The sequence below is a fragment of the Pleurodeles waltl genome, chromosome 2_1 (genome assembly GCF_031143425.1).
Source record: "Pleurodeles waltl isolate 20211129_DDA chromosome 2_1, aPleWal1.hap1.20221129, whole genome shotgun sequence".
NCBI lineage: Eukaryota > Metazoa > Chordata > Amphibia > Caudata > Salamandridae > Pleurodeles > Pleurodeles waltl.
The window spans coordinates 232,865,683-232,937,771 of NC_090438.1; positions in this window are offsets into that span (position 1 = coordinate 232,865,683).

The following is a 72,089-nucleotide window of genomic DNA, read 5'->3' on the forward strand; positions in this document are numbered from 1 at the left end:
CAACGCAGACACCCTTGCACTATGGCGCTAGGCAGCTTATTTCTGTGCCACCGCAGGGGGAAATACATGCGTGCACCGTATTCCTCTAAATATGGCACACCTCTGCATTTCTTAAGTGGAACGGTGATGCTATTTTTGGAGCAGCACCACGCTCTGCCACTTTAACATAAATATGGGTCTAAGCTTTTAGAATGGTTGCAGGAATGTATGCCAAGCCCTACTTCATCCTATGGGTGAGGGAAATGGAGCTAGCATCCACCAGTGAAGAGAAAGGAAAGGCTTAACCACCATGAGCCTGAGAAGGATGAGGGGAAAGCAGAGGTTTTTCCAACCCAGTCTCTGTAGATTCCTGAATAAGTGAAATGTCCTTGAAAAGAATAGCACCAGGAGCCAGCAAAGGACAGGTCTAGTGCAGGGAGACCTTAAAACCCATCTCCCCACAAAATTATTTTTAGAGGCAAGGGGATTTAAAGACTATGAACCGGTGACTGTAAACTGCCACCAGGAGCAAAACAATCCCAAAGCCATCTAAATTGGCCCTTTGGTCTCCGAGTTATCTGAATGGCATGGCACTTCACTGTAATTTTATGGATTTCACCCAGGGAGGGCCAAGCTACCAGTCGCCTCCATAATCGTCACCTTTCAATTGCCAAAAAAGGGGCATGAATAGGGCTTTTTCCCCAGACTCGCACTCAGCAATGGGGACCCCAGTCCTAGGGACCCCATTCTCAGGGGGGTGAATGCACATCTGCAGGGCCAGATGTATTGCCTGATCCCCTTGTCTATGCTTGGGTGGGTAGGGCATGCCAGCCTCTTGTCCCCATGCTAATGCCCCTCATGAAGAAGGGAACACAGCTCCCATTTGTAGCAGAAGCAGAATAGGAACTGTTCCTGCTGGATGCAAGCAGACAAATTAGGCTTCAAAAAATGCCTTGAGGTTCCCCTGGTGGCCCCCAATCATCCATCAGGCCTGTTGGTTCCCCCAGATGGGCTGGGCACCCAGAAATCCAAAAACTGGAAAAGAAAAAAGATGGTGGCATGGGATCAGGTAGAACTAAAGAAGAAGGGATAAGTCAATCATAACCTATTCATAACTCCAACAAAGGAGCTCCACATATTGCCTCATGAGGGAGATTAAATGTTTCTGCTTCTGCGGTGACCCAGGAGGGCATGGCCTCCAACAAAATGTACATATCTGCTGCTGGGGTGCCAAAGAAGGGCCAGGTGTACCACCAACATTTCCCAAATGTCATGTAGTGGGGCTGCAGGAGGTGCAGTTGCCCGCACAAATGCGTTTTAATTATTCACCCTACTTCTTTCAACGATGAAATCCCTGACACCAGAAGAAATTTGCTTCAGCTTTAAGTACACCTGGAGCCGGAGAAGGTGGTTTTTGCTCTGAGGTGGAGTGCACAAAACCTTTGTGGTCGTTCCTATGACTGTAGTAGCAGTCCAAAAAATTAAAGAAAGGCTACAAAAATTTCTCATTATAATAAATACTTCTGTATTTTGGGTATTTTCCCACTGTGTTTTAATGGTGATACAGGGGTGAAATATAATATGTTTACAACTGTGGTGACACCTGGGATAAACCTGTGGGTATGACTGAAGAACACCCCTTATATTTTAATTTTACATCTAATATAGTAGGTGATATTGTGGTTAATGGGGTCAAGACCACTATGGTTGTAACATAATATAGGGATGACACCAAAGGCATTTTTTATGTTCATATTTTAAAATGTAATGCTTATTATTTTAGTGTGTGAGTGTGTGTGTGTGTGTGAGTGTGTGTGAGTGATAAAAGTACTTTTCTTTTTTAAAAGAAAACACACTGCCTGGTCAATGATGTATTGACTGTTGTTTTAGAACAGTGAGATGGGGTTACAAGCCTACACCATCTCAACTGAGTTGGCCTTTGACTGCTCTGCCCTACAACCATGAGAATGTCAATTGCTACAATGGGGTAATAGGCTCCCAGAATAAAGACAGTTGTGGACCTTTCACTTGTTAAGGACTCACATCCTTAGCAACTAATAACCCAATTTTGTTAATCAAGAAGATAGTGAGACAGAATATAACAAGTCAGAATATAATTTTTTAAGTGTTTTATATAATTCTATCTTATATAGTTGTATATTGCATTGTATCTTATCTAAAAATATAAATTGTAGGAAAGTACCATCTTGCCTGGCATGTTACCCCCATATTTCACTGTATATATGTTGTTTTAGTGTATGTGTCACTGGGACCCTGCCAGCCAGGGCCCCAGTGCTCATAAGTGTGCCCTGTATGTGTTCCCTGTGTGATGACTAACTATCTCACTGAGGCTCTGCTAATCAGAACCTCAGTGGTTATGCTCTCTCTGCTTTCTAAATTGTCACTAACAGGCTAGTGACCAATTTCACCAATTCACATTGGCATACTGGAACACCCTTATAATTCCCTAGTATATGGTACTAAGGTACCCAGGGTATTGGGGTTCCAGGAGATCCCTATGGGCTGCAGCATTTCTTTTGCCACCCATAGGGAGCTCTGACAAATCTTACACAGGCCTGCCACTGCAGCCAGAGTGAAATAATGCCCACATTATTTCACAGCCATTTTACACTGCACTTAAGTAACTTATAAGTCACCTATATGTCTAACCTTCACCTGGTGAAGGTTGGGTGCCAAGTTACTTAGTCTGTGGACACCCTGGCACTAGCCAAGGTACCCCCACATCATTCAGGGCAAATTCCCCAGACTTTGTGAGTGCGGGGACACCATTACACGTGTGCACTGTACATAGGGGACTGCCAAACTACCTTTCCCGGGGTTTCACTGCAGCTGCTGCTACTGCCAGCCCCTCAGACAGGTTTCTGCCCTCCTGGGGTCCAGCAAGGCTTGGCCCAGGAAGGCAGAACAAAAGACTTCCTGAGAGAGAGGGTGTTACACCCTCTCCCTTTGGAAAAAGGTGCCAGGGCTGGGGAGGAGTAGCCTCCCCCAGCCTCTAGAAATGCTTTTATGGGCACAAATGGTGCCCATCTCTGCATAAGCCAGTCTACACCGGTTCAGGGATCCCCCAGCCCTGCTCTGGCGCGAAACTGGACAAAGGAAAGGGGAGTGACCACTCCCCTGACCTGCACTTCCCAGGGGAGGTGCCCAGAGCTCCTCCAGTGTGCTCCAGACCTCTGCCATCTTGGATACAGAGGTGCTGCTGGCACACTGGACTGCTCTGAGTGGCCAGTGCCAGCAGGTGACGTCAGAGACTCCTTCTGATAGGCTCTTACCTGTGTTGCTAGCCTATCCTCCTTCCTAAGTAGCCAAACCTCCTTTTCTGGCTATTTAGGGTCTCTGCTTTGGGGAATTCTTTAGATAACGAAAGCAAGAGCTCATCAGAGTTCCTCTGCATCTCTCTCTTCACCTTCTACCAAAGGATCGACCGCTGACTGCTCAGGACGCCTGCAAAACCGCAACAAAGTAGCAAAGACGACTACTGCAACCTTGTATCGATGATCCTGCCGCCTTCTTGACTGTTTTCCTGGTGGTGCATGCTGTGGGGGTAGCATACCTCCTCTCTGCACTAGGAGCTCTGAAGAAATCTCCTGTGGGTCGACGGAATCTTCCCCCTGCAACCGCAGGCAACAAAAGACTGCATCACCGGTCCTCTGGGTCCCCTCTCAGCATGACGAGCGTGGTCCCTGAAACTCAGCAACTCTGTCCAACTGACTCCCACAGTCCAGTGACTCTTCAGTCCAAGTTTGGTGGAGGTAAGTCCTTGCCTCCCCACGCTAGACTGCATTGCTGGGTGCCGCGTGATTTGCAGCTCCTCCGGCTCCTGTGCACTCTTCCAGGATTTCCTTTGTGCACAGCCAAGCCTGGGTCCCAACACTCTAACCTGCAGTGCACAACCTCCTGAGTTGTCCTCCGGCATCGTGGGACTCCCTTTTGTGTCTTTGGGTGAGCTCCACTTCACTCCTCTTCTAAGTGCCTGTTCTGGTACTTCTGCGGGTGCTGCCTGCTTTTGTGAGGGCTCCCTGACTTGCTGGGTGCCCCCTCTGTCTCCTCATCCAAGTTGCGACATCCTGGTCCCTCCTGGGCCACAGCAGCATCCAAAAACCCTAACAGCAACCCTTGCAGCTAGCAAGGCTTGTTTGCGGCCTTTCTGCGTGGGAATACCTCTGCAAGCTTCTTCACGACGTTGTACATCCATCCTCCAAAGGGGAAGTTTCTAGCCCTCTTCGTTCTTGCAGAATCCACAGCTTCTACCATCTGGTGGCAGCTTCTTTGCACCCTCAGCTGGCATTTCCTGGGCATCTGCCCAATCTCGACTTTGTTGCGACTCTTGGACTTGGTCCCCTTATTCCACAGGTACTCTCGTCCTGAAATCCACTTTGGTTGCATTGCTGGTGTTGGTCTTTCTTGCAGAAATCCCCTATCACGACTTCTGTGCTCTCTGGGGAATATAGGTGCACTTTACACCTACTTTTCAGGGTCTTGGGGTGGGCTATTTTTCTAACCCTCACTGTTTTCTTACAGTCCCAGCGACCCTCTACAAGCTCACATAGGTTTGGGGTCCATACATTATTCGCATTCCACTTTTGGAGTATATGGTTTATGTTGCCCCTATACCTATGTGCTCCTATTGCAATACATTGTAATTTTACACTGCTTGCATTACTGCATGTTTTTGGTATTGTGTACATATATCTTGTGCATATTTGGCATCCTCATACTGAGGGTACTCACTGAGATACTTTTGGCATATTGTCATAAAAATAAAGTACCTTTATTTTTAGTATATCTGTGTATTGTGTTTTCTTATGATATTGTGCATATGACACCAGTGGTATAGTAGGAACTTTGCATGTCTCCTAGTTCAGTGTAAGCTGCTCTGCTATAGCTACCTTCTATCAGCCTAAACTGCTAGAAACACCTCTTCTAAACTAATAAGGGATAACTGGACCTGGTACAGAGTGTAAGTACCACTTGGTACCCACTACAAGCCAGGCCAGCCTCCTACATAAATTGTAATTCTTAATGAGATAGTCTTCATTTTTAGTTATGTATGTAAATTACTGTATAATGTTTAAAATATTTAGATATTTTCATGCAGTTGTTGAAATGCATTCCTAATTTGTTCTCTATTTTTTTTTTAAAATAAGATTGAGAATAATAAATCTTATCTGTTCAAAGTCCAGAACTTTACCACCTGTTGCTGAGGTTGGATTGGCAGTATTAAATCTGATCACTCCAAAGTGCTACACTCTCCCTACTGTTGCCCAGGTATCAGTTGGAATAGTAAATATGACCCCTTTAAAGTCCACCCTTTTCCCTACTGTTGCTTAGTATGGAGTCAGGTTAGTAAACCTGGTTTCTCCAAAGTACCACTCCTTCCCTACTGTTCTTCAGTTTGCAGCAGAAATAGTAAAACTGGACCCTCCTAAGTTCAACAATCTCCATTTCGGTGCAAATGTTCGAAGAGGAATAGTAAATATGACCCTTCCAAAGTCTAAGACTTCCCTTTTAGTTGCTGAGGTTGAGGTGAGAGTAATGAATCCTTCAAATTTCAACACTTTCCTTACTGTTGGTCAGGTTGTAGGGGGATTTACAAATCTCCAATACTTTCCATACAGTTGCTTATGTTGAAGTGAGCATAGGAATTCTGTCTCCTCTAAAGTTCAACACTTTCACTACTGTTGCTTGGTTTTCGGGGGCAGTTACACTATTCCCACTCCAGTCCAATACTTCCCTACTAAGTTAGAATTGTAATTATTTTTTCTTTGTATTAAAGCTGCATGTATTTATTTATTTAATATGTATGCATCTATTATCTATGTAGTATACATTTTTTATGTTTTAGTCATATAATTATTTTTTAGAATAAAGTTAGTATTTGCAGTTGTATTTTTAACATATATTTTGTTATTTAATTTTTAAAGTTATTTTGGTGATAGTGTTATTTTATTGGGCTTTATTATTTTTATTAGTTTAGTAATATTAGTAACACTAATGTATTTTTTAATTGTAGTAATTTTATATTTTACTTATATATTATTCTTATTTACAATGTTTTAATTTGTACTGTCCTCATTATTATAAATTATTATTTATATTTTATTATATATGTGTATTTAATATTTTTATTTATTTAGAGGAGCAGCATAATAAATCTTTTATGCAGCGCACACAGAAAGCCACCTTGCTGCGCTGTGTGAAAGGGCAGGAATGTGCTGTACTTAACATTTTACAGGACACTCCTGTCCTTTCCTAGCACTGGAGCACTTTTGGCTGCCTAGCGCCAACACTGATACCTTAAGTCATGTTGCAGGACGGGAACATTTCCTGCCCAAAAATAATTCTGAGAGCCATTTCCTCATTGTAAGTGTGCTGCAGAATACAGCACACATCAAAACAGGAGAAATAAAGATATTTCTTCTCGTTACACCTCACCTGGGGTGGCACAGCATTTTGACATATTCCCAGGTATACTTCTAATGGTAAATGAGGGAACGCACAAAAATCCATGGGTGGATACGTGAGAATACCCCTGCTCCACCCATTGGACTCCTCCCTGCAGCAAAGTAATGAAAGCAGCGATTTGGGGTGCCTTGCGTAACTCACGATGTAGCAAGCCATGTAGTGCCACACAAGGCGGCCTTGTGTGTGACCCGATAAAACTCACTTAGAGTTTGCATCATCATTGTGCCCCCTTGCCTGGCACCAGGGCAACAAAAAAAATGAAATATGTGCCTAAATATACCACTTTAAAATACATTTTCAAATTATATGTATATTTCATTATTAAGTTATAAATGGTATTTATATATTTGCTATATTATATGCATATTTATTTAGTCTTTTTAAAATACATTTTGTAAAGCTGGTGTAATGTTAAATGTTTTATATTCCAGATACTTACCTATGTACTAATGGTATTCTGGTCCACTCTATTTTTTATTCAATATTTTAATTCTTTACACAAAAAGCCAATATTAGTGTCCTCGATATTGTTAAGCGATATTTTGCATCACAATATCTTTGTTGTCAATATTATGCCATACAGCGTTTTCAATTGACTCTTCAGAAACTAGAACACAGGTAACTTTAAAACCAAGACACCGCAGCAGATCTGCCTAATCTTTTGCAAAACCCATACATTAGAATGTCAGGTTTTATTGTTCTTAATTGTTTGTCACCTTTTTGAGTACACATGATACATTTTAAGTCATGGGAAAGGTAAAAAGACCATAACAAGCATTGGGAAAGCTCGGTGTACAGACCAAAGTACAACAAGTGACTTGTATAGATAAAACAGAGACCATTTGGTGAATGTTTTTAATGTTTCCCCATAAGGACAGGAATAACCATAGAGAGTAACGTTAATTTTAGGAACATTTGATGCCTGTCCACACTCAAACTCTTTCTACTCTTGAATGCATCTACTCTGACTGTCTAGTATCAGCAGGATGGAGGTGTTGGAGGTCTTTTGTGACAATGTGGGGTGGGGTGGGGTGGGGAGGAGGAGGCAATAGTCAATTATTCCCTAGCGGTAGTCTCAGATTGGACTGATTCCATATTCCATTCTATTCGGCAATGATAGCATTCTTTAAAATAGAGATTCTGGCAAAGTTCAAGCAACTGAAACCTGTGCTACTTTCTTAAACATCGCCAAGACCTTGTTGACACGTGCTTAGAATACCGGGACTTGCCACAATAGCTGCCATCTTGTTTGATCTAGGGCTAGGGGTATTTCTGCTTTTCCAAATCCATGGAAGCTTTTCTGCCTGTCCCTACTTCTTATGCAGTTTTGCATCTCCCAGGCGTTGCTACACATAAACTGACCTGCTGGCCACACCCCGGCAGCTCATTAGGATAGCAGGGGCTGGATAAATCACCGGGAACTGCAGAAGTACGGAGGTTTTGCAAGAGTAATTTCTATGTAGCTCTGGCTTAGCTATGCAACTGCACCAATGTCAGCCTTGTAAAGAAATAAGGACAGAAAAATTAAAAAAAAGGTAGAAGTACAGACTCTGCCAGAGCAACAGATGTCATGACCTTGAAAGGAAAAAAGAGCTCTGAATTCTCTTATGATTTTGCACAAAATTGCCTTTATCTTATCCTCCTTTCTTTCCATTATCTCCATGGCCTCTTGTTCTTGGACTGATAAAACCAGGGCTCGAGCACAGTGAGTGGCATGCTGTTATGATTCTTTTTCTTCAGACACTGTGGGCTAATCGGCAGCCCTCTTACCTGAGCTCATGGCAAAGTCTCATAGAATGCTGCCCTCAGCTCCTCACCTGCTTGTTTCTATTGCTGCCTCCATTCGCCCTAGTCCAGACCTCCTGGTCAGGAAAGGTCCTCTAGAAGCAACTTTCCTTCAGCAGCAGACACAGGAAATGTGAAATGATGTTAAAGAATAGCAGCTAGCTGCAAACTGTACTTCAGATGTGTGAGTGCCTTGCCCAATGAACATGCACTGAAGGCTCAAGCACTCAAGGGTGTTTCCACAGCACTTACTCCTCCAGTAGGCGCCTCTCTGTAAGCACAGAAAGTTACTAATGTATTCTCATATTTTTGTTTTTGTTTTGTCTGTTTCTATTATTATCCCATCAAGGGTGATGTTCCCATGCCAATTATAGAGCACATACTGCAACCACATCATATACTGTTCATTGGCGAACTGGGCTGTCTTCCTAGAGGCAGTTTTTAGTTGTGAAGAATGGCACTGGGATTAGGTAAGCCGGATTGGCCCAGCTACGAAACAAATTCCACAGTCTGCAAACACTGCCAGTACTGTGATGTGAATCCCAGAAAGAAAGCCTGAGCAGAAGCATCACCAGTGATAGCTATTTATTCTATGACGTTATATTAAATCCAAAGAGGGGTGTCTTGTTTTCCTGACCCTCATCTAGCCTTGCTTTGTCCATATTTCACATATCGCAGATGTGATTGGGGAGAGACAAATTTAGGGGCATATTTATACTCTGTTTGCGCTGGAATTGCGTCGTTTTTTTTTACGCAATTTCGACGCAAAACTAACTCCATATTTATACTTTGGCGTTAGACGCATCTAGTGCCAAAGTCCATGGAGTTTGCGTCATTTTTTAGGGTGGACACCTACTTTGCGTTAATGAGATGCAAGGTAGGCGTTCACGTCTAAAAAATCGACTCCGAGGCATGTGCGTCGGATTTATACTCCCGGGCAAAATTCACACCCGGGAGTGGGCGGGTAAAAAAAAATGACGTACGGCCGCTTTTGCGCCGTTTTTTAGCGCCTGCAAAAGGCAGGCGTTAAGGGACCTGTGGGCTCTGAAGGAGCCCAGAGGTGCCCTCCCATGCCCCCAGGGACACCCCCTGTCACCCTTGCCCACCCCAGGAGGACACCCAAGGCTGGAGGGACCCATCCCAGGGACATTAAGGTAAGTTCAGGTAAGTGTTTTTTTTTTTTTTTTTTGTGGCATAGGGGGGCCTGATTTGTGCCCCCCTACATGCCACTATGCCCAATGACCATGCCCAGGGGACAGAAGTCCCCTGGGCATGGCCATTGGGCAAGGGGGCATGACTCCTGTCTTTGCTAAGACAGGAGTCATTTCTATGGGGGTTGGGAGTGAAAAGAAATGGCGCAAATCGGGTTGAGGCGAAAAAATTGCCTCAACCTGAATTGCCCCATTTCTTGATGCCCAAGCTCCATTTTCCCCTACGCCGGCGCAGCCTGGTGTACGTTGTTTTTTTTAACGCACACCAGACGGCGCCGGCGGCTAACGCCGGCTAACGTCATTCAATAAATACGGCACCCGCAGGGTGCTTCAGAATGGCGTTAGCCGGCGCAAATTTTTTTGATGCAAAACTGCGTTAGCGCAGTTTTGCGTCAAAAAGTATAAATATGGGCCTTAGGGGCATATTTATACTCTGTTTGCGCCGGAATTGCGTAGTTTTTTTTGACGCAATTTCGACGCAAAACTAACTCCATATTTATACTTCGGCGTTAGACGCGTCTAGCGCCAAAGTCCATGGAGTTTGCGTCATTTTTTTGCGTGGACACCTACTTTGCGTTAATGAGATGCAAGGTAGGCGTTCACGTCTAAAAAATAGACTCCGAGGCATGTGTGTCGGATTTATACTCCCGGGCAAAATTCACGCCCGGGAGTGGGCGGGTCAAAAAAAATGACGTACGGCCGCTTTTGCGCCGTTTTTTAGCGCCTGCAAAAGGCAGGCGTTAAGGGACCTGTGGGCTCTGAAGGAGCCCAGAGGTGCCCTCCCATGCCCCCAGGGACACCCCCTGTCACCCTTGCCCACCCCTGTTATGCCGCAGCGCTCGCCGCGGCCGCGGCTCAGGTTGCCGCGGCCGCGGCTCAGGTTGCCGCGGCCGCGGGCTCAGGTTGCCGCGGCACGGCACGTTAATTCTGCCGCAGCCGGCGCCCGGGTCGCGGAGAGTGCTGCGGCCGGCACTCGGGTCGCGGTAAGCGCCGCGGCCGACGCTCAGGTCGCGGGGGTTGCCGCGGCTCTAGCGAGAGCCATGGAGGCTCCAAGGAGCCGGTCTAGGGGTCGCGGCACTCGCCGCTTCCCTTATTTCACGTACTGCCATAAAGGCAGACGCGGCAGAGCCTGAGACCCCTAGGGCGTTTCAGGCATGGCCGCATACAGCGCATTATGCGCTTAACATTTATTTTTCTTGCATGTCCATTAACTACCCACCACTTACCGATGTTCCTAGAAACAAACCGAACCCTTGCACTTGGGATCCTTTATACTTGCCTTTTTCTCTTCCCAGCATGCTGACTGCTTCCTCTCTGCCCAGCATGCATTGTTTAACGCACATACCTAATTCACTATTGTTTTCTTTTCCCCAATCCAAGATGGTGGTGTTCTACTTCCTGTTTCCTATTTCCTGTCCAGGGGTATATAAGGGGATTCCAACTGCTTGTCCATTGCGTTGCAACACTCCTTGGTGGTAGTCACGCTCTGATTGATTTCCTTCTGCGAATCTTGTGTGTTCCTGACCTGTCCTGTTTTCCAGCCTTCCTGATCTTCGGTCCTAACGCCCTGGTGTTCTCCTTTCGTTTCAGGGAGTTTCTGTGGAGGTTTTTTACCCTACTGGGGTTTTTCCTCTGGGACTCCTTCTGGAGGGCACGGACTGTAGTGGTTCGCTCATACCAAACAGCACCGTGGCTACCGGAAGGGGTCGCCCCTACCTCGGCCAGAGCAGAACCCGCCGGAACAAGGGCCGTTCCCCTACGCCTCTCAGCTGCGACGGTAAGACCATTGAAAACCGTAACAGATTGCAACGCCCAAAATTCCAGTTGCAGTCCGGTACTATGTATAACCCAGTGGCAAACACGGAACCTACTAACCAGGACCTGCTGGCGACGATACAACAACAGGCTCAAGAACTCCAGCAGTTACGTACTGAGAATACTGTTTATCGACAAGCCTTTGCCTCCAGGACCACCGATGTCCCCGCAGTAGCCGCCACTACACCTCGTTTTTCCGGAGATCCTACCAAATTAAAAGAATTCCTGGATGCCTTGACGGTGTACTTTGCCTTTCGTCCCTCGCAATTCGTACAAGAGAAGACCAAGGTGGGGTATTTGATTAGTGCCTTATCAGGGCCAGCCTTGGCTTGGGCCACACCTCTAGTAACCAGAAACGATCCCTGTCTATCTAATTATTCCACCTTTATCACTACTTTTAAACAGATGTTTGAACGCCCTGGACTCGAGGCGTCAGCAGAAGAGGCTCTTTGCGAAGTCCAACAAGGGAGTCAAGATGTATTACAATACATCACCCGTTTCAGACAATTAGCAGCAGAAACAACCTGGGTGGAACGTACCTTGGTGACACTCTTCCGTAGAGGTCTCAGAGAGGACATTAAAGATGAATTAGTGCACTCTGCTTGAATAGAAAACCTCAAAGGATTGATGGACCAGGCACTAACGATAGAATATCGGTTGAATGAACGAAGAATGGAGAAAAAGAAGAGTCGTTTGCCATCTCACTCAGTACCATCTCGCTCCTTCGCCTATCGTACCGAGGAAATCCGTCCTGAACCCAAAGGGAATACCGAGGAAGAGCCCATGCAGATTGACACAGCTCGAGGACCTTTATCCGCCAGTGAAAGGGAACATAGACGAAGGAAGGGGCTTTGTCTATATTGTGGTGCAGCTGGTCACCTAATACGCGCTTGCCCCATTCGTCCAACCAAGCCCTTGGGAAACGGCAACTCCCGTCCTCAGTAAGAAGGGTGAGGACGGGATATCGTGATATACCTTCTATTTGCTCTTCCAGGGAGGAAGGAACTGCCCTTTTTCTCTTACCAGTTACCCTCCATTTAACTGATGGTCGGGAAGAAAGAACTTTGGCTTTATTAGACTGCGGAGCCAGTGGCCTCTATTTAGATGAAACCTGGGCCAAAGAATGACAGATAACACAAATACCCAAGGAAGTACCAGAACAGGTACATACCGTTGATGGGTCGCTCTTGGCCTCTGGACCTGTACAATATACCACCCCTACCTTCTGTTTACAGTTTGGAAAACACCAGGAAATTCTTTCATTTGACTTAATTTCATCACCACACCACGTCATGATCGTGGGAATTCCATGGCTTACACGGCACAATCCTCACATCAACTGGGAAACAAAAACCATTTTGTTGTCCTCCCATTTTTGTCAACACCACTGCTATCCCGCCGGGGATTATTGGTCCCCAAAAAGCCTCTCAACAGCACCTTCTCAGGTGGGAGGATCCATTAATGTCCTACAGGGAGTTCCCAGACATTACCAGGACTATGTCGATGTATTCCAGAAGCCAGAAAAGCCTGAACTGCCACCCCACAGAGAATACGACTGTGCCATCCCTTTAGAACCAGACACAGTGGTTCCTTTTGGGCGGATGTACTCTCTCACAGAACCAGAGAAACAAATTTTGAAGGAGTACCTAGATGAGAACCTACAAAGTGGGTTGATTACTCCCTCCTCTTCACCCGCCGGGGCTCCTCTTTTCTTTGTACCAAAGAAAACCAAAGATTTGCGTCCCTGTATCGATTTCAGAGGGTTAAACAGGATCACTATTAAAGACCGGTATCCGTTACCCCTCATAAAGGACATCTTAGAAGCAGTCAGAGGAGCCAAGAGATTCACCAAGCTGGATCTCCGAGGAGCCTATCATCTTCTAAGAATAAGAGAAGGTGATGAGTGGAAGACCGCCTTTAGAACACCTTTTGGTCACTACGAATATAGAGTAATGCCATTCGGACTCACTAATGCCCCGTCCATCTTTCAAAGATTCATGGACTCTATCTTCTCTGATCTTTTGCAACAGACAGTGGTGGTGTATCTTGACGATATCCTAATCTATTCGGTTCATCCAGAGGAACATTCCAAGCACGTTCGCCAAGTCTTAGAGAGACTCCGACAACATCATTTGTTCTGCAAGCCTGAAAAATGCGAGTTTGATCAGACAGAAGTAAAATACTTGGGATACTGTATAAACCAAACCGGAGTTGCCATGGACTCAGACAAAGTACAGGCTATATTGAATTGGCCATCTCCTTCTTCCATCAAGGAGACTCAATGTTTTCTGGGACTAGCCAACTTCTACCGACAGTTCATAGCAGACTTTGCCCAGAGAACCAGCTTCATTACTCAAACCCTCAAAAAGCAACATCTAAAGAAAGGTTTTTGTTGGACACCAGGCGCAGAGTCAGCCTTTCAGGATTTAAAGAAAGCCTTTATTCAAGCCCCTGTTCTTCGACACCCAGACACCAGCAAACAATTCATTGTTGTCACAGACACCTCAGAAAGAGCCATTGGGGCTGCCTTGTTACAAAAACAAGACAATGATGACCTAGAACACCCTGTATTTTATCTATCACACATTCTATCTGATTCTGAGCGAAACTATTCCGTGCTAGAACACGAATTTTCTCGCCTTAAAAGTCGCGTGCACCGAATGGAGACACTTTTTGATGGGATCAAAGGAACCCTTTGAAGCCCGGACCGATCACAGAAACCTACAGTGCTTAAGAAACTTTCAGTGCCAAAATAGCCGGCAGGCTCGATGGGCCTTCTTCTTCAGCCAATATGACTTCTATATCACCTACATCCCTGGTTCTCAGAACATCTTGGCGGATGCCCTGTCCCGACGTTATCCTGGGTGCGGTGATTCCGCTGTTCAAAACTTATTTGACAACAATAAAATTATAGGGGTAGCACAGACTTTTTTAGATCAAGTCAAATCCGAATATGCCCGTCTGCACGAAACAGAACTAAAAAAGTTACGCCCGCAGCTGCACACAGATCATGACTATTATTATCATGATAAGGCCCTGTTTTTACCCACTAAAGCAGTGCAAATCGAAGCTTTACGCATGTGCCATGATTCCCCCATCGCAGGTCATCGAGGAATGAAAGCTACTCAAGATCTTTTGCTTCGCTCTTTCTGGTGGCCAACTCTCAAGGCTGACACTGAGGCATATGTGTTATCCTGTCCTACATGTGCTCAAGCCAAGACACCCCGAACCAGACCTGTGGGGTTACTTCGCCCATTACCTGTTCCCCCAGGCCCATGGCATACCATATCCACCGATTTTATGTGCGCATTACCTTCCTCAATGGGAAACCACGTCATAATGGTAACTGTGGACTCCTTCACCAAGATGGCCCACTTCACGGCCTTAAGAAAGTTACCAACGGCAAAGGAGTTAAGTCAGATCTTTACTCAAGAAATCTTCAGGCTACATGGGTTACCCCAAGTCATCATATCGGACAGGGGTCCTCAATATATCTCCCGATTCTGGAATCAATTCTGTAAGACCTTGGGAATCAAGGTGGCCTTATCATCCGGGTTCCACCCTCCAACCAATGGACAAACAGAACGACTCAATCAGGGTCTCGAACAGTACTTACGTAGCTTCTGTAATGCTACACAAAGTAACTGGGCTCCCTACTTACCGCTTGCAGAATTCTCCTATAACAATTCCCTACACAGTGCCTCTAAGGTCTCTCCTTTCTATGGATCCTAGGGTTTCCATCCCAGGGCTTTCCCAACTCCCCTGAGAGATAACTCCAATCTTCCTGCCATCTCCTCCTACGTTCGAAAGCTACGGGGTATACAACGAATTATTCATTCCAACCTTGTATCCACCAAGTCCCGCATGAAGAAAATAGCAGATAGGAGACGCTGTGCGGCTCCTCCATATCAGGTCCATGATAAAGTCTGGCTCTCCTCTAGATTCCTACCTCTCCGACTCACCCAAAACAAATTTAAACCCCGCTTTTATGGTCCCTTTCTAATTCTCAAGAAAATCAACCCAGTGCCTGTGCGTCTTCGCCTACCTCGGACGTGGAAGATCCACCCGGTATTCCATGTCTCGCAACTGAAACCTTACCGTCCTGATCTTTTTCATAGGCAGTTGCCCTGTCCCCCTCCTCTGTTGGTTGACAATGTGCCTGAGTACGAAGTTCAGGAGGTCTGTGACTCTCGGATTTTCCATGGGCACCTCCAATACCTTATTCATTGGAAGGGATACCCTTTGAGTGAGTGTTCCTGGGAGGATGCCTCTTCGGTCCATGCTCCTCTTTTGATCCGCCGCTTTTTTCGGCTCTTCCCTCACAAACCCGGGGCCTCGGGGGGGGGCATACTGTTATGCCGCGGCACTCGCCGCGGCGCTCGCCGCGGCCGCGGGCTCAGGTTGCCGCGGCGCGGCACGTTAATTCTGCCGCAGCCGGCGCCCGGGTCGCGGAGAGCGCCGCGGCCGGCACTCGGGTCGCGGTAAGCGCCGCGGCCGACGCTCAGGTCGCGGGGGTTGCCGCGGCTCGAGCGAGAGCCATGGAGGCTCCAAGGAGCCGGTCTAGTGGTCACGGCACTCGCCGCTTCCCTTATTTCACGTACTGCCATAAAGGCAGACGCGGCAGAGCCTGAGACCCCGAGCATTATGCGCTTAACATTTATTTTTCTTGCATGTCCATTAACTGCCCACCACTTACCGATGTTCCTAGAAACAAACCGAACCCTTGCACTTGGGATCCTTTATACTTGCCTTTTTCTCTTCCCAGCATGCTGACTGCTTCCTCTCTGCCCAGCATGCATTGTTTAACGCACATACCTAATTCACTATTGTTTTCTTTTCCCCAATCCAAGATGGTGGTGTTCTACTTCCTGTTTCCTATTTCCTGTCCAGGGGTATATAAGGGGATTCCAACTGCTTGTCCATTGCGTTGCAACACTCCTTGGTGGTAGTCACGCTCTGATTGATTTCCTTCTGCGAATCTTGTGTGTTCCTGACCTGTCCTGTTTTCCAGCCTTCCTGATCTTCAGTCCTAACGCCCTGGTGTTCTCCTTTTGTTTCAGGGAGTTCCTGTGGAGGTTTTTTACCCTACTGGGGTTTTTCCTCTGGGACTCCTTCTGGAGGGCACGGACTGTAGTGGTTCGCTCATACCAAACAGCACCGTGGCTACCGGAAGGGGTCGCCCCTACCTCGGCCAGAGCAGAACCCGCCAGAACAAGGGCCGTTCCCCTACGCCTCTCAGCTGCGACGGTAAGACCATTGAAAACCGTGACAACCCCAGGAGGACACCCAAGGCTGGAGGGACCCATCCCAGGGACATTAAGGTAAGTTCAGGTAAGTGTTTTTTTTTTTTTTTTTTTTTGTGGCATAGGAGGGCCTGATTTGTGCCCCCCTACATGCCACTATGCCCAATGACCATGGCCAGGGGACAGAAGTCCCCTGGGCATGGCCATTGGGCAAGGGGCATGACTCCTGTCTTTGCTAAGACAGGAGTCATTTCTATGGGGGTTGGGAGTGAAAAAAAATGGCGCAAATCGGGTTGAGGCGAAAAAATTGCCTCAACCTGACTTGCCCCATTTCTTGACGCCCAAGCTCCATTTTCCCCTACGCCGGCGCTGCCTGGTGTACGTTGTTTTTTTTAACGCACACCAGACGGCTAACGTCATTCAATAAATACGGCGCCCGCATGGCGCTTCAGAATGGCGTTAGCCGGCGCTAATTTTTTTGATGCAAAACTGCGTTAGCGCAGTTTTGCGTCAAAAAGTATAAATATGGGCCTTACTTTATTCATCGTGAAGTGAATGTGTGTGCAGAGTCTTCATTAAAAACTCATTCAAGCACAGTTCACATCAGAGTTTAATTAAAGTCGCAGCAAGTATGGAAACACGCATCACTAGGCCTATTTCACAGGCATTATGAAGATGATGAAATGACTTTAGTATCCCACTAACGTTCAGCACTGCATTGATTGGTCGATGTGTTTACTTTGGTGAATAAAAATCTTATTCATACGTAGAGTGGCTGAGATATCCTTGTTTTTCCAATGGACATTCTTTCCATAGTCAAAGATGAACAGTGCCAGTTATACTTCTATTTACTCGTCTGTCTTAAAATATTCCCCAATTTGAATAGTGACACAATGTATTAGGAGTGGTAGTTATATAGTGCTTTCTACACATGACAAGGAGCTGCATATTTTTTCAAACTTGTAACAGTCAACTCTGTGGGGCCCAAATGTTAGTAATATTGTCAATATATTGGGTAAAATTAATTATGATGTTTCTATTCATTATCATGCATTTTGTAGTAATTATTTTTATGCTATTTTTCCAACTCCTTTGCACTTACATTCCCTTGTATTCCAGCTAAGAGTCTGCTTCACTCTATTATTAATATTACTGTGAAAATGCATATTCGTTTTCATGCTGTTTGTGATCTTGTTGTCAAGGTATTTGAGCTCAGTTTTTTATTTTATAAAATGCGAAGATAGATTTTGCTACATTGAAATATTTATTATAATTAACTTAACCATACTTGGCGCATCATTTACAAGGTTTTAGCACAGGACAGTGCATCAAGGATTCTTGCTGCGCTGCCCTGGATAAAAAAAAAAGGGTAGGAATGTGCCATATCTATGGGATGTGGCGCATTACTGTCCTATCCCCCTGCGCGGGCGTGTAATGAGCTGCCATACGCCAAAGCAGGCACCCTGGCACCATGGTGCAAGGGTGTCTGCGTTGTAGGGATGGGATGATTGTTTTTGTGCAGTAAGGGACATCTTCGTGCACAAAAACAATCAGTGAAGGTTTTTTCCTCTTTCCATGTTTGCTGCATTTTTCAGCACACATGGAAAGAGTTAAAAAATCAAGGCAAAATAATGTTATTCATCCTTCTTGCGCGTCCCTTATGTCTTGGGGAGGTGTAGCCTTTTGAGGCATTCACAGGTTTACGAAATCTTGTAAATCTGGGAATGTGTCAAATGCCATGTGTGTTACATGGAAACACCCACAGTAACAGTGTGAGGCAACGCAGTAACTTGCGCAGTGTTGCCTCACTCCATATCTACAAGGCCATGAAAAGCCACTCAGAGTGGCTTTGCATGGACTTGAAGTTATGGATCTTCAGTGTGCTCCACGAGACTGTCATAAAAGTGACATTCTGGCAGCGCACAGGGGCTTGTGATTAAGCCAATGAGTGTGCCCATGAACAACATGCAAGCAACTGATTAGGGACACTATTAAACCAACAAAGAAGTTTTATATGAAGCTTGCCCAAAAGCAGGAGAGGAGCAATTATTTGGATGTAGTGATAACACAAAGTGCTAAAATATGGTGTGTCTCCAAGAGTGATGAAACAACCCATCATGGGGCATATTTACAAGCCCCTAGCGCCACTTTGCACCATCCTAGCATCATTTGGTATTATGAGATACCAGTGGGAGACTGATTGAGACAGAAAATGTGTTACTGGGGACAATGAACAACTGAGGCTCAGCTCAAACCAGCATTCTGCAGGCATATCACAGGACTTTTTTTAATGTATTGAGCGTGCTCAGCTGAAAAAGTAATGTGAAATACCAGAAAACCATGTTTTGCTACTATATTTGGTTTTGTAAACTTTTCATAGAACTTCAGGGAATGTCATGTGAAAATCTACCTCTATGCTCACCCAGGTTTGAGTGCTGTGGGGCTCAGGAAAGAATAGAAGAAATGCAGAGACAGGAGTATGGTCCAAGGTCCCACCTACCTGTCCAGAACAAGACTAAACTATCACAAATGCCAAAGACTCGTACAGGACGATCCCCTCAGACTTCCACCACTGTCTGCGTCACCCAGGCTGGGCACCCCTAAAGCAAATAATTAAATAGTCAGAGGAAGGAGAGGAGTGGAAAGAACAAAGGAATGCCAGGAGGTAAAGGGGAAATCCTGAACGTGACCGGATAAATAACTCCATGCAGTTCCGACAGAGAACAGTGGGACAAAGAGAGAAACAAAAACAAAGAAAGGGAGAGACTAGGAGAGAACAAACAAGACATAAAAGAAGGAATGGAAGTGAGCAGGATTAAAAAAGAATTGGAAAAGAAAGAGGAGGAATAGAAATAGGAAAAGAGGATGCAGCAGAGAACAATAAAGCACCAAATAAAAGCATGGAGAGTAAGAGAAAGAAAGAAAGAACAAAAACATTTATACAGCACAGGTAAGAATCTTGTTAAAATGGTTTACAGTCCCCTGTCTTTTCTAAGGAGCAGATATGGATTGTCTCAAATTACATCTTAAAAATGATGAGTCTTTCTTTCAGGGAGAGGAGATATCGTTTGTCATTTAAAGGACAAGATTTTAGCCCAAGACCGTATCGGGCTCCACAGGTCCAAACAGGGAAGTTGCCACATGGATTCCCTCTTTATCTCAAATGACTTCAACTGCTGAATGCCGTCTTTGTGAAACAAACTCCAGACATACCTCACATAAGAACACGTTAAAGTAGCAGAAATAAACAATTTAAAATGTACATAGCAAAACACATTTCAATTAAAAAATAATTTTCCTGAAATGCAGTCCCACAATTTTAAACAGAAAATTGAGTTCATCACAATAAGGAAATATGTGCCACCTACTTCTAACAGGAAACTATTTACGACTTCCTTCAATAGTGCTATAATTGTGAAATCTTAATAGGTTCGTGTCACAGTCTTTATGCATAGGCAGCTTCAAAAGTGTAAACATAATTATTTGACCTTTTTTTAAAGAGAAGCACCAGACACATAACATAATTATATGTGAAGTAGTCTCCTAAAAGTGATGTTTTATACAGTGTACATGTATTTTAAGCAGGTTCAGAATTTTTAAATACACTAAAAAATTAACTAACTCACACATCAAAGTACACCTTCTCTAGATCTGTAACTTTGTTGCTTTGTTCTTCATTTTGAGGAATAATTATTTGAAGAGAAGACAAAGTGTTTACAGTGAAAAGATCAACTTCATTGTGATGTCAAGGGAAGCAGTAATTGCCAGAAAATAATTTTCACTTGAAATGATCCTTATTATGGTTGCAGACAGCCAGCTACCATGGTGTCTCTACCCGAGTAAACATACTAGCTGCACTCCATTTCATTTGTACTGGATCATTTCAGAGGGACAGCTCTGACATCATAGGCATTTCAAAGCAAGTCAGTCTTGATGCTTACATCAGATATTGAAATGCATCAACATAAGGATGTACCACTTTATCTCTATTCCACTGGTGAAAAGAAAAAGGTTGGCAAAGGATTTTTAAGCCTTTGTGCACTTCCCTCACATGGTGGATTCAATTGACTGCACCCATCCCATTTTGAACAACAGAGACCACTGGCACTCCATCAACCTGAACGCTGCCTTCAGTGTTAGAGGTTGTGTTACTGATTTGTTCCCTGCCTTTCCTGGAAGTGGATAACAGCTACATCTTTCCCAAGTCAGCTCTTGCACATTACTTAGTTGCTGAGGGATTTTAGTGACATGAGGGTCATTGGTATGGGTTGGAAATTGGGTGTCTAGTTTGCTGAGGTATGCACCCTGTCCAAGTAGGGACCACAAACCTAGTCAGGGTAAATCAGATACATACCCTAAATGAACCTGTGCTCAACCGCAGGTTCCTTGGTACAGAGTGTTCAGTCTTAACTTAAGAGGCAGTGTTTAAAGTATTCGTGCAACACACTTAAAGTACAGCAACTAAATGAAAACACACAAAAGACTCCACACCAGTTTAGAAACAGAGAGAACATTTATCCGAGTAAACCAAGACTAGAATGACAAAAATCCAATAAATAGAACTCCAGATATGAATTTTTAAAGATTAAGACCCTCATTACGACCCTGGCGGTTGGTGATAAAGTGTGGTAATACTGCCAACAGGCTGGCGGTAACTACCACCAATTATGAGCATGGTGGAAAGATCTTCGAAACACAGCCAATGTAACACACCGACTGCCAGGTCGGAAACAACAGGCACCACAGCGGTAGCCGCCTACAGCCACGCGGAAGTCAATGTTCTGCCCACCATATTATGACAAGACAATCCACTACCTTTTCTGTGGGGGTACTTTAGGAAGGTAGCCTCTTTCTAGCCTTGTTACCCCCACTTTTGGCCTGTTTGTGAGTATATGTCAGGGTGTTTTTACTGCCTCACTGGGATCCAGCTAGCCAGGGCCCAGTGCTCATTGTGAAAACCCTATGTTGTCAGTGTAGGAGGCTGGCCTGGTTTGTAGTGAGTACCAAGGGGTACTTACACTCTGCACCAGGTCCAGGTATCCCTTATTAGTGTAGAAGAGGTGTCTAGCAGCTTAGGCTGATAGAAAAGGTAGCTTAGCAGAGCAGCTTAGGCTGAACTAGGAGACATGCAAAGCTCCTACTATACCACTGGTGTCATATGCACAATATCATAAGAAAACACAATACACAGATATACTAAAAATAAAGGTACTTTATTTTTATGACAATATGCCAAAAGTATCTCAGTGAGTACCCTCAGTATGAGGATAGCAAATATACACAAGATATATGTACACAATACCAAAATTATGCAGTAATAGCAATAGAAAACAGTGCAAGCAATGTACAGTCACAATAGATTGCAATGGGAGCACATAGGTATAGGGGCAACACAAACCATATACTCTAGAAGTGGAATGCGAACCACGAATGGACCCCAAACCTATGTGAGCTTGTAGAGGGTCACTGGGACTGTAAGAAAACAGTGAGGGTTCAAAAAATAGCCCACCCCAAGACCCTGAAAAGTGGGTGCAAAGTGCACCTTAGTTCCCCAGAGAGCACAGAAGTCGTGATAGGGGAATTCTGCAAGGAAGACCAACACCAGCAATGCAACAACAATGGATTTCCAGACAAGAGTACCTGTGGAACAAGGGGACCAAGTCCAAAAGTCACACTCAAGTCGTGAGTGGGCAGATGCCCAAGAAATGCCAGCTGGGGGTGCAAAGAAGCTGCCACCGGATGGTAGAAGCTGTGGATTCTGCAAGAACGAAGAGGACTAGGAACTTCCCCTTTGGAGGATGGATGTCCCACGCCGTGAAGAAGCTTGCAGAGGTGTTCTCACGCAGAAAGACTACAAACAAGCCTTGCTAGCTGCAAGGGTCGCAGTTAGGGTTTATGGATGCTGCTGTGGCCCAGGAGGGACCAGGATGTCGCCAATTGCGTGAGGGGACAGAGGGGGCGCCCAGCAAGACAAGGAGCCTACTCAGAAGCAGGCAGCACCCGCAGAAGTGTTACATGGCCATGTTCGGAGTTACCATTATGAAGCTATACATAGGTGGTGACCTATGTATAGTGCACGCGTGTAATGGTGTCCCCGCACTCACAAAGTCCGGGGAATTTGCCCTGAACAATGTGGGGGCACCTTGGCTAGTGCCAGGGTGCCCACACAGTAAGTAACTTAGCACCCAACCTTTACCAGGTAAAGGTTGGACATATAGGTGACTTATAAGTTACTTAAGTGCAGTGGTAAATGGCTGTGAAATAACGTGGACGTTATTTCACTCAGGCTGCTGTGGCAGGCCTGTGTAAGAATTGTCAGATCTCCCTATGGGTGGCAAAAGAAATGCTGCAGCCCATAGGGATCTCCTGGAACCCCAATACCCTGGGTACCTCAGTACCATATACTAGGGAATTGTAAGGGTGTTCCAGTATGCCAATGTAAATTGGTGAAATTGGTCACTAGCCTGTTAGTGACAATTTGGAAAGAAATGAGAGAGCATAACCACTGAGGTTCTGGTTAGCAGAGCCTCAGTGAGACAGTTAGTCATCACACAGGTAACACATACAGGGCACACTTATGAGCACTGGGGCTCTGCCTGGCAGGGTCCCAGTGACACATACAACTAAAACAACATATATACATTGAAATATGGGAGTAACATGCCAGGCAAGATGGTACTTTCCTACACAACCCCCCCCCCAAAGGAAGGACAATAAGACTAGCCATGACCTGATGAGTCTTCATTGTCTAAGTGGAAATATCTGGAGAGTCCATCTGCATTGAAGTGGGTACTCCCAGGTCTATGTTCCACTGTATAGTCCATTCCCTGTAGAGATATGGACCACCTCAACAATTTAGGGTTTTCACCTTTCATTTGTTTTAGCCAAAGTAGAGGTTTGTGGTCTGTCTGAACAATGAAGTGAGTGCCAAACAGGTATGGCCTCAACTTCTTCAGTGCCCAGACCACAGCAAAGGCCTCCCTCTCTATGGCAGACCAACGCTTTTCTCTAGGGGTCAACCTCCTGCTGATAAAAGCAACAGGTTGATCCTGGCCCTCAGAATTAAGTTGTGATAAGACTGCCCCTACCCCTAATTCAGATGCATCAGTTTGGACAATGAATATTTTGGAGTAACAGGGGCTTTTTAGGACAGGTGCAGAGCACATGGCCTGTTTCAGCTCCTCAAAAGCTTTCTGACAGCTAGCTGTCCACAATACCCTTCTAGGCATCTTTTTTGAAGTGAGGTCATTAAGAGGGGCTGCTATGGAGCCATAGTTCTTTATGAACCTCCTGTAATACCCAGTGAGGCCTAAGAAGGCTCTCACCTGGGTCTGAGATGTAGGGGGAACCCAATCTATGATAGTTTGGATTTTCCCTTGAAGTGGTGCAATCTGTTCTTCACCTACAAGGTGTCCCAGATAAACCACTTTCCCCTGCCCTATCTGGCACTTTGAAGCCTTGATAGTGAGGCCTGCCTTTTGCAGGGCCTCCAAAACTTTCCACAGGTGGACCAGGTGATCATCCCAGGTGGAGCTAAAGACAGCTATATCATCTAGATATGCTGCACTAAAAGCCTCCAACCCTTGCAGGACTGTATTCACCAACCTTTGAAAAGTGGCAGGTGCATTTTTCAAACCAAAGGGCATTACTGTGAATTGGTAGTGCCCTCCAATAGTCGAAAATGCAGTTTTAGCTTTAGCATCCTCTGATAACTTGATCTGCTAATACCCTGCAGTCAAATCAAAGGTGCTTAGATACTTGGCAGATGCCAGTGTATCTATTAGCTCATCTGCCCTGGGTATAGGGTGAGCATCAGTTTTAGTTACCTGGTTGAGACCTCTGTAGTCTACACAAAATCTAATTTCCCTTTTCCCATCTTTGGAATGAGGCTTTGTTACAAGTACCACAGGAGAGGCCCATGGACTTTCAGAGTGCTCAACCACTTCCGGTTCAAGCATTTTCTGAACTTCTTGTTTTATGCAGTCCCTGACATGGTCAGGCTGCCTATAGATCTTACTTTTGACAGGCAAGCTGTCTCCAGTATCTATAGTGTGCTCACACCAAGAAGTGGTGCCTGGCACAGTTCAAAAGAGTTCAGAAAACTGACCCAGGAGATTTATGCAGTGGTCTTTCTGCTCAGCATTAAGACAATCTGCCAAAACTACACCTTCCACTAGAGCATCTTGTTCTGTGGAAGAGAAGAGATCAGGGAGAGGGTCACTCTCTTCTTCCTGTCCTTCATCTGTTGCCATGAGCAGGGTGAGATCACACCTGTCATAGTAGGGTTTCAGGCGATTGACATGGAGCACCCTAAGGGGACTCCTGGCAGTGCCTAAGTCAACCAAGTAGGTGACTTCTCCCTTTTTTTCAACAATAATGTGGGGTCCACTCCATTTGTCTTGGAGTTCTCTTGGGGCCACAGGCTCCAAGACCCACACTTTCTGCCCTGGTTGGTACTGAATCAGAACAGCCTTCTGGTCATGCCATTGCTTTTGGAGCTCTTGGCTGGCCTGAAGGTTTTTACTGGCCTTTTTCATATACTCAGCCATTCTGGATCTTAGGCCAAGTACATAGTCTACTATGTCTTGCTTAGGAGCTTTTAAAGGTTGTTCCCAACCCTCCTTTACAAGTGTTAGAGGACCTCTTACAGGGTGTCCAAATAGGAGTTCAAAGGGGCTGAAGCCCACTCCTTTTTGGGGTGCCTCCCTGTAAGCAAAAAGGAGGCAAGGTAACAGGACATCCCATCTCCTCCTGAGTTTTTAAGGGAGTCCCATTATCATTCCTTTGAGAGTTTTGTTAAACCTCTCAACCAGTCAATTTGTTTGTGGATGATAAGGTGTGGTGAATTTGTATGTTACACCACATTCCTTCCACATGGCCTTCAAGTATGCAGACATAAAGTTGCTACCCCTGTCTGATACCACCTCTTTTGGGAAACCCACCCTTGAAAAGATTCCCAGGAGGGCTTTTGCCACTGCAGGAGCTGTAGTGGTCCTTAGAGGAATTGCTTCAGGATATCTTGTGGCATGGTCCACTACCACCAAGATAAACCTATTGCCTGAAGCAGTAGGAGGGTCAAGGGGGCCAACTATGTCAAACCCTACCCTTTCAAAGGGAACCCCAACCACAGGCAGTGGAATAAGGGGAGCCTTTGAAGTGCCACCTGTTTTGCCACTGGCTTGACAGGTTTCACAAGACTTACAAAATTCCTTTGTGTCCTCTGACATTCTAGGCCAATGAAACAGGGGAACAAGCCTGTCCCATGTTTTCATCTGCCCTAAATGTCCAGCCAAGGGAATGTCGTGGGCTAGAGTTAGGAGGAACTCTCTGTATTGCAGGGGAATAACCAATCTTCTGGCAGCTCCAGGTTTTGGGTCCCTTGCCTCTGTATACAAGAGGTTGTCCTCCCAGTAAACTCTGTGAGAGTCACTGACATCCCCATTTTGCTGTTTGACAGCTTGCTGTCTTAGACCCTCTAGTGTGGGACAGGTCTGCTGTGCCACACTCAGCTCCTCCCTGGCAGGCCCCCCTCCACCCAAAAGCTCAGCAGTGTCTGCTTCCAGCTCCTCTGGTGAAGGTTCTGCACAGGGTGGGAATTCTTCTTCCTCAGAAGTTGAATCCACTGTAGAGGGAGGGATAGTAGGTAGTGATTTACCTTTACTAACCCTAGCTTTAGGGAGCACTTGGTCCATTGTTCCAGGATCCAAGTCGCCCTGTCCTTTTTGCTTTTTGGCCTGACCCCTGGTTAAAGCAAAAATATGCCCAGGAATGCCCAGCATTGCTGCATGAGCCTCCAACTCCACTTCTGCCCAAGCTGATGTCTCTAAATCGTTCCCTAGTAGACAGTCTACAGGTAAATCTGAGGCAACCACAACTTTCTTTGGACCAGTAACACCCCCCCCCTCCAGTTGAGATTTACAACAGCCATGGGGTGGCTAATAGTGTTGTTATGATCATCAGTCACTTGGTACTGGTGACCAAGTAGGTGTTGTTCAGGGTGGGCCAGTATCTCTATTACCATGGTAATACTGGCACCTGTGTCCCTGTAGGCCTGAACCTCAACACCATTTATTAGGGGAAGTTGCTTGTACTTATCCATATTAAGGGGACAAGCAACCACAGTGGCCAAATCAATGGCACCTTCAGAGACTAACACAGCCTCTGTGGTCTCCCTAACAAGACCAACCCCAACTAAATTACCAAAAGTGAGCCCAGCTACTCCCTTGGTTTGGCTATTAGTAGGTTTGCTCCCACCACCACTGCTATTACTAGGGGCACTAGGTGTAGCAGTAGGGGTTGTGGTGGTGGGAGGCTTGGTGCTTTTCTTTGGACAACTGGCATCAGTTGTCCAATGGCCTTTTACTTTACATAAATAGCACCATGGTTTCTTTACTTGATTAGAAGAGGATTTGGACCCCCCCCAGATTGTTTTTGTGGGCCTGATGAAGACTCATTTTTAGATTTGTCCCCACCCTTGTCTGAAGACTTACCATCCTTCTTCTTGCCATCCTTGTCACCCCCTGTATGAACTTTTATGTTCACTCTTGTTCTGACCCATTTGTTTGCCTTCTTTCCCAATTCTTGGGGAGATGTCAGATCTGAGTCCACTAGATACTGGTGCAACAAATCAGACACACAATTATTAAGAATATGGTCTCTCAGGATTAAGTTATACAGGCTTTCATAGTCAGAAACTTTACTGCCATGTAACCACCCCTCCAACGCCTTCCCTGAATGGTCAACAAAGTCTACCCAGTCTTGTGAAGACTCCTTTTTGGTTTCTCTGAACTTGATCCTGTACTGTTCAGTGGTTAAGCCATAACCATCTAGGAGTGCATTCTTAAGAACTGTAAACTTATTGGCATCACTTTCCTTCACAGTAAGGAACCTATCCCTACCCTTTCCACTGAAAGATAGCCCAAGGATAGCAGCCCACTGCCTTTGAGGGACCCCCTGTACAACACATGCCCTCTCAAGTGCAGCAAACCACTTGTTAATGTCATCCCCCTCCTTGTAAGGGGGAACTATCTTATGCAGATTCCTAGAACCATGCTCTTTCACAGGATTACTATCTGTAATACTGCTGCTGCCACCCTGGGGTCCAAACCCCAACCTCTGCCTTTCTTTTTCTAAGTCAAATGCTTCCCTGTCTAGATCCAGCTGTTGCTTTTTAAGCTTCAGCCTGGACTCTTCCTCTCTCAATCTATTGAGTTCCCTTTCTAACACTCTGTCATCAGGGTGGGTGGGTTGGGCATGCTTAGACACAGACGAATGGTGTGAATGAACAGAGGGAGACCTGTCCCTAACAGATGTCACTCTAACAACCTGGCCTAAAGGAGTGATATTCCTACTGTGATGAGAGCTCACATTAGTACCAGCCATGCTAGGTGGCCTGCTAAGGGGCAGGTTGGGAAGATTCTCATATAACACTTTAGCTGGGGCTACCCCAGAATCAGAGTGTGAACCATCAGCTAATCTGTCACCTGATGTGCCAGTTAAGGCCTTATCATTTTCTATGAGCATATTAACTAACAATTCTCTAGAGGGATTCTTCCCTACCCCTAAACCTCTATCAATGCAGAGACTCCTTACACCTTTCCAGTTAAGGTGGTCATAAGCTGTGCTGGCCAGATCCAGAGTTTGACCTGTACCAGACATGACAGAAAAGGGTTTAAGGGACAGAAAAAGAAAGAAAAAGTTTCATAACTTTTTAAGGAACAGAAAAAAAAACTTTTTCAACTTTTAAGAAACTTTTTGAAAGTTTAGAGGTACTTTTCAGCACTTAGCAATAGAGTAAGAGAAGAAAAGCAAAAACTTTTTGGTTAGGTGTACATACACTGAACTTGTTTTGTATATTTTTCTCTTATGAAAAGTACAAAATGACAAAGTGGTAAGTAGTTGCAAGTACTTATCCCACCGCTGCACAACCAATGTAGGAGGCTGGCCTGGTTTGTAGTGAGTACCAAGGGGTACTTACACTCTGCACCAGGTCCAGGTATCCCTTATTAGTGTAGAAGAGGTGTCTAGCAGCTTAGGCTGATAGAAAAGGTAGCTTAACAGAGCAGCTTAGGCTGAACTAGGAGACATGCAAAGCTCCTACTATACCACTGGTGTCATATGCACAATACCATGAGAAAACACAATACACAGATATACTAAAAATAAAGGTACTTTATTTTTATGACAATATGCCAAAAGTATCTCAGTGAGTACCCTCAGTATGAGGATAGCAAATATACACAAGATATATGTACACAATACCAAAATTATGCAGTAATAGCAATAGAAAACAGTGCAAGCAATGTACAGTCACAATAGATTGCAATGGGAGCACATAGGTATAGGGGCAACACAAACCATATACTCTAGAAGTGGAATGCGAACCACGAATGGACCCCAAACCTATGTGAGCTTGTAGAAGGTTGCTGGGACTGTAAGAAAACAGTGAGGGTTAGAAAAATAGCCCACCCCAAGACCCCGAAAAGTGGGTGCAAAGTGCACCTTAGTTCCCCAGAGAGCACAGAAGTCGTGATAGGGGAATTCTGCAAGAAAGACCAACACCAGCAATGCAACAATGATGGATTTCCAGACGAGAGTACCTGTGGAACAAGGGGACCAAGTCCAAGAGTCACACTTAAGTTGTGAGTGGGCAGATGCCCAAGAAATGCCAGCTGAGGGTGCAAAGAAGCTGCTACCGGATGGTAGAAGCTGTGGATTCTGCAAGAACGAAGAGGACTAGGAAGTTCCCCTTTGGAGGATGGATGTCCCACGTCGTGAAGAAGCTTGCAGAGGTGTTCCCACGTAGAAAGACCGCAAACAAGCCTTGCTAGCTGCAACGGTTGCGGTTAGGGTTTTTGGATACTGCTGTGGCCCAGGAGGGACCAGGATGTCGCCAATTGCGTGAGGGGACAGAGGGGGCGCCCAGCAAGACAAGGAGCCTACTCAGAAGCAGGCAGCACCCGCAGAATTGCCGGAACAGGCACTAATAAGAGGAGTGAACCGGAGCTCACCCGAAGTCACAAAAGAAGGTCCCACGACGCCGGAGGACAACTCAGGAGGTTGTGCATTGCAGATTAGAGTGTCGGGGACCCAGGCTTGGCTGTGCACAAAGGAAATCCTGGAAGAGTGCACAGGAGCCGGAGCAGCTGCAAATCACGCGGTACCCAGCAATGCAGTCTAGCGTGGTGAGGCAAGGACTTACCTCCACCAAACTTGGACTGAAGAGTCACTGGACTGTGGGAGTCACTTGGACAGAGTTGCTGAGTTCCAGGGACCATGCTCGTCGTGCTGAGAGGGGACCCAGAGGACCGGTGATGCAGTCTTTTGTTGCCTGCGGTTGCAGGGGGAAGATTCCCTCGACCCACGGGAGATTTCTTCGGAGCTTCTAGTGCAGGGAGGAGGCAGACTACCCCCACAGCATGCACCACCAGGAAAGCAGACGAGAAGGCGGCTGGATCAGCGATACAAGGTTGCATTAGTCGTCTTTGCCACTTTGTTGCGGTTTTGCAGGCGTCCAGAGCAGTCAGCGGTCGATTACTTGGCAGAAGGTGAAGAGAGAGATGCAGAGGAACTCTGATGAGCTCTTGCATTCGTTATCTAAAGAATTCCCCAAAGCAGAGACCCTAAATAGCCAGAAAAGGAGGTTTGGCTACTTAGGAAGGAGGATAGGCTAGCAACACAGGTAAGAGCCTATCAGAAGGAATCTCTGACGTCACCTGCTGGCACTGGCCACTCAGAGCAGTCCAGTGTGCCAGCAGCACCTCTGTTTCTAAGATGGCAGATCTCTGGAGCACACTGGAGGAGCTCTGGGCACCTCCCAGGGGAGGTGCAGGTCAGGGGAGTGGTCACTCCCCTTTCCTTTGTCCAGTTTCACGCCAGAGCAGGGCTGGGGGATCCCTGAACCGGTGTAGACTGCCTTATGCAGAGATGGGCACCATCTGTGCCCATCAAAGCATTTCCAGAGGCTGGGGGAGGCTACTCCTCCCCAGCCCTGGCACCTTTTTCCAAAGGGAGATGGTGTACCACCCTCTCTCTGAGGAAGTCCTTTGTTCTGCCTTCCTGGGTCAAGCCTGGCTGGACCCCAGGAGGGCAGAAACCTGTCTGAGGGGTTGGCAGCAGCAGCAGCTGCAGTGAAACCCCGGGAAAGGTAGTTTGGCAGTACCCGGGTCTGTGCTAGAGACCCGGGGGATCATGGGATTGTCTCCCCAATGGCAGGATGGCATTGGGGTGGCAATTCCATGATCTTAGACATGTTACATGGCCATGTTCGGAGTTACCATTGTGATGCTATACATTGGTGGTGGCCTATGTATAGTGCACACGTGTAATGTGTCCCCGCACTCACAAAGTCCGGGGAATTTGCCCTGAACAATGTGGGGGCTCCTTGGCTAGTGCCAGGGTGCCCACACACTATGTAACTTAGCACCCAACCTTTACCAGGTAAAGGTTAGACATATAGGTGACTTATAAGTTACTTAAGTGCAGTGGTAAATGGCTGTGAAATAATGTGGACGTTATTTCACTCAGGCTGCTGTGGCAGGCCTGTGTAAGAATTGTCAGATCTCCCTATGGGTGGCCAAAGAAATGCTGCAGCCCATAGGGATCTCCTGGAACCCCAATACCCTGGGTACCTCAGTACCATATACTAGGGAATTATAAGGGTGCTCCAGTATGCCAATGTAAATTGGTGAAATTGGTCACTAGCCTGTTAGTGACAATTTGGAAAGAAATGAGAGAGCATAACCACTGAGGTTCTGGTTAGCAGAGCCTCAGTGAGACAGTTAGTCATCACACAGGGAACACATACATGGCACACTTATGAGCACTGGGGCCCTGGCTGTCAGGGTCCCAGTGACACATACAACTAAAAGAACATATATACAGTGAAATATGGGGGTAACATGCCAGGCAAGATGGTACTTTCCTACAGTCAGTATGTTTGATATGTGTCACTGGGATCCTGCTAGCCAGGACCCCAGTGCTCATAAGTTTGTGGCCTATATGTGTTCCCTCTGTGGTGCCTGACTGTATTACTGAGGCTCTGCTAATCAGAAGTTCAGTGTTTATGCTCTCTCTGCTTTTAAAATTGTCACTTCAGGCTAGTGACTAATTTTACCAATTCTTATTGGCACACTGGAACACCCTTATAATTCCCTAGGATATGGTACCTAGGTACCCAGGGTATTGGGGTTCCAGGAGATCCCTATGGGCTGCAGCATTTCTTTTGCCACCCATAGGAAGCTCAGACAATTCTTACACAGGACTGCCACTGCAGCCTGAGTGAAATAACACCCACGTTATTTCACAGCCATTTTACACTGCACTTAAGTAACTTATAAGTCACCTATATGTCTAACCCTCACTTAGTGACGGTTAGGTGCAAAGTTACATAGTGTGAGGGCACCCTGGCACTAGCCAAGGTGCCCCCACATTGTTCAGGGCAATTTCCCTGGACTTTGTGAGTGCGGGGACACCATTACATGCGTGCACTACATATAGGTCAAAACCTATATATAGCGTCACCATGGTAACTCCAAACATGGCCATGTAACATGTCTAGGATCATGGAATTGTCACCCCAATACCATTCTGGTATTAGGGGGGACAATTCCATGCATCCCCGGGCCTCCAGCATAGATCCTGGGTACTGCCAAACTAACTTTCTGGGGTTTTCTCTGCAGCTACCGCTGCTGCCAACCCTCGGACAGGTTTCTGCCCCCCTGGGGACTGGGCAACCCAGTCCCAGGAAGGCAGAACAAAGGATTTCCTCTGATAGAGGGTGTTACCCCTCTCCCTTTGGAAATAGGTGTGAAGGGCCTGGGAGAAGTAGTCTCTCCTGGCCCCTGGAAATGCTTTGAAGGGCACAGATGGTGCCCTCCTTGCATAAGCCAGTCTACACCAGTTCAGGGATCCCCCAAGCCCTGCTCTGGCACGAAAATGGACAAAGGAAAGGGGAGTGACCACTCCCCTGACCAGCATCTCCCAGGGGAGTTGCCCAGAGATCCTCCAGTGTGTCCCAGAACTCTGCCATCTTGGATGCAGAGGTGTGAGGGCACAATGGACAGCTCTGAGTGGCCAGTGCCAGCAGGTGATGTCAGAGACCCCTCCTGATAGGTACTTACCTTTCTCTGTACCCAATCCTCCTCGGAGGGCTATTTGGGGTCTCTCCTGTGGGTATCTCACCAGATAACGAATGCAAGAGCTCACCAGAGTTCCTCTGCACTTCCCTTTTTGACTTCTGCCAAGGATTGACTGCTGACTGCTCCAGTACACCTGCAAAACTGCAACAAAGTAGCAAGAAGACTACCAGCAACATTGTAGCACCTCATCCTGCTGGCTTTCTTGACTGTTTCCTGGTGGTGCATGCTCTGAGGGCTGTCTGCCTTCACCCTGCACTGGAAGCCAAGAAGAAATCTCCAGTGGGTCGACGGAATCTTCCCCCTACCAACGCAGGCACCAAACTTCTGCATCACCGGTCCTCTGGGTCCCCTCTCATCCTGACGAGCATGGTCCCTGGAACACAGGAGCTGGGTCCAAGTGTCTCCGACAGTCCAGTGGCCCTTCTGTCCAAATTTGGTGGAGGTAAGTCCTTGGTTCCCCACGCCAAACAGTAATCCTGGGTACTGGGTGAACTGCAGCTGCTCAGGCTTCTGTGCACTTTTGCAAGACTTCCTTTGTGCACAGCCTAGCCCAGGTCCCCAGCAGTCCATCCTGCATTGGCCAACTCGCTGAGTTGGACTCCGATGTCGTGAGACCCTCCCTTGTTGTTCTGAGTCGACCATCGTCCTCAGATCTTCTCAGTGCCTGTTCAGGTGCTTCTGCGGGTGCTGCCTGCTTCTGCGTGGGCTCTCTGTATTGCTGAGCACCCCCTCTGTCTTCTCTTCCAAGGGGCGACCTCCTGGTCCTTCCTGGGCCCTGGCAGCACCCAAAAACATCAACAGCAACTCTTGCAGCTAACAAGGCTTGTTTGTGGTCTTTCTGCATAGGAACAACTCTGCATCCTCCAGCACACCGTGGGACATCTTCTGACCAAAGGAGAAGTTCATGGCACCTTCCATTGTTGCAGAATCTTCGGCTTCTTCCACCAGGAGGCAGCCCTTTTGCACCTTAATCCGGGGTTTAGTGGGCTCCTACCCCCCCTGGACACTTGCGTGACTCTTGGACTTGGTCTCCTTCCTTTACAGGTCCTCAGGTCCAGGAATATGTCTTCAGTGCTTTGCAGTCAGTTGTTGTCCTTGCAGAATCCCCTATCTCGACTTTACTGTCTTTATGGGGTAGTAGGGTAACTTTACTCCTACTTTTCAGGGTCTTGGGTTGGGGTATCTTGGACACCCTTAGTGTTTTCTTACAGTCCCATTGACCCTCTACACACTGCACTAGGCCTGGGGTCCATTCGTGGTTCGCATTCCACTTTTGGAGTATATGGTTTGTGTTGCCCCTAGGCCTATTTTTCCCTATTGTGTTCTATTGTGTTGTACACTGTTTGCACTACTTTTCTAACTGTTACTTACCTGATTTTGGTTTGTGTGTGTATATTTTGTGTATTCTACCTACCTCCTAAGGGGAGTATATCCTCTGAGATACTTTTGGCATATTGTCACTAAAATAAAGTACCTTTATTTTAGTAACTCTGAATATTGTGTTTTCTTATGATATAGTGCTAAGTGATATAAGTGTTATAGTAGGAGCTTTGCATGTCTCCTAGTTCAACCTAAGCTGCACTGCTATAGCTACCTCTATCAGCCTAAGCTGCTAGAACACCTCTAACCTACTAATAAAGGATAACTGGACCTGGGACAAGGTGTAAGTACCACTAGGTACCCACTACAAGCCAGGCCAGCCTCCCATAGGTACCAATGACATCAAAAGCCTGGCGGAAACCCTTTACAGAAGTGAAAGGACTCACCATTGGAGACACAGGGAAGAACCATGCTGCCATGGAACCCGAACTGCAAGTTTTCCCAATTATATTCTACTTCATGCTCCACCACGAATACCAACGCTGGCAAAGACGACGACGGTGAGCACAGCCACCTAGCACACAAGGGAGGGAGGGAGGAAAATGACAGTGACACACACACACACCATACACACCCCAGACACACACACCATACACACAACCAGCTGCCCAAGAAAACAAGTTAATCCATGTAAATCAGCTGAATAATGCAAGGACAACAGGAATTGACTGAAGTGATAAAATCAACACAATATTAATAATAAGTTTGCCAACGCAACAGATATGTACAAATGTACAAAAAAGGGACACTGCCCATTCCTCAGTTCTCGTAGGTCACATGGCCACAGAGCAAAGTCCAATGCCCCACTCGTTACCTGCATCAATACAGAGAGAACACTGTAGGGGAATCAATTGGTAAATAGGCAGGTACCTCAAGGGGAGAGAGGGGGGCACCTCAGCCGGATGCGGAAGCAAGACCCCTGGTTCTGGAGGGGGCAACATGCCCTTTGCTTGGTCCTGGGGAGAGCATGGCCACAGTTTTTCAGGTGGGTGTCCTCACCACTGGTTCTGGAGGGAGCAACATGCCCTGTGCTTGGTCCTGGGAAGTGCAAGGCCACAGTCTCTTGGGTGGGTGTCTTCCCCACTGGTTCTGGAGGGGGTAACATGCCCTGTGCTTGGTCCTGGGGAGTGCAAGGCCACAGTCTCTTGGGTGGGTGTATTCCCAACTGGTTCTGCAGGGGACAGGCTGCACAGCAGCCCATGGTGGCTGGATCACATTGCGTCGGCTGGCAGTGATGGCTGCACTGTGGTGGTGGTAGTGGGAGGATCCTGCTCAGCCCCTACACCCTGCGATGGCTACACTGTGGTGGTGGTGGAGATAGAGGGAGGCTCCTGCTCAGCCCCTGCACCCTGCGATGGCTACACTGTGGTGGTGGTAGTGGGAGGCTTCTGTTCAGCCCATGCACCCTGCGATGGCTGCATTATGGTGTGGTTGTGTTAGTGGGAGGCTCCTGCTCAGCCCCTGCACCCTGCGATGAATTCACTGTGGTGGTGGTGGGGGTATTGGGAAGCTCCTGCTCAGCCCCCGCACTCACTGATAGCTCCACAACCACGGTTGGTGGTGGGGGCTCTGTGACAGCTGCTGGTGCAGGCTATTTCCCCTTTCTGCTGGCTGGTGCAGGCTCCTTCCCCTTTCTGCTGGCTGGTGCAGGCTCCTTCCCCTTCAGTATTTGTGGCCTGGAATCATTTCCACCACGAGTAGGTGTGGATGGAAGTGGGTCAGTGGACTGTGTGGCTGAGGTGCTTGACTGGGTTTCTAATACCCTGGCCATGAGTGCAGGACGAAGGGGAGGGATAGAGGTCAATGGTGGAAAGGAAAAGCTTTTTTGAAACATTGGGGTGGGAAGATGGAGAAGTAATGGGGGGGAGGATGAGAGAGTGGTTGTTGGAGGTGTTTGTCTGCTGGATTTGGGTGCAGGTGCATGGGCTCTATGCTGTTGTGAGGTGGATGGCTGTTGGGTGTCTGAGTGCCTGCGTTTGTGTATCTTAGGAGAGGGGAGACAGACACGGTGGCAGAGTGCATGGCTGTTGTGGAGGTGTCTGTCTGTGAGGTGTTGTTCTGCTTTGCATGGTGATGATGCAGGTAGTAAATGATGATTTAGTGCATGCAGGTGTGAGTGTGGGCGTAACTGGGTGGGATGTGGAGGAGGAGCAAGAGGGGGAGACAGTAGAAATAGTGGATGCTGGTGTGTCTGCAACTGGATGGTGTTTGTGTGAGTGCTTGTGGGATGAAGTGTGGTGCTTGTGTTTGCCTGTGACACTCTTGGGTGTTGTCTTGTGTGCATGCTCGTCAAGCTGTGTGCTTGGGATGGGTTGGGGTTAAGGAGAATAGGCCTGGTAAGTGGAAGTTGGAGGGGGGAAGATAGAAAGAGGGACAATGGCTGCCATCAGAAAGGAGGCCAGAGCCTGAATCGATCTCTGTTGGGCCGCCAATCCTGTGTGAATGCTATCCAGGAATGCATTAGATTGTTGCATCTGGGCTGCCAGCCCCTGGATGGCATTAATAATGGTTGACTGCCCTACAGAGATGGATCTCAGGAGGTCAAAGTCCTCACTCAGGGCAGCAGGGCTCACTGGGGCAGGGCCTGAGGTGCTTGGGGCGAAGGAGATGCCCAACTTCTTGGGTGAGTGGGCACGGGCAACTCGCTGAGGGGCTTCTGGAAGTGTAGTACTGGTACGGGGTGGCGGCTGTACCTGTAGCTGGGGTGGTCACAGAGGTGTCCGCCACCACCAGGGAGCTCCCATTGGAGGAGGTACCTGGGTCTGTATTGTCCCCTCTAGCTGTGGTGCTCCCCTCACCCTCCGTCCCACTGGTACCCTCAGAGCCGGTGGACTCAGCCTCCTGGGTCCTGTGGGATGTAGCTCCTCAAGTCACCAGTTCCTCTGCTCCTCCACCAGATGATGTTAATACACATAAGGACAGGATGACAAAACAAGAAAGGGGGGGGGGAGACAAAGGATACACTGGGTCAATGACTGCACTAACACCACCGTTGGTGTACCCAGCACCCTCAAACACAGGGTACAGGCCTCTGCACTATGAATTGCACTACCAGTGATATTGCTAGCCACCAAGGCATGAGGAGGGGCACACACTGCCAACTGCAGCACACCTGGGACCCAGGCAGCCCTGGCCAGTAGTGGATGCTAACAAGCGAGGTAGCCATTATTTTCCCTTCAGACCCCTAGCCACCAGAGGACCTACACTGCTAGATCTGGCCTGGCCTAGGGGCACCCTTAGACACACAACTACCACCTGGATACCACCCCACCACGTGTAAGCTGTAATGATAGCCACTGTACTCACCCCCTTGTGGATACTGTGTTGCCCTCAAGCGCCCATCCAGCTCTGGATAGGCCACCGCCAGTATGGAGGCCATCAGGGGGGTCAGGGTTCGAAGGGCACCCCTTCCTCATTGTGAGGCCATCCCCAGCTGGGCCTCTGCAGCCTTCCATGCCCAGCATCTCAGGTCCTCCCACCGTTTGCGACAGTGGGTGCTCAGCCTGCCATAGACCCCCAGGATCCGCACCTCCTTGGCAATGGCACACCATATACCCTTCTTTTGATGGGCGCTGACCTGCAGAGGCAATACAGATAGGAGAACACCATTAGACAAACAGTCCAGCCTGTCACATACATGGCCCACCATACCCCTTTCCATCACCATTGGCACATACATAGCCCAGCTCACAACATGTAAAGCACCAACAGATAATGCCCCCTTACACAATGCCTTCACACACATCTCCATGCATCCATGCCATATGCATCGTGCCCACAGTGTTCTCACCTGTTGGTCTGGAGGCCAATACAGCAGTCAGTAGTGGGGTAGGACCCCATCCACCAGTCGCTCCAACTCCTCTGAAGTGGAGGATGGGGCCCTTTCCCCGGTCACACGGGCAATGGTAGGTTCCAGACACAGGTCACAGCAGCACATGCAGTGTAGGTCCTCTCCTATGGAAGGTCAGGTAACAAGTGAGGAATATGATAGAAAATGGCGGTCACATCCGCAGCTGTGCATACCTTCACTGCCGGTGCAGATCACCATTGGCCACTGTAACCCATAGGGCCCAATATTAACCAATGAGGAGTTGCACAGTGGTTCCCGACCGCCTCCCGCCACAGCGCACAATGTCTGCGGAATTACCTCACTTCCACCTGTCCCTCCACACAGGGCAGGTGGACACCATTTCAGGGGGGCTGCCCTATGGAATAATGCTGCATCACAAACTACTGTTTCAGTTTGTGAGAGGCTCCTCACTCTTTTCTCCCATAGATTCCTACTGCTGCGGATGAATAGGAGATGGAGACATACCCCCATGTACAGACCCCTGGTGGACTTGGGTACACTGGAGGACAGGCACATAATACTCACCTATAGACTGGACAGCACCACAATCACGGAGCTGTGTGCCCAATTGGAGCCTGCCCTGATATCTGCTACCTGTGACCCCACTGGGATCCCTCCACTTGTGCAAGTGCTATCAGTACTCCAATTCCTGGCAACTGGTTCTTTCCAAGTGACAGTGGGCTTGGCAGGAGGAACGTCACAGCCAATGTTCTCAATAGTGCTGACAAGAATATTGTCTGCCCTGATAAAACACATGTGAAGCTACATTGCATTCCCCCAGGTTGAGGATTTGGCCACTGTGAAGGCCGAGTTTTATGCAATGGGACATATCTGAAATATCATTGGGGCGATTGATGGGACACATATTGCATTTGTCCCCCCCCGCCAGCATAAACAGGCGTTCAGGAATCGTAAGAGTTTCCACTCCATGAATGTGCAGATGGTGTGCTTGTGGACCAGTACATCTCCCGTGTCAAGGCTAAGTACCCTGGGTTGGTGCATGATGCCTTTTTCCTAAGGAATAGCAGCATCCCAAATGTGATGGCCCATCTACAGAGGCACAGGGTGTGGCTTATAGGTGAGCCCTGGTTCCCACCCAGTATATGTGGTTGTATGGGTATGGTGTGGGCAATATAGGATAGTGTGTTGCTTAATGTTGTCCCTCAATAATTTCAGATGACTCTGGTTACCCAAACTTATCATGGCTGCTGACCTCTGTAAGGAATGCCACGACAAGGGCAGAAGAATGTTATAATAAGGCCCATGGGTGAACCAGAAGGATAATTGAGAAAACTTTGGCCTCCTGAAGGCTAGGGTTTTGGTGCCTCCATCTAGGTGGATCCCTGTTCTACTCACCCAAGAAGGTCTGCCAGATAGTAGTGGGATGCTTCATGTTGCACAACCTGGCCCTCAGACGGCATGTACCTTTTCTGCAGGAGGAAACTGGAGATGCCCCTGTGGCAGCAGTGGACCCTGTGGACAGTGAGGATGAGGAGGCAGAGGATGAAGATGAGGACAACAGAACACCTGGGATCCGTCAATACTTCCAATGACACACAGGTAAGACAGTGTAACTTTACATTTCAATGACTTTGGTTGTATTCTGTGTGGCATTGGCATGCTGGTAATTCCCAATTCAATGCCCACTTACTGTTCTCTCTGGATTTTCATTTTTCAGATTTTGGTGATATGACAAATACTCCTGGATTGATCACTACAGCCAGCTACAGGACATTAATCTATGCTCATTCTATGTACAGTTCATTTGCAATGGTTGTACCTGTTTCAAACAATACATATTTGATACACATGACATACTCGAAATTGATTTTTATCAATGTGTGTTTATTGAAGTGCTAACATATAGGAGGAGGTGCAATGGGATGGGATGATGATGAAGGAAAGTCCAAGGCATTGTTCCAGTCTGTAGCACAGGTGCATTGTCCATGGGGATATAGGAAGGGGAGCAATGTCAGTTCAAGGTGGACAGGGTGACTGTGTGGGACACAAGGGTGACAATCAGAAGAATCTCATTTCCTGGTGGGGGTCGTGGCAAGTGTCTCTGGCTTCTGTCTGGATTGCAGGGAACGTTTGTGGGGTGATTCACCTTCTGCAGGGGGAGGGGTGCTGGTGGCCTGAAAGTCCTGTGGCGGTGGAAGTGGATGGCTGTTCAGATGACTGGCTAGTGGCAGGGGCCCGCTGGTGTGAGTCTGCCTCCCTCATAATGTTGGCCATGTCTGCCAGCACCCCTGCTATGGATATCGGGGTGTTGTTGATGGCCTGCAAGTCCTCCCTGATGCGGCGGCACTGTCCCTCCTGAAGCTGCCAGTTCTCCTGCACATTGTCCAGGATCTGGCCCATAGTGTTCTGGGAATGTAGGCTCCCAGGATCTCGAGAGAGCCTCCTGGAGAGTCGGTTGCCTGGGCCTGTCCTCCCCCGGCGTATAGCACTCCTCCCAGTTTCCCTGTTGGCCTGTGCCTCTGTCCCCTGAACCGTGTGCCCACTGCCACTGGCCCCAGGTCCCTGATTGTCTTGGGTACTAGGTGTGGCCTGGGGTCCCTCTAAAAGTGGACACACTGCTGATTGAAGTGTCCTGGGGACAGAAGTGTGGGTACACTGGCTGGGTGCTGCAGTGGTTTTTCCTGAAGGGGGAGGCTTGGTGGTGGTCTGTGACTGGGCTTGGGTAACCGGCTGTCCAGTGGTCCCTGATGGGCCAGGTAGATCATCCAGATCCTGAATTCCAGAGTTACTGTCATCACTGTGGGCCTCTTCAATTGGGGGACTGGATAGGGCTGGCACCTCCTCTCCGGTGACATTGGCTGGGGTACCTGTGGGGATGTAAAAGATGTGTTATGGTTGATGTGTAGAACTTATTTTACATCCCTGGCTTCCCCTCTATGGTTGGTTTCACCCTTCCAGCTTTCACTTTTGTATGTTAGTGTATGGTGGGATTGTTAGTTCTCTATGCTGTGCATGTTTTAGTAATGAGTGTCCATACAGGGCTGTGAGGGGTGTCCATGCATTGGTACAGCAGGCAGGGCTTGGCATTGGGATTAGTGAGATGTGATGGTGGAGTGTGTGGGATGGAGTGGAGTGATGGGAGTGAGGGGGAGGGTATGTGATGGCATGCAGGAAGGGGTGTGATAATAGTAGAGAGTTGACTTACCAAAGTCCAGTCCTCCTCCGACTCCGGCCCTCAGGATGCAGTATTGCCAAGACTTGCTCCTCCCATGCTGTGAATTGTGGGGGAGGAGGTGGGGGTCCACCGCTAGTCCTCTGTATAGAGAGCTGGTGTCTTGCTGCCTCAGAATGTGCCTTTCCCCGTAGGTCATTCCACCTCTTACTGATGTTGTCCCTTGTTCTGGGGTGCTGTCCCATGTCATTCACCTTGTTCGCGATCCTCCACCATAGCTTTATTTTCCTAGCTATAGATATTTGCTGCACCTGTGATCCAAACAGCTGTGGCTCTACCCTGACAATTTTCTCCACCATGACCCTTAGCTCCCCCTCTGTGAAACAGGGGTGTCTTTGCGGTGCCATGGGTGTAATGTGAGGTGTGTTGGGTAATGTTTTGGGGTGTCTGATGGTGAGTGCGTGAGTGGTGTATGGGTGTGAGTGGTGTGTTGCTCAAGTTGTCTCAGTGGTCTTGGTGTCTCTCTGGTGGCAATGATTTGTAATCGTAAAGGGTTGAGGCAAATGTGGGTGTGTGTTTTACAGTGGTGTGGGTGTGTGGTTGTGGTGTGTGTATGGGTATCAGGTGTGTGTTGTTTGAATTGTCCAATGTGGTTTGTTTTGTCTGTGGCTGTCAATTGTGAGCGCGGTGGTATGTACCGCCAATGGTTTACCACCATTGAATGCTCGCCATGGTGATTCGTGGGTCATAATGTGGTGGGTGTTGTTCTGTTGGTGTAATGGTGTGGGTTTTGATACCGCCACTTTATCACTGACGCTTGGTCTGGCGGATTTGTGTGTGTGGCTGAATTCTGTCGGATTGGTGTGTGAGTGTCATTATATGGTGAATGGATATCCATTGCCGCCGCAGTAATTTGGCAGCCGTCAGCATGGCGGTGAGCGGCATTTACCCCCAATGTCATAATGAGGTTCCTTGTGGGAGATCTGGGAGCCAATGAATCTAAAAGAGGAGGTTTTTGATTTGCAGGAAGCTTGACCCCCTGTTCTGCTAAAACTTCAAGAAGATCTACCATTGCCTGATGCAGCCCATTTTACTCTGTTTCCTGCAACAATTGGGTACTACTTTATGAAAGGGGCAAATCAAATTCAGCGGCACTGTTCATCGCATCGCCATGTTTGCAGTGGCTGCCTCACTGACAGACAGAGTCTTAGGCTCAAGTTGGGATGGTGCTATTGATGCTGGAGTGCTGTTCCCAGGTTTCTTCCCAGAGGCTGTTGCAGCAGGCACACATCTCCTATTAAGGATGTGGTCTGCATGCCACTGGTAGAAAGCTGCTTCTTCTTACTTACCACTTTCTTGGGAGCAACTTTCTTTGGACCTATCCTAAAGTTCTCAGTTGTCAGTTGAACACAGCTGCACAAGTGGAAGAGATTGGAGGACTAACTTTCTGTCCGGGTCTTCTGTTTGACAGTACTGTGGATTATGTCTCTTCTCTTGTGCACCTAAAAAAAACCAAGCAAGAAAAACGTTTAGTGAAACAGGAATTGTTGGAGTTTGAATTCGTACAGTCAAATGCAATATTAGTGTGGTTGGTTACTTAGGTAAAAATAAATCAAACACTTTAAAGTTAAACCACACCAACATACCATAACATTTCATTTCCAGTCAGGATAACACAAGATATAGAGATAGCTCTTTGCTTTATGGCCATCTCTTGTAAAGGAGACACCTGCGTAAGTCAGGGAAGTGCATAGGTAAATGGAATAATATTTTAACAAACAAAGGTTAGTTTGCTCCAATGGCAGACAATGTTTTCCCGGGTAAATTGAATAAATAATCATTAGAAAAATGAAAGATGCTGATGTGTCTGAAGCACACTATAGCCAGGGTCTCCAAGAGTAAATATCTAAAAAAATGAATGATTTTGCACAGCTGTAAGCTTACCATGGATGGGTGGATGGATGGATGGATGGATTGAGGCAAAATGCAAAATAAATAAATTAAAAAAATAAAATGAAAAAAAAACAAAAATCTAAAAGAAAATAAAAAAAACAATGAATGCTTTTGCACAGCTGTATGCCAACCATGGATGGGTGGATGGATGGATGGATTGAGGCTAAATGCAAAATAAATAAATTAAACAAATACATTAAAAAAAGATTGCAGAGTCTGTGAGTGCAGTTTCACTGTCAATTCTACTTGGTATTTAAAACCTCTTGCAAGCCTTAAACTCCCATTTTCTTTCATATAAGCCACCCCTGAAGTAGGCCCTAGGTAGCCCAAAGGCAGGGTGCCATGTAAGCAAAAGGCAAAACATGTCCTTATACGTTTTGCTTGTCCTGGTACTGAAAAATTAAAAAAGTCATTTTTCATCACTTCGAGGTCTGCTCTTCTCTTAGACAACCATTGAAAATTCCCTAATATACTTTTCAGCTCTAATTACTGATCAGAAAGGAACAGCTGAATCATGTTTCATATTATTGGAATTGCAATGATAATTCCTCCTTACTGGTAAAGTCAGATTTTGTATTAATATTTAAGAATTGCCACTTTTAGAAACTTGGCATTTCTCTGCTCTCACCACTTTGTGTGCCTGACAGCCTGTCTCCAATACACATCTGGTCTGGACTGGGTAACATCTATATTTGTGATTTCTCTCCAAACATCCACAACACAGGATACTCAACTGCATCTGCATTCATCTGCATTATGATGGGTTTTCCTGGCCAGGTAGGATGAGAAGGGCTTGCACTTAAACTACAAAGGGTAGTACCTTGAGCCCAACACAAGCAACTGTTTACCTCCCCCCACACACAGATTGTATGGACCCAGGGCTCAGCTGAAATGGTAACCTGTGCATTTCAGAGAGATCATCTGAAGTCATTGCCCAATTCAAAGATACTTTTGGGACCTCTGACCTCCTGAAATCAAATCACTACTGGACTTGAGAATAACTCTGCTGTGATGTAAGGATTTCTACTCTGCTTAGACTGACTGTTCCAATCCTGCTAAACCAGAGTGTTTTCTAGGGCTTGCTGGCTTGCCCTGTTATTCTGCAGTCTCAAGGGCATCAATGACTGCTTAAAACTCTCCTGGTGGTGCTGGACTCTGCCATCTGTGAGTCCTACCTCTGCCTGAGGTGCCCCAATCAAATTTTAGGCCTTAGAAGTGGGTTCTGCAGTTAACACATGCAAAACTCGCCACATCGCCCCGATTGTGGGAGCAATAAAACGGCGATGCAGTAGCTGCCCAGCAACAGCAGAGATCACAGACTGCATGGCCCGAAGACAACACTCTGTGCAGCTGTTAGAAATGGGGTCTTTGGTTGACAGTAAGGTTACCCCCGTTCAAGCAAGGACCCTCACTCTATTCAGGGTAAAGAGAATCATCCTCAGCTAACCCCTGCTTACCCCCTTGGTAGCTTGGCACAAGCAGTAGGCTTAACTTCAGAGTGCTAGGTGTAAAGTATAAGTACCAACTTAGACAGTAACTTAATGAAAACACTACAAAATGACACAACACAGGTTTAGAAAAATAGAAAATATTTATCTAAACACGACAAGACCAAAACAACAAAAATCCAATACACAAGTCAAGTTATCACTAAAAATGCAAAAAGAGTTTTCATGTAGTTTTAAACACACACTAACACGGTTGGCATGAAAATGTACCTTGGGTGCGTCAAAAATAACCCCGCACTGGCGAGTGTGCATCAAAAAGGTCTTGTGATGCGTCGATTTCACTCACGAGCAAGACCTTGCATAGTGTCTCCTTTCGTCGGGTCGGGCGCGTCATTTCTTCTCTCTGCAGGAAAGCGATGCGTCGATCCGGTCAGCACTCTCGGGTCCAGGCAGGCCTTGCGTTATTTTTACACGCCCAGCGTACTTGCGTTGGAAATCCAGCCGCAGGGTGATCCGAAAACCACGCAGTGCAGGTTGCGATCTTACGAGCCTCCGACAGCGATGCTGCAAGTTGTTTCTTCAGCTCCATGCATTGATTCTTCGGTTCTGTTGCAGGCGAGCGTCGATTTTCAGCTGCGAAGCCAGCGGCACGTCGATTTTTCAGCCGTAGATTGGAGTCGCGTTGATCCTTTCCCCTCATGGCGTTCTGTGCGTGGATTTCTTCCTCTTAGGTTGCCAGCTTCTCCTTTCAGGGTCCCAGGAACTGGATGGGCACAACTTGGCAGAGTGCTGGTAGAGAGAAGTATTTGCTGTCCCTGAGACTTCAAACAACAGGAGGCAAGCTCTAAATCAAGCCCCTGGAGATCTTCACAAGCAGGAAGGCACACAAAGTCCAGTCTTTGCTCTATTACTGTGGCAGAAGCAGCAACTGCAGGATAGCTCCACAAAGCACAATCACAGGCAGGCCAGGTCTTCTTCCTCAGCTCTTCAGCTCTTCTCCAGGCAGAGGTTCCTCTTGGTTTCCAGAGGTGTTATAAAGTCTGTAGATTTGATGCCCTTCTCATACCCAATTTCTCCTTTGAAGTAGGCCTACTTCAAAGCAAAGTCTCTCTTGAATGTGAAATCCTGCCTTGCCCAGGCCAGGCCCCAGACACTCATCAGGGGGTTGGAGACTGCATTGTGTGAGGACAGGCACAGCCCTTTCAGGTGTGAGTGATCACTCCTCCCCTCCCTCCTAGCACAGATGGCTCATCAGGAAATGCAGACTACACCCCAGCTCCCTTTGTGTCACTGTCTAGTGTGAGGTGCAACCAGCCCAACTGTCAAACTGACCCAGACAGGGAATCTACAAACAGGCAGAGTCACAGAAATGGTATAAGCAAGAAAATGCTCACTTTCTAAAAGTGGCATTTTTAAACACACAATCTTAAATTCAACTTTACTAAAAGATGTATTTTTATGTTGTGAGCTCCACATGTCCATCCGCTCCCAAAGGGGAATCTACACTTTAATCAGATTTAATGGTAGCCCCTATGTTAACCTTTGAGAGAGACAGGCATTGCAACAGTGAAAAACAAATTTAGCAGTATTTCACTGTTAGGACATATAAAACACATTACTATATGCCCTACCTTAACCATACACTGCACCTTGCCCTTTGGGCTACCTAGGGCCTACCTTTGGGGTGCCTAACATGGCAGAAAAGGGAATGTTTAGACCTGCCAGTGAGTGCACTTGCCAAGTCAAATTTACAGTTTAAAACTGCACAGGCCGACACTGCAGTGGCAGGTCTGAGACATGATTACAGAGCTACTTATGTGGGTGGCACAACCAGTGCTGCAGGCCCACTATTAGCATTTGATTTACAGGCCCTGGGCACCTCTAGTGCACTGTACTAGGGACTTACTAATAAATCAAATATGCCAATCATGGATAAGCCAATTACATACACATTTTGTAAAGGAGCACTTGCACTTTATCACTGGTTAGCAGTGGCAAAGTGCCCAGAGTAACAAAAACAGCAAAATCAGAGTCCTGCACACATCAACAACCTGGGAAACAGAGGCAAAAAGTTAACAGAGACCACACCAAGGATGAAAAGTCTAACAGCAGCCCAACAACGACAAATTGCTACCACTTCATCTTCTCCAAGCAGCATTTCAGATTATGATGATAGGGACATGTAGTGTAACCTAGCAGAGAAGCCAGTAGAGACAATGGAAAAGAAAAGTTCCTGAACGCCTTAGAATTATGAGAGGGGATCATGAGGAAAATTATGATGACGAGCCAGTCATTGTGGAAACTGACACAGAGGAGTCCGACACTACTATTCAACCTGCTCCAAGGGATGAGGCACAGGTAGCACTGCCAGCTCCCATATTTGTAAAGACCAAGCTGAAACCTGCATCAAATCCTACCTCAGGAGAAGCATGCACTGCAGAGAGACACACCCACCTACCTTCAGCACTTCTTCAAGCATTGGCATTGGCTCACTAAGAAAGTACTCCCCAGTTTTGGACTTTTTTACATTTAGGAAACAGGAGGTAAGCATTGCAATATGCTCCATTTACCATGGGAGTGTTTGGTGAGGTACGCCTGGTTCACATTGTAGCACTGGAGGCCAAACAACCCATAGGAAAAAACATTATGCAGTCCAGTGGGAGGAGCACCTTAAAGAAATTGCTGACTGTCGTTGTGGAGATGAAGTCGAGGAGAGCCCGGAAACATCAGTATAGGTCTAATCGTGGTGGGAGGTGATGATGAGGAAACAGATACTACTCCCTTTTAAGCGTTTTACACTGGCAGTTAGCAAGGAAGACATTACGATGGGCCATACTATCCTGTTGCTGCATCTGCTACAGGACGAGCTATAGAAGGTTTGCACTCACAAGTGTAAACAAAAAAAAAATAAGAGCATGCCTTGGTTGAAAGCTTAATATTTTACTTGGCTTGTAATGCAAAAGCTGCAGAATGACATAATCTTATCCAAAGAGTACATCTGTGCCACACTACTTGACCCATGGTACAAAATATTCTGCCCCCTTTCATTCCTTTTTCTAAAGGTGTTTCAAATTATAAGGGATGGATTGTTGAACAAATAGGACACCAGGAAGAAAAATGGCTGAAATTTCGATTCAGACTCTGCAGTTCTGGGGTACGACCTTTAACTTCCAGAGAGAGCAGTCTTGTCTCATCACAGCAGCCAACACAAGCAGCAAGAACACTGGCAACAACAGCAACAAATGAATCAGACCCAACCACTGCATTGGCTTGGTTTCAAGTGGTCTTTAGTCTAGTACAGAGATGAAGGCAAAAGAGGTCAAGCAAGTGGCGTCACCAATGACCATTCAGAGGATCTTCCAGGAGTATCTGGATGACCAAAGTTCAATCTATGTGGATCAGAACACATTGGTGTACTGGTGTGGAATTATCTGCCAAAGGGCAGAGCTCAGCAGGCTGACAATAAAGTCCTTGTCCTGTAGCCAGTGTGTTCGCTGAGTGTGTGTTCAGGACAGCTGGTGTGATTGTTACAGTGAGAAACACGAGTCTCTCACCTTAAAACATGGAGAGGTTAACCATGATCAAAATGAACCAACATTTCATACCACACGATTACACCATTCCTGAACAGCACAAAAGGAGGAGGAGGATGGATGGTCAGAATCAAGTATGTTATCTGACCAACTTCTGGGTGAATTACCTGGGTTTGAGGATGAACTCTACTTCCTGGGTGGAGTATGCCAGTGCCACCATAAAACCTTTTAATTATTTTGTGTAGAAACTCTTTCTTTGCAAAGATTTTTCCTCGTGGAACATTATATATATGTTAGATTTATGCAGCCCCACCACTTTCTATTCACATATATTGCCAAATTAGAGTTAGACCTGTGTGCGGTGAAGTCTCCACAATTCCTTTATGGCATTAGAGAAAATACCTGCTTCCCTTGTAGGCCTATTTCTTTTACATCACTATGCAGGGCTGCCCTAGAAGATCATTGATTTACAAGAGTGCCTTTACCAAATTCCTGTGCTTTGATTGGAAAAGGTAACTAACTACAAACATAGCAACAATGAGTGAGTGATTGTAAGTAATGATTGATGATTTAAGTGGTGGTAGACAGTGAGGAAGTGTCTTCATTTAATGGTAAGCTTGATGTTGATGAACTGTAATGTGTTTGGCCTTTAAAAACTTAATTAGAAACAATGTACCTGTATGATCCACTCCTTTTTTGGGTTCTTCAGTGACCAGAACAGTTGCTTCAGTTAACAAACACAAATCTATACAAAATACTGCAATTCTGTTTCTGTACTTGTTCTTCAACATCAGTGCATTACACGTCTATCTTGCTTGGGTCAGGACTGAGACGGAGCTACTCGGAGTCAAGAGAAGGTTGAAATGACTCAGAGTGGGACTACCTCATCAACATCTAGAAGAAGGAAGTTATTGATTTCAAAGAGAAGCCATGACTCTGAGGCCTATTAGTCAGCTATGTGGACTAGCGAGAGATACGTTGATTTGTGAAATGCAGATGAGTTTGTGTATTGCATTGGTATAAAAAATGAAACTCTTCTTGTTTTTTGCTCTACCTCTGAGTCTTCTCTGTACACTCCTCATGAAGCTTACCTTCCTTCTGTTCTTTTCCTTGATGCTACAATACAGTTTTTGTTCTACAATATATAGGCCTTCTCCTCTCCCGCACAAATGAAAGGTGAAAGCAGAGCTAAACACTACTGCTTACCTATCGGACTGGTGCAGACTGGCACCCAAGAGTGACTGCCATTCCCGAGGACAATGCAGATGCACTGGCCATTTGTTTATACAGTATCGTTTTTTTTAACAATCATATATTTAGAACTGGGTGGGTACAATTCACTCCTCCATTTTTTTATTTTTTCAAACCTAGAAGACAGAACATTTAGAAATCTAATAACATGGGTCTCTGGGGCAGAAAGACTGTTTGCTATTCATTTAACTGAACTGTGTCATAGTCATTCCTTTGTTTCCTTCAACAACAGGTTAATGATGATGATGTGCTGCTCATTTCCCTGCTGAATATTATTCTAGTGTTGTATTTGTTTAGAGGTGTGTCTTCTTAATTTACACCATATAGATCACATAATTGGTGGGGCAACTATGGTTAAATGCAACACCAACTCACTGCAGAATCTGTTATTAACTGAGCAACAGCCCACACCAGCTCCACTTACCCAGCCATGCATAAGTAAGAATGTCATTCCTCAACATCCTGGCTAATCGTCACCAGTCTGTGCTGCTGCAGAGACTCCCCTTTTAACTTTTAACTGCTGCATTATTATCTGGCACACTGGAACTAGATGTTTGTGTGACTACAAACAACTTGACACTTTTTAAATGCCAGATGCACCCTTCGTTTTTAACAAAATGCAACCACAACACATGACTACAGTTCAGTTCACAGTATCTCCTCTCCCATCTAAAATATCACTTTGGTCATTTTGCTGATTAACAATGTGAGAAAAGCCAATAGTCAACCTCACTGTAATGGAGGGCTAGAGACATGATGATGACTGTGAATCATTTTAAGCACAATTAAGGGGTAGAATAAATTGGTCAATGAAGGACATATGGTTTTGGTTGACAAATGCAAAGGGGCCATCTTCATACTTCTTTATTGCCATGCTGCACTATCATAGAAACTGCTGGCATACTGGATAATAATACATACAATACAGCATGGTGGGGCACCATAACCATGGCCACTCTCTCTTCATTTGAGTATTAGCAAGGAATGGAAAGCCTTGTTAACAAACATGCATAGAAAAGATTGCTTGGGTTTGCAAATTCTGCAATCTTCACAGTAGTAGACTATCTAATCTAGTGTCTTAGGGCCTGATTTAGATGTTTGTGGTAACAGTCCCGCTATCGACTTTTCAATTGAAAACCCATCTGCCGCTGTGATGTTCCGTCCTACGTATTTAGATTTTGATGGCCCAGTAGCCGAAAGCCCACATTTGAACTGCCATCTTCTCCTAGAAGCAGCACCTGCATTGCTTGCAGGAGAGGAAAAAGTGGATGCAGGTGGGAACCCGGGCATCCTTACCCCCATGGATATTTGAATGTGACTGTCTGACCTCAAATTCTGAGTTGGCAGATTGGGAGGGAAAAGAGGTGCAAAGTCATCTGTTTAACTGATTCCACTTCTGATTTCAGCTGGACATGACTGGAAAACACCTTCCATCGCTGGTGCAACAACACATGGAGAAAACCCACCCCCCCTTTGCCAGACTTCAAGGTAGTGACACCGCTTTGCCAGAGTACGTTTGGTGGGTACTGCATGGGAGGTCGGGACCACTGCAGGCATATCCAAATACAGTAATTTGTTTTAATCAATGTGGCATGCATATGATGGGGAGACAATTGTGTCACACATGGCTGAGGACATACTGGCACAACATACACATCGCACAAATACACAACTGTCATTGTGGTGTCAGTATTTGCCAAATGGATGCTGGCACCACAGTGACAGTACATTCACCCTTGTCAATGGTGTCCATGTGTGCACAGTTCAAAAGGACATGTACTTGTAGGTTTTTAACATCTGTTGCATATGTGAGCCAGTACGTGTATGTGTGTGTAGATTGGCTGGTTGAAGTAGAGGGAGCTGGAGTAGGTGATGCGGTTGTGTCCATATGTATGTCACTTGCATGTGAGATGTGTTGTGTATGTTGTGTTTTCGTGTGACACATTCAGATGATTGTTTTTTGTTGTGTGGGGACACTGTAGTGATGTGTGTGAGTGTGTTTTTGGAGATGGGTGTGTAGTTGTGTTGCATGTTGTGGTTGTTTCATTTGTGGGTACACTGCCAGTGGTGTGGGTATATTGTGGCATGGATGTATGTCAATGAGTGTTTTTGGAATGTGTGTGTTGTGTTGGAATGGCAATTGTCTATTGTGTGAATGTGGTGAATTCTGTAGTGTGTTGTGCAGGGGTACACAGGGGTAGACATATGGCTAAGGGGCAGTATATATGTGTCACTTACCTCCATTCCATAACCCCTGCGATTATACGAAGTCCATTAGGTCCCGTCACTGTCTCTCTCTGTGAGCAATCTGTTACCAGTCCACCACTTGCAGAACTGTAACATCTAAATATGGCAGGCAGACGTCCATTAACTTGATGGTCTTTTTGGGTCCTCCAATGATGAGGGTTGATGGTAGCACTGCCAAGATCTAAATCAGGCCTTTAGTCTTACAGGAGCAGTTCACAGGGTGTAAAGTTAGGAGAGAGGGAGTGTATAACAAAGCAGAAGAAAGCTTAAGCTACAGATTATTGCAGACACCAGAGGAAGTCAGCTACAGAAACAAGAAATATAGAAAAAAAGGATAATGCAGGGAGGGATATTAAGAATAAACATTAAATAGAATGAAGAACATTTAAAAAACAGTCACAGTAAAAGAGAAAGGAGGAAAAAATATTCTAATGGGAAGAGAAAAAAGGTAGAGAAATAAATAATAATAACAAGAAGTTACTGGGGGAAAAAGTCATCTGCCATGGCTGCAGTGTGGGTGGTGGCAGTGAAAGTTCCACCCACTGGGGCATTGGTGGTGCCACCCTCTTTGGCATGCTCTTCTTGGCCTTGGGTGCTGATGTAAGAAATAAAGAAGGTAACACAAATAGATTAGTGGTTTTGTTAATTTCATAGAAAATGTTTTGACAGGCAAATGCAGTAACATATTGACATTGAAATTTTCTAAATCAGATTGCATGTATTATTGAGGTGACCTATTCCTAATTTCCAAAACCTTACTCAAGCCCTATTCCAAATTTACTAAACTATGGCCCATATTTATACTTTTTTAGCGCCGCTTTTGTGCCGCTTTTTGATGCAAAAACGGCGCAAACTTACAAAATACAATTGTATTTTGCAAGTTTGCGCTGCTTTTGCGTAAAAAAATGACGCAAATGCAGCGCAAAAAAAGTATAAATATGGGCCTATATTTGGAAATACTAATGCAATGCAACAAATGATCTTTGCATCACAAATCGCAACCATCTTTGATGGCCAACTCAGTCAGTTTAGCTTTTCAAAGCATACAGTAGATGCATACTACACATCACTGGAAGTTTCCTTGGGACTGTACAAGCTTCATAAAAAGAAAGACACAGAGAACAGATATTACATTACTACTACAACCACAGTACCACTATCTTAGTGACAGGAGGATGGAGGAGTCAGCATAACTTCTTAAGTAATCGGCCCAAGCGAGCACCTAGAGCAACGAGCAGAACTAGGTAGCACTGAGCACCTGGCTTGCTCAAATCGGATCATATAATATTTGTAAGTTACATGAACTTAATTTACCTTTGAGTGTGAGCAGCATGCATGGAATCGGCGCAGAAGTGCATTAGTTGCTACTGGGTGCGCCAAACCACAGTACATCGGCAGATGCAATGGCATACCTTCACCAACAGCAGCTGATGCTCCTACAGGCTGTACCCACTCCTGGGCCTTCCACCTGTTGCCACCATGAGGGAAGGTGGCACTGCCCAAAAAAAAAAAAAAGTGCACCCACCTCCCCCTCATGAAAAATGGTGTGAGGTTGCACCCACTGGTGGTGTTGGTGCCTGCAGGGTGTGCAGTTCACCCCTGCACAGGTGCCAACTCATCTCCCATGGTTTCCATGGTGCTGGGTGGAATATAAAAACAAGCATTTGCGATGCAATGGGTCTCGGTGTTGCTCGCGTAGAGCTATTAGCTTTGTAAATGCCTAACTGGATTTTTCTTGCCACACAGCCTGAAAATAAAAAGTAAAACAGTTGACATAAGCAGACCAATTCAAAACCCCGCTGTGAGTGTGAAGAGAGAGACAAAAGAAAAAAGAAGTTTGCTCCCGGTCAAAGTTATTGGCAAAAGTGCAATTATTCATGTAACAGGGTTGATGGCGAAGGTGGGTAAAAAAACCACCCTAAGGAGCGAAAACAAAGAATTTTTTAAAGGCAAGCCCATGAATGAGTGATAGCAATGGGCGTACATTGTTCGTGTTTAAAAGCCCAGACACATACCAACATATAGGAAAAGCAGCGCTTGCACGCTGCTATACTCAACCTCAAATGATAGGCAGAAGAGAAGGAATAGAGAGAGAGAAATTTGGAACTTAGGGGAAAAAAGGGGAAAACTAATAAAGGGACAAAAAAGTCACAGAAAAGAAAAAAATTGGTAAAAACATAAAATACACCAACACAAATGCACACACTAAGGAAATAAATGTAAAACAGGGGAAGATAAGTTGGATAAAGCAAGGATGACTAAGATATAGTAGGGATTGGAAAGCAGGGTTAGCACCATTCAAAGAATAGGAAAAACAAGATGGGTGTTCCCGGGGGACTGAAAGAGCACTATACTCGCACCAATCAGAGAAAACAAGTGGCCAAGCACAACTCAGCCCATTTGTGCGGAGTTAGGTGAAGTTTGTTGAGTTTTTTTTTACTCCATGTAATTCAACACAACAAAACTACGCAAACTCTGGCCACCCTTAGGTAAGACCACCCTAAGGATGCAAGAGGTAACATTATGCAACAGCCTGTCACAATGGGGCTACATGTGCACCAGGTAGTGGCATCTCAAACATACACATTCTTGAGCTGCTAGTTTGGTTGCTATCTTGTCAATGATGATTTGTGGACTACTACAGAGTCCATATATGACACCCTGAAACAAGTTTTTTAATTTACAAGATGTCTACATTTAAAATGCTATGTGATTTCTGAAAATAAATTTGCATTCCAATTTTGCAACATTCAAAAACACTTCATTAACAAAAATTAAGTACACATTCTCACATAGCACACTAATGATGTAGAATGTACCTACTAAAAAACCTACTTTTGACAAATACATAATGTAGACAAACAATTTTGTCATAATTTGGGGGAGTTTTTAAAAAAAAAATCAGGTTTCTTTACATGTAAGGGTCTCCTTTCCTTTTTGCATGCAGAGGTTTCATATGCAAGCACATGGATCAGAAATCTCAGCAGAGGGGGATCCCCTACAGCAACAAACAGGAAATTATACGTATGAATAGTTGGTCAGGCATTGTGAGGTATTTCTGAGCCAGCCTACTCTATCCTGGTGCTCCTTTAAACTTCAAAACACATAACACAGCTTTTGGGACGGGATGGGAGGGGTCACATATTCACTGAGGAAGAGTTATTGATCATTTGTGAGGGACTCTCCAAAGGGATCCATACCTTTATAGGGGTACACGGACCCAGCTAAGCAAAGAGACACAGGCCCAAATTTGGAAGGGCATGCACACCAAAGCAGTACCTGGGATTTCCACACCCTGTGGGGGAAGGATTCCCTGTAGTATGACCACCTGTCCAGATTCTCCACAGACTGTCCTGAATTTGTCTACCTTGTCTGTGAAGGCATGGATGGTCCATTATGGATGATTTTTTTCTATAATTTTACACCACCATCTAGCCTGAGGATGGGCTCAGCAAGATTGCATTTTTTTCCTTTCAGTTGTTGCTGCTTGCATTGCTCTGGTAAAGAATGCCAGTTTGATTTTACCATGCTTGTTAATGTTAGCCCTTTAGCAGAAAAATGATCACATTTGCACTTAAAAGGCATAGCTTCCCTCTCCCACACTGGGCTAGTTAACGCTTGACTGCCTTTAAAAACAAGCATTGGTAACTCCAATAGTATGCACCTATGAAAGCTATTGGTTATGGCAATGATTTTTAGGCATGATGCACAGCAGTGTTCCTGTTGTGCAGAATAGCTAAAAAATAATTATAAAGAAAACATACTTTAAGTGGCCAGTGCTAATGTGATATTTATAAAAACAAAACAAATGTGGAGTGAGCTAGGGTAAGAGGTAACATGGACAGAGTGGAGAAGGACATGGGTGGGGCAGAGGACACTCAAGAGGCACTGGGGAAGACCATTGGCAACGGAGAGTAACCAGAAGGGACTGAAGAGGTAAATGAACAATAGACAGTGTGCAGGATGGGCTAGGAAAACAAACACAAATCAGAGGGTGGAGCATGTTGCAGCAGACTAACAAAGATGGGTGGGAGGGGTTGGGGAAGGAGCCTGGCAGTTGAGGGTGGACAGGAGTAGATGGGGGCAACCTGACAGTTTAGCTTCATCCCAGAACAGGTACAGCATGGCAGTAGGAAAGCAAGTTTCCCTCCGACGCATAAGACAGCTAGCGCAACCATCTATTTCCTGCAAAACAACTTCCATTCCGCAGACTAGTGCAAGCTTCCATCACACACAGAACATGTATACTTAAGACATGGTTGACATGCAGCACGTAGGTTACCAATAGATCTTTGGAGTGAGTGCTTAATTTACTGAGAGGAATATGTAGATGAAGTGAGTGGATTGTTAGCTCTGATACAATTATCATTTAGGTGATATTCTACATTAGCATTCTGGAAAGCCTTATGCCGCCATTCCGAGAATTGCTAATTGTGTTTCTTCTTGTGATTCTTTTTCTTTCAACATATGGAGAAGTAGCCATTACCTAGTAGGTCATTGCTATTTGGAACACCCAAGTTACGTAACTCTGTTTCAGACAGGGGCACAGGCTCTAACCTCTTTGAAAAGTTATTGAATGCATATCCTCACTAAGCGCTATGCAATCTCAGAGCCGGCGCTGCACCTGTTTAAATGATGAGGGCCATCAGTGGTTTTAAACATTGTAAAATCTCTTTAAAGTGTACATTGCAGACACATGAAGAGGAAATGGGAAGGAGGAGACAAACCTCCGTGTTCTGCCCTCGAACTCTACCTCATTATAATGGAAATGGAACTATGCACCAGAGGTGGTCTTTTGAGAGGTGCACACACATCTCTCACTCCGTTGAGATGCACACAGACACTCTATTAGCACCTGCATCCACAGTAATTGACTTTGAAATGTATGACCTCTTCCTAAAAAACTATACCATTGACTAAAAACAGAAGTTCATTAAAATTCATGGACATGTTTCTACTTTTCTAAAATGACATAATAGCATGAGAGTTTCCACTACTATTTACTTTACATTCCTAAAAACTTGAACCATTCTTTCTTCCATCTGTTTCACTTCAGTAAGCCCACACCACTAAACCACTTATTAATTTTGTATACAGGCATACATTTTTGTGATGTTTTAGCGTAGGCTATTGATGTAGGACTTTGATTTGCATTACATGAAACATTTTTTAAGCAGAGCTCATCTATGATTTGCAATGTAATTAAAGAAAAAAACACTGCTATATCTGCAATGAAATGCCCCATTATTTACTGCATAGCTCTAAAATATTTCAAATGCTCCATCTCCATCAAACCACACCCTGAACCAAAGAATATTTCCCTCAACATTTTAGTGTGGACGAGTGGAAATTATATCAGTGGATGTACTGAAGAATATGGTGATGAATAGAGTGTAGACTGCCAAATGGAGAATAGTGTTTGTGGCGAATTAAGACTGTGTTAGATGAACTGGAGCAGAAAGTAGGGATGATTGAAAGTATAGATGGTTGCACAGTGTCAGGATGAATGAAGAGGGCTGGGACAGACAGAGTGTGGGGGTGAATGAAAAAGATGTAGATAGATATACAGGTGGATGGCTGAAGAGGGTGTGGTTGAATGTAAATGGTTGATTAAATGGATCTGGGTCATTGAGCTCATGGGTGGAATAATATATGGATCTTAGAAGGCACAGGGGTAGATGGACAAACAGGTGCTTGAATGAATTGATCGATGGATGGCTAAGTAAATATGGATGCTAGTATGAATAGATATTAACAATCAATTGATGCAAAGTGCCCACATTCTAAATAATGTAGTGTTTACCTCTCCGTTAAGCATCAGTGTTACATGAACTCTAACTTTCTGTATTTTCCAAAGATAAAGGTGGTCTGTGCTTGGGCTTTGATAATTGCTTCTACCTATATAGATACCAGGCAGGCCTGTGAGAAACACCACAGGTAGTATGCATTACACTGGCTGCCAGAATAATATTGTGGTAGTCAGGCTAGCTCCCTTGAATGTCTTCCTAAAGATAGGATGACCTCCTGTTCACCAATTACATGGATGAAAGTAAGAGCAGAGTTTCCCATTCCATGGTAGTAGTGCAATGTACTGTGTATGTTGGTGCACTCTGCCATTTGCAGGAATATATTGCTCAGTGGGTGTTGGTGCCCTTTTCCATAGGCAGTGGTGCATGGTTCTGAGAATGAGAGTGCAGTGTGATTCAGGATAGTTAGATGTACTGTGTGTGTTGGGGCACTGTTCAGTGAGTGGTATTGCTCTGTGAACCAAATGAAGAGATCCAGGGATTGATCTCTCTAGATATCCTGGACATAACTGGAGCAGTATGGACCATGAGTCTGTTACAGAACAGTTCTGAATGTTTTGACTTGTGACCTTCTTCTAACATCATGCCTGCCTCCCAAACCTCCTAATGTCTTGTCTCTCAGTTTGTCTTTTATATATGTTCCACCTGCTACACTTGTGTTTCCTACTTCCTGTAGTGTCTGGTACTGCACATTGTTGTCAGAGGAGTACTTTAACATTTATGTGGTGAAAAGTGAAGTAGGGGAAGGTCAGGAACCTTTGCCCCATGCTAGGAATTTGATCCTGATACCTTATTTTTCTTTATTTATACATTATTGTTGTGTTATACATTGGGCTTTATTTATGAACTTTGTCAAAATTAGAAACATGTTTGTCGGCTCAACTGTTTTTTTTTTTATTCTTTATGGACTCTTTTTTTTTAATTAACCCATATATAGCCATGGGATAAGACTCCATTTTAATTAATTTTGCCACATTTTCTGCAATCATTTTAACATGAAAATATAATTTATTATTTATATATAACAATTGAAAATTATAAACAATGTGTTTCTTGTTTTAAAAAAATGCAGATTATTTCTTTTTATGCCATGCAATAGAAATGTTTAGGCATTTCAAAGACTTTTTAAATACCATAATAATATTTGTATTGCAATAAATTTTGAAGCTCCACAAAAACAAAACATAAATATTACTTTTCTGTGTACTAACTTCAACATCAAATCTACAACATGAATGAAAGACAGATGCATTTAAAAAAAAAAGGTAGACAGTATTTTTTTTCAAAATGGTTTTCAGTGAAAGTGGTAAAGATAGAATAGTGAAATATACCCAAACAAAAGTTTTAATTGGGTGTTTATCCTGGTACTTCAATTATATAATACTAGTAGTGAGAGTGGATGAAAGTGTGCTTATCTATTTATGTGGTTGGGTTGGCGATGGTCGATCTGCTGGTGGTGGAGGTTGAGATTGATAAAGCAGAGCTGGTAATGGTGGAGGGAGAACAGGTGGGAAATGTGGTTATTGCAGAGATGTTAGGTTGGCATGTGGTGTGTTGTTCCTAGGTTCAGGTGCCTCAGGTGTAAATTCTTGTGCATGTGCTTGCCTTGAAGAGTGACATTGACATGTTTTGCTCATTGCATTCTCATGGTCAAGGCATTTTGCCTTGCGCTCTCTGCCCTTAAAGTCATCATTACATCTTTGATATGTCTTTGTAATATCTAAATTGGAGTCCTGTATGGGAAATATCTCATTGAGAGTAGCCCTTTTACCCCATTACATGAATAGCCTTCCACACATAAAAAATGTTTGGGGAAAAATGATCCTTCAAAAAGCAGGATTTGACCTTCCTAACCCTTCCCAACACATGTGGCTGTCTGACATGATCAGCAGGATGAGCATCAAGGAAAGGGGATAACCTCTGAATGGTTTAGGGCGATGATGCATGGAGGTGAGATTTGAATAGACAAAATAAACAACAGTGGCTGCTTAGTTAAAAGTCTAAGGATTGGCAATCCTCAGAACAGATCTTGAAGGTAAATTGCTACCCAGCTGTGAAGTGTTTTTTTAAGACGTCCTTTGAAGCGGCAAAAATGTTATCCTTCTCCAGTCTTCCTCCTCCTTGATCAGCTCCTGTTTCCTCTCCTCCTCTCCTTCTTACGCAGTGTTGGCAGCTGAGATTGTTGCTAGGGGGACGGACTGGGATTCTTGCTTGGATTGCCTGATGGCCTCCGCTTATAGATGGTTCAGCTCTATCATCCAGTGTAATATCTAAAGTACCTGCTAGAAGAAGCAAATAGTTTGAAATGTAAGAAATACAGTTTTGTGTTTAAAGACCTACACAGTCATTTTAATTGACATTGTTCTGACAAAATTATAATAAAGCTGATACTATGTAAACATAACGAAGCTCATGAAATTAGGGGTTGGTCCATGGATGAAATTATTATATCTTGACAATGCCAACTGACTAGCTTGAATTACAGATGTTTCTTTTTGGATGACCCTAAAATGCCAGCTTCAGAACCAGTGTCCATGAGCTTGTTTTTTCCAAGGTATCTCTGGATCTAGTACCTATAGCGAGAAAACCAACTATTCATGTGGCCTTGAACATTAATACTGACACACTAGAGATAAATACATAAAAGGAAACAATAAGCATGAATAAAACACTTTTAAATGTTTACATAAATTATACAATATAAAATAACAAGTCAGTGAAATTAGTAATGATGTTGAAATAAAGATCTCAGATGTACCTGACCTTGGGATGGTGCAGACCCTGTCTCCTGATGTCATTGATGTTGAATACCATAAGGTAGACATCAGGGACTGTTGTATAACAAAAGCTGACAGGACATATGTAGAGGAGTAACTCATCCTAGTTCCTAGATGAAAATAATATTTTGATGGTTTTAATGCAAAGTTTGAGACCCAAAAACATTCTTCTCCTGTATGTTAAGGCAAGGCCTAACAGATATTTTGCAGTGCTTACCTTACAATGAAAAGTCTAAGGTAACTTTTATCAGACAAAACATAACTCAATCAACTACTGTTTTACATGTTGACCAGGATGCAAACAGAGATTTGTTACAATATACATACAGCTACCTGTAAGCTACAAATAAAGATATAAGTTAGACACAAACCCAAAAGAACGGGCATTTAGCGTACCAGTCTCTACCATGCAGGTGCTATGTTGTATTGGTCTCATTTTGGTGCAGTGCTTGGAACAGAAGTAGATGTTGTGGCATGTGGTGCGTGAAAGTTGAAAAAGAAAGTACATTGGTATATAGTGATATCACAATATACAGATCAAGGTCAGATTTAAGACAGTGTTTGCAGGTGGGTATTTTTGACTAGCGGCACTTATCTTTTCCCATCAGACTTCCTCCCAGAAAAAGAAAGAGTAAACCACAAAAGAGGCAAAGAGAGAGGAAGAGATGGACCAAAACAGTGACAATGGGAGAAAGTAGGGATGAGAGAGATCCTGCAAGAGTGCGCTAAGGGGACAGAGTTTGTCTGGTGATGAATGAAAGAGGGATGAACTGGAATCAAGGCTATGCAGCCTTGATATTTGGCACACCCAATATCAGAAGTGCTGGTCACAGGCTTCTGAGTAAAACTTTGGGTCCCAGCACTTTGTGGCATATTTACAAGCCTGTAGCACCAACTGGCACCACCCTAGCATCATTTTTATTATGCTAAGGCTCCATTAAGGAGGCCTTTCTCCTGTGCTGTATTTACAAAGTGGTGCAATGCTTGCATTGTTCCACTTTGTACACCTTTGCTGCACATTATGCCTGTGCCATGCATATTGTATGCATGGTGAGGTCCAACACAGGGAGGTAAAAAAAATGGCATAATAGTGTGCAATCATGGTGTCATTAGGTGGGGCACGGACTGATGCGCCACCTTCTTGTAAATATGCCCTTTAATGTTTTACAAATCAAGCACTGATGATGTCATTAGAAACACATTGTACAACGTGTTAGAGCATAACAAAGCAATCAATGAAACAATCTTTATAGGAAGTACTGACACTGATATCATACGGATATATCTGTGTGTGTAGCTGGGTTGTCTCCTGTGTGTTGCCCTGCTGCACTTACAATTGCTCTTTTCTGAGCTGACTCAAAATATACTGAAAAGGGTAACTGTAAAAAAAAAAAAAATAATAATCTAAACAACTAGTTAATTATAGTATGTTTGTTAGGGGTGGTTTTTGTGGGTACGTAGGTGATGTGTGCTAACAGTGTATAAATGGATGAAGGACAGATATGGTTGAGTAATTGTAAGTTTGGTTTTAGTTGGAGAGTGGGCTTTACTGTCTTACCTGGCACCACAATAATTGTGTGTTATGGAGAGGACAACTTTCTTGAAGATGTGAAATGGAGATGGAATCCTGGTGTCCATCCAGCAATCATGTGCCTGCTGAATCTTGCAGAACGTCTCCTTCAAGCACCTCCTCCTATCTTGTCACTGATCAGGTTCAGGCTTCCTCCTCCAAAACACTGTGGACTCTATCACCTTCTGCCACATGCTGCCTTCTGTGTTCCAATTAAGGTGAATGGAGGCAGCCGATGTGGTTGTTTGAAGTATTTTACCACAAATTTTACTGCAGTGGTTGTTTCATCTTCAGTGATGTTTCTCATCCTCTTCTAAACTGTGATCCACATTATTGTTGAAGAATGTGTTGCCCGGAGGATCTAAAAAATGAATAAAAGGCATCTATAGTATGGGTAGAATTAATGTTGTTGGAAATTAATGTTTGTTAGGTGGATATGAATAGGTTCAGGTTTGGTAACTCTCTTTTTCACTTCCATATGGAGGTCTCACTCACACATTTAGAGGTCCTGCTCTGAAATCTGGACCTATCTAACCTGGTTGTGGAGGTCTCCTCCCTCGTCTCTGCCATGCACATTGAAGATAAAACATGGTCATAAGGTTATAAATTTAGGTTTATGTTGACTTCACCCCATAAACCCAGTGGGGGAGATATGCAAGTCAACATGTAAGTGTAACTTAGTACGTAAAAATTGTGCAAAGTAAAGTAGCAGCTGCTCATAGCTAATGTTACTTCTATGTGTAATAATAAATTTACACATGAGTAAATTTACATTTATAAAATTACCTTTGTCAATCAGGCCCTTTAGTTAGAGGCAGATTGTCAAACGTTAAATGCATAAACAGTATTGCATTTGTGAAAAACAATGACAATACAATCCTGGCTTCAGCATAAAAAATAATTAGCTCTAAAATAAAAACAACCTGGCTCGATATAAAAAATGGCTACATTTAGTAGAGCATGTTACCAGGGACCAGATGTACTTGACTCTGGTTGCAAAATAATGGGCCATTTGTATTAGGTCACAATTTGACATATGTAATGATTTTTAATAAGATAAGTTGCCAATTGCCACCCACAATGGTTCACTGTCAACACAGGAATCATGGCCTGCTGGGGTTTTCAGACTAAAATGCCTGGATTTCTTTTAAATAAAGCTTTTTTTTTAATGCAGCCTGTTTTAAGTCTAGGACATGGCAGTGTTTTGTCAACATTTACAAAGGAGAAGGGATCCTTTTTGGACCACATCTTTATATGAATGGGTTACCCTTACTTTTGCAACAGTAACACATTAACATATCCCATTTCAATTATCTATTTGAAATGGATGCCCTAAACATGCTCCTAACAAATAGCGATTCATTATATAGCCACAAATCAAATTATGAATTGTTAACCTGTTACTGAATCACAATTTGTATTTAGTACATACCTAAGGCCATTTGCAATCTCATTCTTTGTGACTGCAAAAAGCCTAAGCACATCTGACCCATTATTTCTCAAAGACTTGTAACATTAAACCACTACTTAAATGGCTGATGATGACTCAGTAGAGTCTAATACCTAAACATTTAGCACCAGTGGTCCATTGTTAGCCAAAACGTGAAAACAGTGAAAAAAATGGACAAATCCATTAAGAAAATTACTTACCAGAAAATAACACAGTATGCGACTTTCAATCAGGTTTCTACCCATGCCACAATTTGAAATAACTATACTTCAAGTAGTATGTCCATGCTCTCAACATCAATAACCACAGCAAATCTTATCTCCTTTTTTTACTTGATCTATGTGAAGCATTCAAAACCATTGACCATGTCATATTGCTCGACACCCCACAGGGGACACTAGAAATGGAGAGCTTGGTGATAAACAGCAAGGATATATGACCAGCTCCCTGTGCCTTACTCCACTTAGGATACCTTAAGTATGTATTTTGATTCCCTTTGTGCTCATGATGTACATAGAGACTCTGGAAGATTGACTTTCTTTGAATTGACTAGAAACAGCACACTCATGATATGTATCCTTACCTCAAACTAAATTTATATGAAGATGTATCCTTTCCTTCCCTGAAAAAACTGCTTAAGTAGAAAAGCTGAATGATGTGGAGCACATTCAGGCCCAGATTCATGGGCTATTGGCATAGGGCTGCACAGCAAGTCACCTTGCTGACTGCTCTTTGTCAAAGGGAAAAGGCAGGAAGGCACCATGTCCATGCAATATGGTGCATTCCTGTCCTTTCCCATTGGGCTGGTGGTGTTTTGGCTACCTAACGATAACGCAGGCACCCTTGCACCAAGATGCTAGGGTACCTGCATTGCATGCAGGATTGTTTGAGTGCTGGAAGGGACACCTTCCCTCACAAAAATAATCCTGGGAGGCTTTTTCTTCTTTCTATGTGTGCTGCAGGATACAGCAAATAGTTGGAATAAATATATTTGTCCTCATTGCACCTCCCCCCTCAGAAGGCATAAGGTTTTGATACATTCCCAGGTCTACATGGCATTGTAAATCTGGGATATGCGTCAAAGTCCATGGGAGTTGCATGGAAACATCCACTGGAACTCCCATGGAACGCCTCCCTAACATAAAGTTATGCAACACAGCGATTTGAGTTGCCCTGCCTTCCTCCAAACCTATGAGGGCATACAAAGCCATGCAAAGTGGCTTTGTGTGGCCTCATAGATATGGTTGAAAGATTTGCGCCACTGTTGCATCACTAAAAGTGACATAACAGCAGCACAAGCCTCTCATAAATATGCCACTCATTCTAAACATGAACAAGGTTAACATCTTGCTGTTATCACCTCTGTCGATGAGTGTTACTCAGGTCCTTTGAAATCTCTGCCATTGTAGTTAAAAAATACCATTCATTGCCTTTTATTTTTGATAATAGACTATGGTTAGGGGTGCATATAAAAAATTATGTGAAAAGGAACCAAGAAAAATGAGAATGATAAAGAAAACTGAACTATTCATACCCAAATCCAAATTGGTGCAAAATTAAACAATATTTGATGCCACTTAAAGATTGGTGGTTGAAAAATGTCATCATATCATCCATGTGCTAAACTCTATTTTCTCCTTGTAGAATAAAGTTGTGCATTCAAACACGCTAATGTATGTCAAAGAGCTGTACCTTAATCCACTGAAGTTCCTGGCCAGTAAAATCAAGATCTCTGGTGGCACACACACTTCGAGGAGCAAAAACAATCATTCCTGGAACCTCAAAGCGGTGAAACAAGGGGCCCTCAAACAAGGTTTTTCACGACGGACCCAAAACGTTATGATGCTCTCTTATTTACCATGAGGAAGACTCCTACTTAGATCATCTTCAAATGTTAACTCAGCTTATTTCTGAGCTGTAAGTCACCAAGTACTAAGTCAAAAAGTGAGCCCACTCATGTAAGTGAAAGCCTTAAAAAGTCTCTTTGCAGTACATGGTTGAAAAATCAGACTTACAATCTAGTTTATAACTACTGAGTTCTTTATGTTTATTGCTCCCAATCATCTGTCATGATATCTACCTAATTTTGAATTTCTGTCAATGTTTGTTAATGATGTAGAACTGTGCAGCATTCATCTCTTGCTTCCTATACAGGGCTCTGCAGAAGGGACCTTCCTTGGAAAACGATTCAGCATTGACTGAAAGAAATCATAAAAGGAACTCCAGTTTAGTCATGTTGTCCTTCTCAATCCTATTCCTCCTACCCGTACAGACTACCTGTCCTGATTGCCTTTATACTGTTTCTCTGAAGGCCAAGGAAAGTCCTGCTATGATATTTTCCTTACTTTGTTATTTTATGTCACTCTTCGTAAAAGGAAACCTGCCACTACAAACAGAAACCATAGGGAGAAGCAGGTAGTGTGTTACAAACATGATTACAATTATAATTATATAATTATACCTTATTTGTTTTCTTCTTTCTCTTGCCAAAGTTCTTGGTTCATTCAATGACTCTTTATGGATTGATTTGATCCCCTTTTCTCTTCATTCAGCATGGGCAGACGTGACCTGCCAGAATAAAGTTCTCAGTTAAATTCTTCCCAAAGTTTCCCAGGATGATCCTGGGATATATGAGTTTTCATGGCTCCTCTGGATTGCTATCTATCATATGCTTATTCCATTCAATCAAAGAAACAATCTATTACTTCTTAGATTATGTGGTATTCGCATTCCCATTGGTTGGCTGGATATTCCTTGGGCTATGTTCAAAAACATATTATTATTGGCTCTTTTGATGTTCTTGTATTAGAATGTTTATGTTTAAGCACAAACCAAGGACCATAAGATTTGTCCTGGGCCTTTTATAGCAGCTTATACTTTGTGTTCTCTGACTGAACTAAACAATCTTTACTTCCTGTATGGTTATTTCACAAAAAAACTTGACATTTTGTGACCAGCTTGTTGGATCTGCGTCTAGCATGTATATGGCACTGTTTCCCTGTGTTCTGCCTCAGCAATTATGTGGGAGAAGGCACAGAAAATTATTTTTCTTTTTTTTCTTGTGCTAGCCAAAGTTAGGCACTGTGCTGCTGCCAGGGCTGCTTGTCGATTTCTCTGGGGAATCTTTGAATGTGTTCCTGGGCATGAGCACTTGAGGCAGGACTTGCACTGGGACTCTGCCTTGGGCTACCGACTCCGAGCACTCAAGCTGTATCTCGTGCATTCCAGCCGAGAAGGAGATTTCTCTGATGCGTGAGCCTCACAATGCCATGCACCATGGACATTTTTCAGCCACTGAGTAACCAGCTGCGGCCTGTCCTTTAGGGTGGAGGGGCCAGCCCCCCCACCTTTTGCCCCTCATGAAAAGTGCCTGTCAGGCTGAGCAAAGGTCAGCCTGAAAGACACTATTCATGTTCAGCTCAGGCAACCAGGAGTAAGACATGCGCAATTTGCGCAAACTCCTGGCTGCCTGAGCTGAACTTTGCTGGCCTGATTAGGTCACAGCTCCTATGGGTGTGACCTCCTCAGCTCAACAAAGGTGCCTCGAGGTCCTTCCCCTCGGTGATGAGTGGAAGCGTCACCCATTGACTTTGACCTGGGCACTTCTGGTTTAAGCCCTGAAGCGCCCAGGGTGAGCGTCAATCAGTGACACCTCGTCACAGAGTGGGGTGGGGTCAGAAGTCTCACTGACCCCATCCTACTCTGTGACAAAGTTGGGACTGCTACCTTCCCTCATTGATTGACCTAAGGTCAGCCAGAGAGGGATGGCAGCTGTCTCAACCCTCCTGGGACCCCGAGCTGAAGGTAAGTGTGTGTGTGTGTTTTAAATGAATGTTTGGTGCATGCATGTTGAATGTTGTGAATGGATGTGCCCGCGTGTGTGAATGAATGAGTGTGAGTGTGCATCCTGCCCCCTTCCCTCCTAAAATTACCGGCCGCCACTGTGAGTACCATAGGATTACACTTAATGAGCAAATGTGTGTGAATCCTCCATTCTTCCTTCGATGTTCACAGTGGTGTACATTTAACTAGCATGCTATTTTGTTGTGTTATTTGATTGGTGATTTGGCTATATTGACTAAGGTGTACTACTATTAATATGCTATACAAATAGGTAAGAAGAACCAGTATTTTACTGTTGTCAGCGATCTGCACACTTTTGCAGAACTTTCTGTCATCAGTGATCTGCACGCTTGTGAAGAACATTCTATTATCAACAATCTGCATGCCTGTGCAGAACCTTTTATCATCAGCAATATGCATGCTTGTTCAGTAGTTTCCATCAACATTGCACGGTACAGTTTGCTGTAAGAAGTGGTTCGTTTGTTGGGGGTATTACAACCAGAGTGTCTATATGTGATTTTTTTCTCTATTATTTTTCCACAAGATCCTGACAATGCATACTTGAAAGCCATTGATGCTATATTTAGACTGAATCGCAAGAAGAATCTGTTATGTTTTTTGGGGGGGATTGATGGTCAAAATGTGTTTGACCACTTACCAGAGTACACACCTGGGCCTTATGATGAATTTCAGTTGGTTGTAGAACACCTGTAAATGTATTTTGAGGGTAAAGTCAATTTGGTTAAACGTAGGGATACGTTTGTCACAGAAATACAAGATCCACTGAAGTCAAATGGCACATATGTTACAGCTTTAAAGGTACTAGTATCTTATTGTGAGTTTGAAAATGTTACTTTTTAGTTAATTTGTGATCAAATTGTTTCAAGATGTTACTCTAAAAAGACACCAGAAAGGCTTTTGGCTTGTGCGTATCCTACTGTATATGAAGCATGGAATGCTCATGGGAAGATTCTAACTAATTGAAATCCACTGCTAGTCCTGTTCCTAATGTCAGCAATAGCAACATGTATCAAACAAATGCTGTATTACCTAATAGTGGCAAAGGAAGAGAACAACCTATATCAACAAACCACAATGTTTCAGATGTGAATCTTTTACACATGTTTCAAAATTCCAAGATTCCAAAATTGTAAGTTAGTCACTTTAAAAAGGTGTGTTACAGTGGCCAGTCAAATCAAATCAAATCAGATTTTATAGAGTGCAACTACTCACCCATAAGGGTCTCAAGGTACTGAGGGGGTTTGTCCCTGTGCTTCAGTTGAAGTGGCAGTTTTAAGATCCTTCCTGAATTGAGGTAGCGATGGTGACTGCTTGAGATTCAGGGGCAGGGTGTCCCAGGTCTCCGCCGTGAGGTAGGCAAAGCATCTTCCTCCAGCCGAGGTCTTTTGCATGTAGAGTTTGGTGGCTAGTGCTTATTGAGTGGAGTAGAGATCCCTGGTAGGGGAGTAGAAGGTGATATGGTAGTTGCTAAGAGTGTTGGTGAGCTGTTCCTCAGTAATCTGGTTCCATTTTCTGCTAAGAGCTCGGAGTGTGCATAGGTGGATGGTCGGTGTGGTGATGGTGAAACGAATGCAGTGGTGGTCAGCCAGTGAAACATTGTCAGTAGTGTATACGACCACACTGTAACAGATGATGCTGAAGTAGTGGGAAGTAAAATAAGTGAATTACATTTGTCTATTGAGAATCTCATTATGGTTGTTCGACAGTCAATTGGTTTACTAAATTGGATCCCAACTCGGCTTACGGTCAGATAGTGCTGGACAAAGTTTCTTGTCATCTCACAGCCTTCATCAAGTATGTGATCATACATATATTTAAAGGTATTAGAAGCTCTGGAAACTCATGACAAAGGTTGAGATGTGTTTGAGGTTTCATCTGATAATTAGGTTACCTTAAGAAAGATCAAGTGTTTTATTGGTGTAAATGAGGGGGAGTATCTTGGGCATGTTTTATCTGCTGATGGAGTGAAACCCTAACGTGGATTGGTGGTTGCTATAATAAAAGCACCAGCCCTGTGTGATTAGGAACAACTATGTTCATTTTTGGGTTTATGCTAATTTTATTCTACATTCATAAATAATTATTACAATGAAGCTCAGAGGTACAGGCAGAAGGGAGAGAGGCATCTACTTCAGAGGAAAGGACAGGAGAAAAAGCAATAAGACCACAGTTCTTTTAAGGGAACACAAGGAAGCACAGATGAACAAATTGCTGGGTCCTGGATTAATTTGCAAGCAATCCTGAAAGAGTGAGGAGAAACACAATTTGAAAAACATCCAGGATTGTTGGGCTTTATGCTATGTGATGAAGAGTGGGGGCGAAGAGGCACTGGCTGAGCAGGGTTACGAGAAGACGCAGAGCAACGGACACTGAACAATGTGGCAAGTTGCCACAGGATATACCATCCATCCCACACCGTATGGCCTGCATTTTGCCCGCTCGGCTGCCCAGGGGCTTGGGGCTTACAAGGCAGGACTGGGGTCATTCAGGGTGCTTGGAGCACTCAGAGCAATGTCACCCACTTCCCAACCCAGGCCTCATGGACTGTTGCTGCTGCTTGAAAACTTGCCCAGTGGTTACTGTTTCATGCCAACCTCTTTTTCCGCCAAATTGCATCATTCTTGCTATGGCCTTCTGCCTGCTGCATTGATTTCTGTTCTTATTGACACACTGATTTCCACATTTTTTATATTTTTAACTGTAATTGCCATCAAGTTTCTATCAAGTGGCTATTCTCAATCAGCAAGTTCCAGTAACAGAATTAGGGTGGCAAGGCGACGTTGAAAGAGCTTTGGAAGGAGTTTGGCAACTGGCAGTGGGTAGGCAGTTGGGCCTCTAGAGTAGACAGTTGAGCATTTGTGAACCTGTGTCAGAGGTATGATAGAAGTATGGAGCAGTAATATCTGATGTGACCCTTATTGATTTTAGCACACCAGTTCTCCTGTTAAGAGACCCTGAGGACCAGGAAAGAGAATAGAGGGCTAGAGAGTTGGATAGTGGCCTTTGTAGGGCTCTGTGAAGGCCAAGTATTGGGTGGCTGGAGTGGTGGTGAAGTGGGTTTAGGTCAAGCTGCCTTGGTAGAGCTCTGGGGTTGCAGAAGTGGTTCGTCTAGGATCAGATGTGGCTTTCGTCCCAGGTGAGCTATCCCCCAGCACCGCCCAGTTTGAATTAGGGAGCGTTTAATTTTTCTTTGCGCCCCTGGATGCCCACATAAATCCTCTGGCTGACTTCTTGGTAAAATGTACCGCTCTTTGCTCCACATTGCATTGTGCCACCAATTACTGACTCTGGATTAGTGGGCCTAACTTTCGCACCTCTATGACAGCAGCAACCAGATGTCACTGTATTCATTTTGTGAAAGTTTTAGTTTAGTTGGGGTCTCCTGTGTCACCTTTTGTCAGCTCTTGTTCTTCCAGCACCAGGAGGGCTGTATCTACTAACTAGTGGATGAAGCTGGGGTGCGATGCAGGAGTGTGGCATCTTAGCTGGCCTGACTTGTCCCACAGAGCTGGTTCCGAGGTGTTTTTGAATTATACAATGACATTTAAGGAACTGCATTCTGGGTGTGTAATTCCTTCTACCTCCTCTCAGAAATCTATATGCAAATCAAAGAAGCCAGTTGGTGGTATTAGAAGTTCTCAGCAGCATCTCTATAAACCTAAGTTTCCAATTCTGGCTTCTTTCAGAAAACGAACAAAGTTATCTCTTAGTAGGGGATGGAAGCTTCTTATTTCTTTCATCCCGCATCTCCATTTGTGGCTGCTGTTTCTCCATCTTGGGCCCAGTCAAGTTCCAATTCTAATCAGGCCAGTGACCTCCTGGGGCCTCTGGTAACTGTTAATGACTATGGAGGCTCAGATATTTTCTCCACTGCAGTAACTCTGAAGGAAAAGTCAGCAGTAGCTTTATCAGCATTTACCCCTGGGAATGATCCTATTGAAAGTGACATTGCAGAAGGTCCTCCATCCCCTCCACTTCTTCCTCGGGAGGGGGATGATTTTAGGTATCTCTGTGTAGAAAACGTTGCTTGTACTGGAAGTGGTAAAGCTGTTACAGTTGTGGATAAACAGTTGCTGTTTGAGGAGGATTTCACCTTGCCAGATATTAATGTTGATTTTCAAGTATGGGGGAAGTTAGGTGTTTCAAAAGGTTAGGGAGCCCTAGGCTCCCTGGAGAAAGTGTTGGTCAATGGGGATTTATTCAATATAAATCCATCTATCTGGCCCTCACACCCATCCTTTCTTCAGCTTTAATGTAGCTCCTCTCCTTTGGGGGTTCTGCTTCTACTTCAGACAATGATTCCTTTTTCCCAAATTCACAATTGAATACTGGCAGTGGAGAGTGTGGGGTTTCAACAGATATTTTATTTTATATTTGAACATTTAATTCTCTATATTGTCTTTATTAGAAAAAGCAGTTCTAAATTCTGAAAGTGTTTTAGAAATGATGTCAACAATTTTATTTGAGGTGCAGTATGTATATAAGGCGGGTCTCTCAAACTTGAAACCACATGCGGATTCTTGTAAGGCGAGTGGAAAGCCTGTGTTTAACTTAGTGTTGAGTACATTGGACGAGTAAGGGATGCCTTTTTTCAAGCTGGCAAGCCAATCAGAGGTGTGGGTTCCCCCAAAAATAGTTGTATTCTTGATAATGAGGAATTGTGCTTACTGTTCGAGCACTCTAATAAGCCAAAAATCTAGTTGGTAACTAGGGCGGTCATTATGAACATGGCGGTGTGGTTCGCCCTGCTGGCGGTGGCGGGAAATCCCGCCAGCCGGCATGGCAGGCCACACCGCCACATAATGAACCCATTGAGGGCCACCATAGGCGGCCCTCACTCACCGCCAGGCTGCCTCCATCAGTCGGCATCATCATCCGACAGGGCAGCGGTGCTGCCCCTCGGATAATGATCCCTCAGCTTCCAGCCTTTCCCTGGTTGAAAAGGCTGGCAGAAGGGGTGCACCAGGGCACCCCTGGGGGCCCCTGCACTTGGCATGGGCAGTGCAGGGGCCCCTGTGCAGTGCCCCATTGCGCAGGTCGGGCAGTGATCTGCGCGACGGGTGCAGCTGTACCCGCCGTACAGAGGCATTTGCGGCGGCTACATGTTAATGTCTCGGCCAGGCATTCCTCTGGGCTGGTGGGTGGAAACAATGTTTCCACCCGCCGGC